Source organism: Pleuronectes platessa, chromosome 14 (genome assembly GCF_947347685.1).
Source record: "Pleuronectes platessa chromosome 14, fPlePla1.1, whole genome shotgun sequence".
NCBI lineage: Eukaryota > Metazoa > Chordata > Actinopteri > Pleuronectiformes > Pleuronectidae > Pleuronectes > Pleuronectes platessa.
In genome coordinates, this window is record NC_070639.1 from 7,651,091 (window position 1) to 7,721,252 (window position 70,162).

At 43.8% G+C, this 70,162-nt stretch overlaps 2 protein-coding genes across 7 annotated transcripts; one reads left to right on the forward strand and one right to left on the reverse strand.

Moving 5' to 3' along the window:
* Nucleotides 1-1,499: 1,499 nt before the first annotated feature.
* On the forward strand, nt 1,500-6,956 carry klf5b (Kruppel-like factor 5b). 2 transcript variants are annotated; one of them, XM_053439343.1, is made up of 4 exons: nt 1,500-1,835; nt 2,654-3,581; nt 3,672-3,731; nt 4,342-6,956. In XM_053439343.1, exons 1-4 carry the CDS (start codon nt 1,656-1,658, stop codon nt 4,518-4,520), a joined length of 1,347 nt encoding a protein of 448 aa, XP_053295318.1. In that variant the 5' UTR covers nt 1,500-1,655; the 3' UTR covers nt 4,521-6,956. The 2 variants fall into 2 exon arrangements, with proteins under 2 accessions (XP_053295318.1, XP_053295319.1); XM_053439344.1 differs by having other exon boundaries at nt 1,773-1,893.
* A 4,359-nt stretch (nt 6,957-11,315) lies between these two features.
* klf12b (Kruppel-like factor 12b) lies at nt 11,316-51,247 on the reverse strand. 5 transcript variants are annotated; one of them, XM_053439349.1, is made up of 7 exons: nt 46,880-47,689; nt 43,296-43,439; nt 35,714-35,796; nt 28,294-28,849; nt 23,110-23,245; nt 15,736-15,893; nt 11,316-13,733 (listed from the first exon to the last, which is right to left on the reverse strand). In XM_053439349.1, the coding sequence occupies exons 3-7, from the start codon at nt 35,777-35,779 to the stop codon at nt 13,552-13,554; spliced, it is 1,098 nt and encodes a 365-aa protein (XP_053295324.1). In that variant the 5' UTR covers nt 35,780-35,796; nt 43,296-43,439; nt 46,880-47,689; the 3' UTR covers nt 11,316-13,551. The 5 variants fall into 5 exon arrangements, with proteins under 5 accessions (XP_053295324.1, XP_053295320.1, XP_053295322.1 ...); XM_053439345.1 differs by lacking the exons at nt 43,296-43,439; nt 46,880-47,689 and adding an exon at nt 51,094-51,247; XM_053439347.1 differs by lacking the exons at nt 43,296-43,439; nt 46,880-47,689 and adding an exon at nt 50,815-51,083.
* Nucleotides 51,248-70,162: the final 18,915 nt, after the last annotated feature.

The following is a 70,162-nucleotide window of genomic DNA, read 5'->3' on the forward strand; positions in this document are numbered from 1 at the left end:
AAACACTTTGCATAAGATCCTCTATCGTTCCACAGCTGAGTATCAATGACTCATTGTTCCTGTACGAACCTGCAAATGAAGAGCCTGTGATGAAAAGGAATTTTAATAATGGTAAAATGTTACTTTATACATTTATCCACATGTTTTTCTGTATCTTTGGCTTTCACACCTGACCCCATCTAACCTGTGATACATTCCCATTGAAAACCTGTTCAGTCAAGCCTTCGTGTGGGTGCAGTTACAACATTAATGAGAGGACAAAAACTGCCTGAAGAAAAAACATAAGATGGGAGGGGCAGTAAATGTCACACTTAAAGAAATATCCTTACACAAACACTGATATTTTTTTTTGCTCACGGTGAAACGTTGCTAAGCGTCTACATCCGTGCCAGTGGTGTGTCATACCTGTGTTTCCAGTTCCAGCATGTTGCACTGGTATTATCACTGAGTCTTTACCCACACGAGTGTGGTGAGAAGAAATCCAAACTCCTGACAAGTGGATTCTGATTTGTTAAACTGAGGCATAAAGCGGCTGTCACAGTGATCTCAGGAGGGCTGAAGGTTGAATTACTGATTATTTTCATTGCGGCTCAAAGTACCAGGAGTATACCTGAGGATATAAAGAATAAACAAGGGCAGATGAAAACATCATGTGTCAGAGTTCCTGCAATGTCCCAGCACAAGGTGCAAAATGAACCCAGAATGAAAGCAGCCTTTGCAGTTTATTGTAAGTTAAAGATGCTGCAGGCGGGTCCAGGACAGATTATTATTACTGAATCTAAGTATCTATGATCTCCAATGCATAACAGTGAAATGCTGCAGCTATTTTGATAGGAAGCATCTACTGCCTGTCTGTGTGAGGGCTTCACTGCTGGCTCAGGAATGTTGGCATCAAGTATGCAGTCCTGACAGACAGCTGCACTGCAGTGGCGTTTTTAACATGCCACACCAGGACCACGAGTGTACCGCAGGCTCCGGGAAAACCACACACTGCATCTAAAGCATGATCGGGACAACTTGGGGCGAGGAGGGTTTCTGCCGTGGTGGCAGTTGGGACGTGGAATTCATTTAATCTCACAGGTCCGGGGATGGATCTCTGCATGTGACATTTGTAGGTGGAACAAAATGTATAAAACTGCATTAATTTAAAGTTGTATCTTTATTTATCTTTGGCCTCAAGGAAGATGAGGTCATGTGGAGATAAACGAAGTCACAGGGCCAGTTCAACATGACCCTGAGGAATACTGCACTGACTCACTTTGTTTTGACTGTGTTACTAAACCCGGCACACACAAACCGGACAGCTTCCTCATCCCCACTTTGCCTCTTCGTGCCCCACAGTGCTCAGTGTTCTTTCTGTGTTCCTCCTCAGCCCTGTCGCCCCATCAACACAGCCGCGGCATTCATTGCACTAGGTGTATCCCGATCGTCCTGTTTATTTTGTACATGTTCAGCCCCGCCCTGCAGACGCGCTGACACCACGCAGTTGCGTAATTTGACAAGCCAGCGCAAAACAGGGAGAATGAGCGCTTGACAGCCGCCGCTCTGCTGGTGCAGATTGTAAACTACAAAATAATAATAGCAACAACACATATGCGTGATTTACTCCCGGGAGATTTCGGATAGTTAGACCGGTTGCCTTTTTTTTGCTTTTAATGGCCGCTGCCGTGAGGAATAATGTTTGGGTCGCTCCGGGGCAGGACGCGCAGTTTCTCCACAGGAGCGCCACCGCCGCGCCACCGACTGACGGTGCGAGGGGTGAGGATCATGGACAAGTGCCGTGCAACACGAGGGATGCCATCCCGGGAACTTCGTGCTTCCATGATTACAACGTGGTAAGAAGCGACCGCGTTTATTTGCTCCTTCTTTCTGCATCAGCCTCGGAGCATCACGGTGCGTAAATCCCTGCTGGGTTGATTTTCTTTGGCGTATTTAAAAAAGCTGATGAAAGCAAAACAGTCTGTTCTCATTTCCAGCCCGATACTGAGGGGTAAAGGCCCGGCGTGTGTTTAGTCGTCTTGATATGTTTGCATCCCCCCTCGTGCATCTGAGGTTCAGAGGGTTTATCTGTGTGGAGCCACTGATGCTGCTGACATTCACTGACGAGGCTGGATCGACAGCGGGACACGGCTGGGATGTGAAACGCTGCACCCGCTCCACAAAACTTGTGAGGGAAAGCGATGCATGGCGCTGCGGAGCCACTGGCTCCTTCTAATTTCAGCCGTGCACGAGCAGACAGCTCGGGCTGCGTGGTGCGTTTCAGAAAGGGCGTCTGCTGCTGGTAGAGGGGGGGGGGGTTATTGGTTGGTGGCTTCTTTGATGTGGCACGTGCAGGCCCCAAAATCCATCCACCAATATAACCACGGTAGCTGGGGTTTGTGTTTTTCAAGGTCTCCTGATTCTAGGTTGCTGAAGGGATTCCACCCAAGGATAAACAACCTGGAATTATCATGATTTTTTATTTACAAGGAGAAGTCAAACGACCTGTGAGATGTTCAGTGTTCATAACAAATTTCGATGCTCACAAATCCAAGACTTCAAGCTACCTTGTATCAAGGGAAAATGTGTAGTTTAAAGAATCCATAACAGCCTGAATCAATTTGGATACTTGCACAACTAACCTGATCATTTTCCTTCTCTTTCCTTTTTTCAGGCTAAGTCAGAGATGGACAGCTACCTGTCTCCGCATCCGCACGACATAGTCACCTCCAAAATGTTGTGTAGGGACGGCTCTCTGATGCTGGAGCAGCCTTTCCCAGAGGACTTTGCGTCGCCTTACAGTGTCAACATGAGCCTGCTCCTCCCTGACGTCACGTACCTGCACCCTGGTCTCTGCAGGACCGTGAGGCAGATCAAAACAGAGCCGTCCCACTCCCTGATGCACCCCCCCTGCCAGGGCCACGGGGTGCCGCCACCGGCTCTCCCGGGTGCTCTCAGCGCAGCCGACACGGCAAGCGGTAACTTTTTCATCAAACAGGAAGTGCCCGATTTCCAGGATGTTCCCCTGTTTCAGCTCTTGAACTCTGACCTGGAACAGCTCATTCATGGGTCTCAGCTGAACTCCATCCCCATGGCACCGCTGAGTCTTCCAAATGGGAACGTTCATGTAGGCCCAGTGCCGCATTCTGCAAAGCCCACAGGGAATCCCCAGAGAGAGTGTTTCCAATTCAATCGGCATTCAGGCCATCAGCAGACACCGACCTATTTGCCCCCTTCTCCGCCAAACTCTGAGCCCCCAAGTCCGGACAGGGGGAAGGAGCTCCTCCACAATCTGTCCCCACCTCCCTCCTATGAAGCCAGCATCGCCTCTAAGTTAACATTTCAGACCCACAATCCCGTCGATCCAAGACAGACTTCCAGTGTCGCTCCAATCCAAGGTCCACACCAAAATACCAGTGTCCGATCAGTCCAAAGTCCAGGTGTTGGTCCACTCCAGCGTTCCAGCCTGACACCAGTTCACAGGGCACCAGGTCTGGGCCCTCTGTCCCCGGTGTTGGGGACAGAGTCAGCTTCACTTAGATTCAACCGAAGGAATAATCCTGATCTGGAGAGACGGCGGATTCACCACTGTGACGTCCCAGGTGAGACCTCGGTTTGCTTAGAGCATTACAACTGAAATGTTCTAAAGTAAAAAAAAACATCTCAAATTACTTTCTCTTTGTCCTTCTTAGGATGTAAGAAGGTGTACACCAAGTCCTCTCATCTAAAGGCCCATCTACGGACCCACACAGGTACGTGTTTTGTGTTGCATTCTTATTTTTAGGGTGAAAGTGTGGATGTTGCCAGGCAGAAGAGTGTACTTGGCATGTAGATGCATTCTGTCTGCTGACAGACCTGGCCCACATCTCCCTGCTGTCAAATCACATAAACCCTGCAGCTCTCGTAAAGGGGACAGGCAGACAGACAGGACACACAGTGATTTATGGCTCACGGCATCGTATTCGTTTTTTCATCCTGAAAACTCCTTCATTAGTCTTTTGGATCTGAAGGAAGCATTCCGTACTTTTAAATGATGTTTATTAGAGCCAGACCGATACATGAGCCTTTCACAGACATATTGTTATAAGTGTTTGTCTGCTGATATGAAACAACTTATGTTACAGAATAAACCCTGCAGAAAAGATATGTATTTATCTATATTTTTTATATTTGATTGCACTTGCGTTTTCTTTTATTTCTAGCGACAGAAATCCTGATTGATTCTTAGGATATACAGTATATTGGCTGATATATTCGTATCAGAAATGTTTCCTCCCTAATATTGGTATACAAAATAATGTCTCTGTATTAACGACACTTAATGTGTTGACTGTTGTTTCTTTTATTTTTTTTCCCCTGAAGGAGAGAAGCCTTACCAGTGCTCCTGGGAGGGATGTGAGTGGCGCTTCGCTCGTTCCGATGAGCTGACTCGCCATTTCAGGAAACACACCGGTGCAAAGCCTTTCCAGTGTGGAGTGTGCAACCGCTGCTTCTCCCGCTCCGACCACCTGGCACTACACATGAAAAGACACCAGCGCTAGAAACACCCTCCTGCAAATCCAGTCAATCGGGACAAACATGGACAAAGAACTGACACATTTTAAACAGTGGATTATTCCACTCACCTCCCAGTGGAGATATTCTTAGCAGTGCTGGCCCACACCTAATTGTTTCTTTTATTGTAAAGAGAATTTAATATTATCGTTGCCTTATTTTATTTCCATGTATGCATCCCAATATTGGGGGATATGTCAGTTAAAACCTTATAGCAATGAAATAGCAATTAATCTTCCTAAGCATTGATTTTCATTCGATTTTGGTTTCACTTCAATGTAACTTTACAGCCAAGGAAGTTCAATCCTTCATTTTCAGGGTTTACGGGGTCTAGATCATATCTATAATGTATTATATGGGCATTTATTTAAATAACTTAAACTAGCAAACTGCCACACTGTAAGTATTGAGGTCGATCAAGTATTGTTATGAACTGGAAGGTCAAAGACTGGGTTTGTTTAGTCCAGGAAGGTAGAAAAGTTTGTGTTTCATATAAAAAGTTGTAACAAAGCAGGTTGTAGATTTCAGAAAGGACACAGCAGGAAGTTGAGAGAGTGAATTTGGGATGAGTCGTGGTGAAGGACGTGCCGAGTGCAGTGCATGGAGCGCCATCACTGCCCGTTATTGGACACGTTGTCACAGAGAATAAATTAACTCCAAGCTAAACAGATAAAGACAAGAATGACACTCAGTAGAGCGTGCCCCCCCCCCCCCCCGCCAAGGCCCCACCGTCCTCCGTAAGTTCTGCACCAGAGCCGTCGTGTTCGTGTGGTCATAGTTGGAAAACTATTGAAGATACATATAAACTGTTAATTCCCTACTGAATCCACAGTAAGTAATCTACACATTAATGGTAGTGACCCACTCGTCACCATATTTGCACCAAATTTTCTTAGTGATCCTTGAATTGTTCACTGCAACATTGGTAAAAATGTCAAAATTCCCGGATGAGCCTCTTTGTCTAGATCCGCTCCAAATTCTACAGAGTTCTTTCTCAGGCCAAGTGGCTATTCAGTCAATTTTGTGTAATCGAACCAATAAACATATAAAGAAATGGACAGGGGTGAAAACATAACCTCCATGCTGGACGTAATGAACGGTTTATCTGAAATGAAAGAAAGATGATGGTTGTGAGATGTCACATTCTGTTGGACGGCTTTGTAAAGGTTCGATATCTACACTGAAAAAAGAAAAAGCATTAAAAAATTCACACGAATGAAATAAGTTTTTACAAATTCAAAATAGCAATTGTGTTGATATATCCTGTTGAACAAACTTAATTCATTTGTGCCTTATCAACTGAAGTAACCCTTGGAGTTGGTGCAACAATGTTTTCTTGTTTCAGTGTGTGCCCTGGTGACATAATATACACTTGGTTAAATGTTAAATTAAAAATGTCAGGACTTTAATGATCAGAGATATTATTTGATTATACTGAAAAGGTTTAATTTATTTTAAACTGCTTGTTTTCCCCCACGTTACTCAAGAGCCGCGCAGCAATATGTCCTCTTAGCGTCGGAGGAGGGCTCGGAGAACTGCTCACACATAGTTTACAAGGGTTTGGAGTACATGACATTTAAGCAGCAGGTCAGAGTTATTTTTTCTCCGCTGGAAGTCGTCGTGACAAGTGGTCGTCCGCTCATCTTCATTTTGTTGTGGTTGCAAATCGTGCGTCCCAACAAACGATATTTTGTTCTGCTTGTAACAGGATTACAACATCCTATCACTGATGATTTGTCTTCCCGAGTGGTTTCAAAGTGGTGTCTTTGAGTTGGAGCTTTCGTATTTTTTTCAGACTGAGCACCTGCCAGTCTGAACATCTGTGAAAGCTTTGGATCTCTTTGACGACTGTCCATGTTTTCAAACACCTTTTGAAAGTGCCTTTAACTGCTTCTTTCCCTTCTTCTCGTTTTTGGATGAATGATAAACAGAGCGGCCCCGTGGGGACAAGTCTATAAGTTGGCTGCCCCTCTGTATCTCCAAGAGACATCAATTCCTACTTATGACCAAATTTATTCATAATTTGAGTCGGATTGAACAAAATTTAGACGTTTCTTTAGTTTGTATATTTTGTCTGACGATCCAATGATTGTTTTATAAAGATTTGAAACTTTTTTTTTTAATTTGTTTTTTTTCATATTATTGCTTGGCAAAGTCTAAGAAGGATCCAATTACAGGATATTGTCAAAGTCTACTCTGTCATGAGTTTCTCCAGCCAAGGTAGCAGCTCAGTGGAGTATCTGCCAGTAAATTATTGCAATACTTTTAGATATATATACACACATACAAGTATTTTGACATTGTTGACACATGAAAGTTTTATGAGACTTTGTGTCATATAAAATGAAAATGGATACGAAATTGGTCAAATGTGCTTTGAAGCCACGTGACTCTCATAATGCAAATAAAAGTTTTGTGATGAATTTTCTTACTATGTTGAATATTTGTAATGTCTGACTTTTGCATTATTACTAGAGCTGTGAAAAATAACGCGTTAACGCGTTATGATTAAATTACAGGATTAATTCGTTTTTTTTTTTTAACGCATTTAACGCATGCGCAGAAGGACCTTCCAATTCCGCCGCCTCTGCACTAGTTGCCGCTCTAATGCAGTCAGACGGCAGCTGCCATTCAAACAAACAAACAACATGGATAATTCTGATGAACCTGAGGACCTTCTGGACGGGAAGATCGTGTTCCAAAAAAACAAAGATCGAACATTCAGTAAAACCAAGGTGATATGCACACTCTGCGAGAAGACGTTATCGTTTCGACGTAGCAATACCCGCCTAACCACCGCAACGCGAAGCATGTGTTGGTAGGCGAGGGGCGTTCAAGTGGAATACGCCAAACCAGACTCACTCGCAGGACACATTGTGCAAAAGAAGCGGTCAGCTTTACTGTCAGAGAATTTGAACAAGTTAGTTTGCCTCACCAACTGGCTAAAGACCGAGTAGCTAAGAGGGCCTTTAGAGGCATTAGATTGTATCATGGTGTGGTTAATGGTTGTGTGACAAAAAATATAAAAAATGTCAACCATCCTATGGCTAAGAAGCTCAAATAATTTCTGTTTGATTTTTAAAAAAAAAGTTTTATTCAACCACACAATGGCTAAGGAGCCCGAATATTGTTTAGGATGAAGATTATATTAATGTTCCATATGGAAAACCAATGATAACTGCTGAAGAACTGCTGAGTTGCAGCACAAAAGAAAAGTTAAATGTCATAAATCTTGTTTTCACAAAAATATTCCGAGAAAATCGGTAATGTGATTAATCATGATTAATCCATAGAAACCTGTGATTAATTTGATTAAAAATTGTAATCATTTCACAGCCCTAATTATTACACAAATGTTTCTTTTAAAAGTCCCTCCGTTATCCTTGTTTGTGTCCAGTTTAAAATTCCTCATATTTCCCAACACGTATTCAGTTCTTAGATTTTAGATGTCTACAGTATAGTTTTGCATTGGTTCTTTAGTTTTAAAGTGTTTCTTTAGCACAGTACAGGGATATCACACTTTCACACCTTTATATACACATACACATGAATCATTGAACCTAGTTGGTGTTGATGTAAAGTTCAGACATTATACATGGTTATGTCAGTTTGTTGCTCTATAAAAATCACATTTTGTGTAGAAAATATCATGAATATATTCATTGATTATTTGCTATTAATAGTAAAGATGTAGACAGTTTAAAATCATCTGAAATTATAGTGATTTGCGGCACAGTTAAAAAAAAGTTTTCAATTGATTAGTTATAAATGGGAGTAAAACAAGGCTCATACCCACTTGTAAAGAGGGAAGAATTGAACTGATATCAATGTGAAACATAAAAATGTGGTTTTGCATTCAAAACTCTATCAAATCTTTATTTTCCTTCACTGACAGAACAGTATTAGATCATGTTTACTTTGTTGTTCTCTGTCAAACATTGACGTGTGATTTGGCCTCAGTGTTCTTGTAATTGTTCGGCAACACACCCTCGCTGCGGTTGTACTAACAATCCTCAGTGTTCACGACCAGATTACTCCTTCATCTTTGTAATTGTTGGAAAGTGTCCTCGACATGAGTCACAGCAAAGAGAAGTCATAACCCAGCAGAGGTGCTGTCTGAGCCTGTCCTGAGTGCGGAGGGAGTTCCCTGGGCCGATTGTTTCTTTATCACTCGTATTATTTGCTCTCAGCCTCTTTTCACTGTGCTTTACACTCACACTATATGGGCTGTAGTGATAAATCACTCGAGTGATATAAGCTGCACACCAGGATGCTCAGTGCAGGGGGAATTGGAACCTTGTTATTGTAATCATTGGAATCCTTTACTGGCAGACACACACAGTCCTCCAGCTCCATTTATAATAGAGCTTTGTACAGGATGTACAGGGCGTTTGCTTTTTAAAGTGCAACCTGTTCTCAGGAAACTATTCACAACCTGCAACGTTACAACATGCATTTTACTACTGCAAGATAAAAGCTGTTGTGCATCATGCTTTTCATTGATGTTCAAACCTGTGTGAGGGAGGTGTTTCCAGGTACCATTTCTAAAGGAGCATGTACGTCTGTGGTGGCACCAAATTCTTTCCTCTTCCTGTAGGGTGGGGATCTTCGGACAAGTGTCTCTACTGTATATCAGCTATCATTTAAAATGTCTTCCCTAATACCGAGATCAGGTTTCTGAATGCCAGCGAAAGTGAGCACAGTGCTCAGATGTCTAAGTGTCCCAGAGACCACATACCGTCCACCTCAGTCACAGATAGCAACTAGCTCCATAACCAGTGTACATACAAAATGCAACTTTATTAACCTTCATGCCTCCATTCATATTAATATACATGTATATTTTTGAACTTATTTTAATTTCACAGCTCCATCCATATGAAAAATACAGAGATAAAGGCAAAAAACACTGACTGGATACTTAAACAACTCTTAGAGAAAAAGAAAAGCGTAACAGAAAGAAAAAAAAATTAAGGACACCTGTTCTTGAAGTTTTTGAAAAATATCAGGATTAAAAAAAATTCTTTTACAGATGTGGAATTCCTTGAGCAAGATCTCCCTTTTAGAAGCGATGCTGAGCAATATCACAATTAATTTTTTTTTCCTATACGCCAAGGATGAAAAGATCTGAATATATATACACTACACTCACTTTACATAAATACAGGAACAACGATTACTGTACGTAATATCAGCAAACTCGAAACATAGGCATTGGCTTCACTACTTAAATTTTTTTCAAAACCAGGAAACTCAAAAGCAGTTGTTACACAGAAAGTAAAGTAGATATTGAACTGATAGAAAGCGTAAGATCAGTATTCATAAACAAAGGCATCACTTTACAGCCAGAATCCCAGCCACAGGTTTTTTTTCTTTTCCTCCTATGAGTCAAACTCCTCATTATCTTTCAATGGAATCGCTTTGTTGAATTAATGTGCTGAAGCTGAAACACCGAGAGGCCTTTGTAACTCGGTTGTGTTCCCCGCAGAGGAAGTGACTTATTGCAAGCAGAGTGATAATGCGTGCTATAAACAGCCCGTGAAAAGCGTGTTGTGGGAGAACGCTGCATTTGACACAACGGCATAAGGCTCAGTGCGAAAAAAGGAAAAGTTCAAACGTTAGAGGTCCGACTTGCATAATGTTGTCTGTGCTTTTTTTGTTTTACTTATCCCCGAAAAAAGAAAAAAAACGATTTCTCATTTGAAATTTATTAATTTGAGCAATCGAAACCCTGCACAGAGCAGTGGGTGTTACACGTTTGTGATATGAGGCACTATTCATTATTATTGCATAACTTTGACCCTGGTTACCGTTGCAAAATTATGCTTCAAAATGAGGAAAGAGACGCTCGACGGGAAATACAATTCACCCTGTCCTGTGGAGACACCAAGTCTAATTGAATTTGTTTGAAAAACTGGTGTATTAAGGCATGCAACGTCATATACTGTGTAGGAGAGTACATGTGTTGTTGATATGTGCTTGATCAATATATCTGTTTTTTTTTGTCCGGGTGTAGCAAAATAACAACAGAGGGAATCGAGTACCTTAATACGGTCAATGTATATAAATAATTTGTTGATTATAGCAAACACTGGTTCAGCCTTGGGAATAAAAATGATTTGATCGTGAACTTGTTTAACCACAAACCCCCCCCCCCCCCCCCCACCCCCACCCCCCCAAAAAAAACAAAAAAAAGGAAAACCGTTACATAACATCACATATGATAATTTACATGATGAATACCATTAGCCCCATTTCACTGTATACCAAATTAGATAAATTACAGCCTCTGAAAAAAGACTTTACATGTATAAATGTATTTCCTGCATCTACTAATCAAAAGCCCTATGTTTCCAATGTACATACAGGATGTAGAACTTTGCAATAAGTTTTCTCTTCACTATCACATATATTACAACATTTCAAAAAGATCCTTTTTACAGAAGAAACAGAAAGTTATATGCAATGATGAAGTGCCCCATCAGTTATAAAAATGATCTTATACATTATATGGATGATATATAATAATAATAATACCATGATGATTATTTGTTTTTTAAATCAACATCTGAAATAAAATAATTTGAAAATAGTATGAAACAAACAAGGTGCTGATATGCTTTTGCCAAAATGTTAATACAACCGGGCTTCATGACGTTGTGCACAAACACTATGCATAAATAAAGATGACATACATTTCTCCATTACATCAAGGTGGGGGTGTCACATACGTTGGGTGCATGTGTGGAAATAACCTCCTGGATTTGGCTACTTTGCCTGTGTGTGTGTGTGTGTGTGTGTGTGTGTGTGTGTGTGTGTGTGTGTGTGTGTGTGTGTGTGTGTGTGTGTGTGTGTGTGTGTGTGTGTGTGTGTGTGTGTTTGTGTGTGTGTGTGTGTGTCTGTGTAGATGCACTAGAGTGTGAGTCTGTGTGTAAGGTTTTCAAGGTGCAATATCAAAAAGGTTACCATTTTCTTTGACTGGCTTCGGTCCAATAGATACATTTAGCAGCACTATCCAATAATATGAGCTGGTCTGATAGTCTGCGTTTATGTGTGCAGCTCCTCCTCAGCTTAAGAGCTTTGGAAACACCTGCAAAACTGCCGGCTATTATGAATATGAAAATATTCATTCAAATTACATTTCCTGATCGAGGTGAGGTGACGTTCTAAGAGATAAATCTGCCAGTAAACGCAGTAAAACAAAAAAAGCCTTGATGCTCATGCACAATGTTTGTATGTATGCAAATGTGTATGTATTGTTTATGTGTGTGTATGGGATTTCTTTCAGAATTGTAAATAACCAAATCTCAGGTAAATTAGACAATAATCTTGACATATATCTGGTCTGAGGTGATGACATTTCAAGTTTGTTTGAGACAAACAAAGTAAAAACAACATGATTAATAGTGACCCTCTGACTGACACACGTCGGATTCAGAGTCCTGTGCTGGAGCTACAAACCGATAACAGAGGTGGGGGGGTTGGGGGGGGGGGTGGCATGGTACGGAATGAGGAGCTGGCCCGGCGAGAGAAACTTCTCCTCAGGATATTGACATCATCAGCAAACAGAGCAAAGAGGAGGCGGCCGTCCCTTCCCGTCACTTTGTTCAGAGTGTATTGCTCTTCTGGGTTTGTACGTCAGGTACCACGCTATCCCTGTAACACTGCAGCCGGTGTCAACGTCAGCTTATGGTCAAGTGCTGCTGTGCAAACAAAAAATGGAAAAAATAAAAATAAGAAGATGAACCCCACCGCCACAGATTCCTTCCACTGTGGAACCCAGCTGAGGAGACAGAGCTGAAACAGAACAACACGATTGATGGGGACAGGATTGAACGCGTGAGTCTTGTAAGGTGCCTCTGTCATTTGTTTTTTCACATACTGAAAATCTCCTCTGATTGTTTCAAAGTTCACTGTACATGAGGGGTTGTTTTTTTCTTCTTCCGAGTCAAACACAAGCAATAAGCAGGCATTTAGGGAAAAAAAGGAAAAAAGATTCAATATAACGAAACGTTGAAAGTATATTCAACCTTTAAGATTGCACTTTACTGATTGCTAATCACAGCACAAAATCAAACCAAAGATTTCAAAGAGGCTCGATGTAAACAGGAGAGCACTGATGTCTTGGTAGGAAACGTTGTGCTTCTCTGCTGGTGCCATGGAGTGCGTGTCCATTTTTTGAATCGTTCATAATAAACGGATGACTCTCTGAAACAGTGGAGGTGTTGGTGAGGTTTGATCCGTCCAGGCTGGGATGGTGTGGACTGTTGGCTGGATGGGGGGAAGGTGAAAGTCCTGCCCTCTTTTTAGCATTTCTAGGGGAACCACACAGCAGACAATCCGTGGTTACGTGGCGCCCCCTGCTGCTCATCGGTCAGACTGCGGAGGGAAGCAATACTGCCCTTAACTCCAACAAGGTCTCTGCGATCCCGTCCAGGCCTGTGACTCTAAAAAATCCATTCCATTCAATGGGGTCTTTCACATTATGAAATGCTGGAAAAAGCAGCAACTGGAACAATATAGTGAAAAGAAAGAAAGCACAAAAAAAAAGAAAAAAAAAGACGGTTGCGATTGCATTATATATAATTTTTTTTGTCCAAATGAGGAGTTTGTTTTCAATAATCAAAGTGAAACATTTATGAACAGTGCTGTAAAAGACAGTTCCCTATTAGACTCCGATAAAAGCTCCTGCCGTCTGCTCCTTCCAACCCCAAGAGGATCCAGAAGTGACCCTGTATTGTGCTCCGCGAGCTCCGTGCACCTCGACGTCTTCTCGCCTTCTGACGGATGAGAGTGTGTGTGTGTGCGTTTGTGTATGTTTATGTATGTGTGTGTGTTTGTGTAGGTGTGTGTGTATGTGTGTGTGCATCCAGGCCAGCTGAAAAACATTCATAGGGAGATCCCGCTCCCCCGGCTGCCTGTGTGTGGTTGGGTGATTGTGTGCGCATGTTTGTGTTTGTTCAATTGATCTCTCCCTCTCTTTCTCGCTCTCTATCTCTTGATCTCTCTCCGTCTGATTCAAACCAGCATATGTCTCCGTCGGTGCAGAGCCAAGTGGTCAGATCTGGAGAAGCTGCGGTCACAGTCTCCGCACTTGAAGGGTTTGACCCCCGTGTGTTTTCTGTAATGCCTCGTCAGCTCATCGGAGCGGGCGAACTTCCACGTGCAGCCGTCCCAGGTGCATTTGTATGGCTTTTCCCCTGGAGCGGAAGAGAGAGAGACAGAGAGAGAGAGACAAACTCAGTGTATGTTGAATAGCTTGTGGGTCACATGTTGGCACTGACGCTCTGTGGAGGAGGATGCATCCCCAAAAAGTTACGTTTGCTCTATTTGGTTCAAGTCTATAGTAGCATCTGTAATTTCGGCTTACCTCGGCCAGGGAGGTTCTGTTCTCAACCCTGGCAAGGTGGTTTGAATGTTTGTTTTTAAACCAACATTAGAACAACAACAAAACTGATTGGACTCAGAATTTGCTCTCACATTCTTTGACATTGCGAGATGATGCGTTTTCTAAATTTTCCCAGTTCTCCCGGGAAATAAGTCATGTAACCTGATGAAACAAATCAGGAACTAGAACGGAAAGGATATCTATGATTGTGTGAAACATATTGCAACTTGATGGAATTTAAAGGGACTAATGGGCTGTAGTATTTCAAAAAGCCTTGATACAATATAATTAAATGTTAATAAAACAACCATAAAGCAAGTCAGTCCCTTTCTTTTCTGACCATGAAACCCCAGTCCAAATTAGTTTGATGATTCCCTGACTTTTAATAAGGAGAATGTTTCCTCTTTCATTCCCACTCCTCACCCTGAACATCTATTCTTGCTCTATGTGAGTGAGCAGGTACGATTTCCTGTGAGAAGTGTGGAACTGACTGAAGAGTTATTCTGAACTGTAGTCAGTTTAAAAGAATCAGAAGCCATTAAAACAAACAGGGTTTATCTCTGATATTCAGTGAGGAAACTTAAAACATCCAGAATTCTCATCAGTTTGTTTGCTTTTGTTGCTTTTCTGGTTTGGGAAGCAGAGGATCATGGGTAATATCCTCAATTCATTTGTCTTTCAGTTCAATGAGTAGGAGAACAAAGTCATGGCTTTTTTTCTTCACTATTTGAAAACCACTCCATTGCTCGGACTAGGAGCCCAACAACAGAATCATACTCAATCTGTGACTGCAGAGGGTGCTGTTGCTCAGTAAAAGGTACTTTAAGGTCAAACATGACTAATGCTACAAACTCTGATTCCTCTGTGCTGTTAGCTGCCACCTTAAATGTCAGCTGTGTACTGTATAGTTTCATAATGGGGTGTGGTAAACATGCACCTTTTGTTTAAAGCAGACAATGAACTACCAGGAAAACCCTTGAGGCAGCTATTAAAACACTTTCAGTCTATTATGACTGATTATACAAAACCATAAATGAAACTATTAAAGTATAATCATATGTTAAGTCTTAAGACATCAGGATTGTAGCATTCAGGAACTCTAATGAGGCATTATGTAGTTAAATTCATTAAGTTATAGACAAGAACAGAACATAATGCATCACGGATACAGACGTCAAGGACAAAAAGTCAGCCCTCCCTGTTTGAATCCCCATTAACAATCATGATTCTAGTTAGTGATGGGTGTTTCCTTTATCACTTAATACAAGTGGAATCATTTTTAGTTTAGTTAAAGATTAAAATGTTCTGCTTTGCATGTCTGACTTGGAGCAGGTGTTAAAAGTCTCGTCAGCTCTAATGATTGATTTCTAATGATCATGGTCTGAGTTTTGAGAGCTGTCTCAAGGAGAGCTTCCTCGGAACCTTTGGATCTGTTTTGGTTTAGGGCCTATGAGACTAGTGTCAGAGGACTTTGTGTCCACGTGTGAGAGTGTGTCTTCATATAACCTCATATCATATGTTACATTTACAGTAGGTTCAATCTCATGTGGAAAGAAAAGAGTGCTTGCCTTTGTCTGAGTCTCCATTTGGGATTGACCTTTAGTCCACTGTAATCCAGATTAAACTCAGTGTACAAATTCTTCAGAACAACTTTGATGTTGAAGTGGTGTTATAGGTGGCACCAGTAGACCATTACCTGGGTTATATGTGATGGCACTTGTCATTGTGGACTAAGAATGGGATTTCTAAGCATTTAGATGACTGTAAATTAATAAAATCACAGCACTTTAACTCACTCCCTCCGTCTTACTGACCTGTATGCGTCCTTCTGTGTGCTTTTAGATGGGAGCTTTTGGTGTACACCTTATTGCAGCCCTCGAAGTCACATCTGTGGATTCTCCTCTTTTTGGAATCCGGAGACTCTGACCTCCTGGGACGACGTATGCTCTCAATACTGAACGGGGAAATGGAACTGCAACAGGAAGAGGAGAAGAAGAAATCAACATTATTAAAGAGCTATTAGAAGAAGACATTGTCTTTTCCCCACAATGATGTCTTCAAGTTTCAGCAGTATGTCATTTTTTTCCACACAGGACAAGTAGCAGAATAAGCCCTACTCGATAAAACTGTGATTTTCAGTGTAGTGTTGAAGGACACACTGCAAATCACAAAGGAAATTGAAGAACCGCAAAAACATAATTTTATCATGTCGTTGTGAAGTTTGGTTTACAGTGACATTTTTTCAGAAAAAATTCAGGGCTGCACTTCCTGATTCATTTGTGAGACATATTAAAAGGGAATATGCAACAAAAAAACAAACAATGAATGCAACAAAATAAAATAAAGAGAAACCTTCAAAGACAATAATGCTACGTATTGTCATGCTATCAACTATTACAATTTTTATGTCATGTTTTCATTGTTGTTTCTTGAAAGGTGGAAACCAATTAAATATTGGTGCGGATATTTGGGACGGGTGAAGGGATTAGTTTGACCACTTTCTTTAACATTGTGAGATGGGGGGGTGTTTTTTCTGTTCATTTTCAATGATTTCTCAAAGAGTAATTCATGGATATTAATTAAAATAATCAGGCATATTTAGAGGACTGATATATGTGTGCAATTCGGTGCAGATTGATTGACTTTGAGGGGACTGTTGGAGGTATGTACTCTATTAAGGGACCATTCTAGTTTTAGGTCAGTGTGGATGTTGAAGAGTGTTCATGCACATGAGGAGTTTTGAACATTTTCAAAAATATTGTAGAATATCATCTCAAGAACTTCCTGCAAACAATATATAGATGACTTAATGTAAAAACACTGCATAGTAAACAATATAATATACTATAGCTTACAGTACTTGTACGACATTATCTTTACCAGTAGGGGGCACTGTAATACCGCTGTAGCCTGAGGGGGCTAGCGGATGAGGTAAGTCCGCTGGTATTTCATCAATCAAAAGGTGGAAACTGTTTATTTCCCAGTGTTTTAAAGTGAGGCTAATATCTCCTGAGCCTATTTCTACCATCAATACATTTTGCCATGACATTTCCTCTCCAATAGCCAAAATCAATACCTCAGCTGATTATATGATTTGTCACCGCAATCACTGAAGCCCCTGTAGCCAGGTTGTGTGTGTGTGTGTGTGTGTGTGTGTGTGTGTGTGTGTCTAGTCAGTGTACTCTATATAGATTATTTACAAAGAAGTATCATATGAAATCTTTGGTAACTCTAAATGTAAACGTATCCCTATATGAATAAGACAGTGTGTACAAACACACAATTAAATCAAGGAGGTAACAAAGAGGAGGTAGGATGGTCTCACCAGTTGAATTCGAGCCATGAAACCTTTCACACAGTAATAAACACATGACTGCTACACACACACACACACACACACACACACACACACACACACACACACACACACACACACACACACACACACACACACACACACACACACACACACACACACACACACACACACACACACACACACACAAACACACACACAAACACACACAGAAAACTGTCAAGAAAGATACAGTAGAGAAGGAAAACAAGAACATCTCTGTTTACGAGCAGGGAGGAGTAATATCTGTGGGATACGGATAACAGGGCGAACCCGGCACAAACAGTTTCCTCAGCTCAGAGTGTTCGTTGTGAATATTGTGAAAAAGGTTAGAAGGTAAACCGGCCAACGGAGAAGGAGGAAGAGAGCGAGTGAGCATCAGACAGGCCGTCAGAGTCTGTGTCTCCTCCACAGAGGCCACTTCCTGTCTCTCTGTCTGTCTGTCTGTCAAACGCAGACCCAGATATTCAACCGTGCAATCAACACACACACAAACACACATACGCAGGCTACAAAAACTCTCAGAATTAGAGGAAAACACATATACATACAGATCACCTGTTGCTCTTGGCTCACGGCCAATGTGAAGCTGTACAGGAAATGATCACACGGGTCAGACACGAACTGAACTCTAACTCCCCTCTAGCTGTCTCTGCTGCGAGTCTCCACACTCAGAAAAATATCACACTGCAATGTGATGACAAAACCGCACATTAAGACAAAGAGGCGCCTTCATAAAAGCTGATTGATTGATGGGACGACTGGGTCATCTGCTAATGCGACAGAAAAATCGCAGACAACCATCTGAGGCAGCATGGGCCTCCGTGTGTGTGTGTGTGTGTGTTTGTGTATGCGTGCGTGCATGCGTGTGTGTGTGTGTGTGTGTGTGTGCGTGTGAGGCTGCAGGATTAACAGTGGAAACACTCGGAGCTCAGCCACTGAGCAGAAGAGGCGGATGTTTACGTTCTGACTTCATCTCTGAAGTGACTCCGTGATTATGAAATAATTTAAGGAGGTCGGAGAACAATGGCTTCTAAAAGAAAGTAGAGAAAGTATAAACAACAACTCATTACGCATATAAATTATGTCATTCAGTGCCACTGCTTTTCATTCTGGTGATAGATCTGTTTAAGAGCAGCAGACAGAGTCCTGCTTTAGTCTGTTTTTTGGGGTATGGATGATTCTGTGATATTATGTAGTTCTTATTACAATGACATATGTTCACGTCTTTGTTCGCGTCATTGGCATCAGAGACCAGATATTTATAGTCTTAATTTCTGGATAGTTGGAGGAAGTGGAGATGTGTTCTCCAAGGAAGGCTGAAGAATTTTAAGTTATTCAGTGATGGAAAATCTATTCCAGATTGTTGTTAATTAATTGCTAGAGTCATTCAACAAAGAAAAAAGAAATCCAAACGTTTTCTGGTTTCAGCTTCAACAAAGTAAAAAAAACAACAGTTTTATAATTTACAGCAAACCAAAAATAAATAAATACTTTGTAAAACTGCAATGAACATTTTTCACTATTTACTGTCTTATTAAATCTGAATGATTGATCAGTTAAATGTATTACTTGTGGCTTTAAATGACAGAATAATAAACAAATGAATAAAAGGCATCTATGATGACTATCTGAAGCGGTTTCATGTGTGGAAGGATAATCATGTTTCTATGTGGTTTGAAAATATTTCACTCGTCTTGTTTTTTTGTCTAGCCCCAGTGATACTATCAGCTGTATCAGCAGGTTTACAGCATGTGAAACTAAACAGGGAAACATGACTACCCTTGTTCAACAGATGCCCTTAAACCAGCAATTTCCAACTCCAGAGTGACTGATGAGGCAAAAACTATAATTAGTTATTATATTATAAACTTAAAATTAAAAAGTTTTATTTAAAGATTGTTCTTCACTTGATCAAATAACGCAACGCAATATGTGGCAAAGTCAGCAGAATACAAAGCTGTGACTCGGGTGCATTTCTTGGCAACAACAACATCTTTAGGTCTCCCACCCCGTATGTATCGTAGCTGTTGCGTTAGAATCAATTAGTTGTAATTTCTCATGTGAGCCCAGAGGCCCATTCACACTGCCATGAACCTTGTGTCAGCGCAGCACCTTGGCTGTGGGAGTGTGTGTCTGCTTGTGTCTCCAGAAGCAGCACAGAGAGAAACAGAAAGTACAGCTGAGAACGAATTCAAACAGAGCTTTGTTGTGGTTCCTTTTCCCCTGTCCTCTTCATCTGCTGCTCTGCATATGACAGAGGGACACAGAATGTGTGTTTGTGTGTCACCTGGAACGGGGGGGGGGTTTCCCGCAACACAAACAAGCTGCATGTTATTCTTACTTCTCATAGGAAACAGGGTCATGACAACAGTTTCGACTCAGCAACAGCTCGACACGGTTCTTAAACAGACCAAATGGTGGAATTATCGAGAAAGCAGGAAGGGACGTGTGTGTGTGTGTGTGTGTGTGACTGTGTGTGTGTGACTGTGTGTGAGTGTGTGTGCCTGCGCTGGAAGACTGCCCACTGGGCATTCCTGTACCTGTCCAAGGATACGAGCCCTCACCTCACCCCGTGTCAACCCTCCCTCCACCTGCTCTGCTTCGTTGGCCACAGGTCCTTGGGGACCAGCTAGACTTGGATAGACACAACCCTTCCAACACAAGCCCCTGCCCCCAACACACACACACATATACACATATACACATATACACATACACACACACACACACCTTCTTTCCCTCTCCCATCTCTCTGTAACTGTCTCTCTTTCACTAGTGCTCTCCCACAATAGCCTATCCACTGGTCCCCAGGGAAACGCATGAATATGGAGGAGGCTGCCCAAGAAGCACATGACACACACACTCTCACTCTCTCTCATTTATTTATATATGGATACCTGGATTGGAGGCTGCAGGCACTCCTATCCTCCGCCCTTACACTTCTCCTCCCTGACGCTCTGTGGATGACTGCTCATGTAAATATGGACACTAAATTACATAAAGCGGTACACTCTCAGTGTACATGTGCAAATGAAATGGAAAAAAGAAATATATCAGCACAACGGAGCGAAATCTCTCAAAAAAAGTGCTGCTCGCTTCTGTTGCGCTGCAGATGTCCACAGAGCGCATGTGTTGTGTCAATACAGAGTGCACGTTCTCCCATCGTGTAACTCAAGGAGACTACAGACTTCTTTGTTTTTCACGGACAAACATCCAAGTCTGTGTTCCTGTTGACAATGGCTGACCTCCTTCTGGAACCAGCTGTTCTGCCCCCTGTGCAGGAACACGTGCATTGATACAGTACAAATACACACACGTCGCAGGACTTATACACTTAAAAAAGACGTGAACACAGAGTTTCTGACACGCACAGTCACAAACACAGCACGCACACAGGAGTGCACAGTTTTCCACACAGCACAGTCTGCACTTTGCACACAGAGAAGCGAGTGTGTGGGCAGGCCCTGGCAGGGCATTGCTAAGCCTGGCTGGTGATTTATCTCCATAGTGAAAGCTTGGGCAGTGAAAGGTTGGGTCCTGCCAACCTCTGTTCTCCTCTGACCACCCGGTGCCCACGTGTGGCACTCAGGGGCACGCCTGTCCCTTTCAATAACCTGCACTGAAACCCGAGTCCTGCAGTGAGTGTCTCTGAGTGTGTGTGTGTGCTTGTGCATGTGTGCATGTGTTAGTCTTCCTTGAAACATGGCAACCTGTGTGTTCCACCGGGCAGCCACAGCCACAACACAGTTTTTTAACGGGTTGCACAAAAAGTTTCATCACTGTCGATGCTCACACAGCCGGCAGTGCACGGGCAAAGAATGCAAAAAGGCCCTTCACACAATGTCAAAGCTGGAGTGTTACCACCAAAACACAGCCAGTCGGGGTTGGCCTACTATTCAGCATAGCCTCGTTAATGTTGCTGCATCATTAGCAGGATTCTCACAGAGTCCTGGAATACTTTCCCTACAGTAAGCCTGAATAAAAGTCCCTGTGGGTATTAAAGTGAGTCTGGCCAGGCTACTAGTTCTGACTGCTCCGGGTTTATGTGTGGCAGGGGAGGAGGGCAGGGCCGAGCCAAATGTCTCTCTGCATCTGATTTCCTGCTTTCGGATCAGAACCCGGTGAGCTGTCATTCATCGGAGAGGGAAGCCTTTTCATTCAACCCAGATGGACAAGCACTGCAGGAGCTGTGATAGTCTGTAGGCCGAAACACGGCAGAAAGTATGTCTGAGCCATATGCAGTGGTACAAATGCACAGCCACCCACGCACACACATTGAAAAGAGGAAGAGCAGAGAGAAAATCGCACAGAAAGTCAGAGAATTCTGTGTTAGAGAAGTTTCAGAAAATGCTCTTATCCAGGGTGTCAGGGAGAGCACGTTAAACACTGGTACTCAAAACCCTGTGCATTTTCTTTTTCTTTATAGGCAGGATTACGCAAAAACCACTAAATAAATTTTCATCAAACTTTGGAGAAGGATGGGACACAGGTCAAGAAGGCAAACATTAAAATTTGGTTTGGATTCAGATATTTTCTTATCACTTTCACCAATTCCCCAGGGAATAATGTCTGCATCTGGCATTTGGTGCAGCTCGCCTGTAGGCAATGGTCGAGGTTTACTCTCTACTCAATGCTGTTCTATTTTTTTAAGAATTAAATTAACCAGTGAGAGCAAACAGTTTACACATTCTCAAAGGGTCAAGTCCTCTTTAAATTAAATTTTGTTAAATGTGGACGTGAGCATGAATGGGTGTTTGTGTCTGTATGTCGGGCCCAGTCGCTGGTGACCTGTCCAGAGTGTAGCTTCCATTTAGTCAGTGGTGGAGGAAACACTCAAACATGTTACTGGTGTAAAAGTATAAATAAATAGACAAACATGTGCTAAAGTAAAAAGTACCAAAAGTAACTGATTACTTGCTTTCAAATACACTTAAAGTATTCAAATTTAAAGAACTTTCTCGAGTGTAGACTATTCTAGTATATCATTTTGGCGAAGTCTCGGTATCCATTTTCTTATTTTTTTAACAGAAGCAAATGTCTCTTAACCAGTGAACCTTTGTTATCGTTGAAGGAGGCGGGGTCTTATGTTACAAGTCAGCTCTGATTGGATCAGTGAACCGATTATCCTATAATTAAAACACTGATTACTTTTCAATATATAAAAAGAGTGAACATGTAGCGCAATACTTGAAAAAAAAAATAGTGGAATACAAAAGTGCAAATATTGGCTGATATACAGTATGTGGAGTTACAATGAAAATAACCTGAAAATAAATCTACTTAAGTTAAATACAGATACTTAAGGAATATATTTGAATGCAGTTAGTGTTAATGTTCTTTGTTACATCCGTTCAGGGCCTCTTGCACAATGTCAGCCAGGATCAGTTCAACTCAACCCTCCAAATGAACGGATGTATTAAACTGATTGAGCTGTTATTATGTGCAGTGACATTTTACGTTCTTTCCTGTTTATTCTGTTTGCTTGGTGAGAAACTGCACGGTGCTGTGAGGCATTTATTTGAACAGACGACTACATTGTAATGTAACAGTGTGAGATTCAGGTGAGTAATGATGTGAATGCTACGAACACTGTAACTGTGGAGCTAATTGAAAATTCCCTATCAGCAGATTCAACAGCTGCCAACAGTGGAGAGTGAAAGCATCAAAGCCTTCCTGACAACGTTGCTGTCACAAGACTGAACAGAAATAACAGCTTAAGACCAACACCTGTGTATTTGATTTCAGCTTTTAGGGTCGGTAGAGGAGGAAAAGTCTCCACCCTACACACACACAGAGACACACACACACACGTATAGATCATGATACTCACTCTTGTACAGCGCGGGCTATAGACAGCGCAGTGGAGCCGGTCTCATTAACACTGTCCAAGGTCACGTTTGGCAGGTCGTCGTCATCGCTGTCACTTTTGATCTGCCTTGGCGATAGGCCATTGGGGTCTGTGTATGCTGTGAGGACGGGACACAGACACAGGAGTCAGACACATGATACTGGAGCCGGCCCTGGAAACTTATAAGGCATATCACATTGTGGGTGCTGGAAAGTGTTTCTAATCGTTATGTGGGAATCGCCTTCATACAGTTTAATGTTGTCATTTCATAAATCCCTCTTTACAAGGAATTATCCTTCAGACTTTAGAACTGTCATTATGTCATACTGTCATCTATATCTATATATAGATATAGATGTGTGTGTGTGTGTGTGTGTGTGTGTGTGTGTGTGTGTGTGTGTGTGTGTGTGTGTGTGTGTGTGTGTGTGTGTGTGTGTGTGTTTGTGTGTGTGTGCATTAGTGCTGGTATTTCCAGTCGGTAGCTAAGGAAAGAACAACCACTCATGAAACTGTAGCCAGTAGTTACACATAGACAGAAGAGTGTGTATACATGCGTACACACACACACATACACACACAGCCTTCAACTTTAGAGATTAGGAGCTGGGTGGAGAAGCATTTGGGCGTCTTTGTTGTGTGTGGGAACATTTGTGCATTTTGTTATTTTGTGTGTATGTGTGTGTGTGTGTGTGTGTGTGCTTGTGCGTGCTTGCGTGCGTGCGTGTATCATGCCCAGCGAGACTACAGAATATGTCCAAGTTAAAAGAACATGTGCATGAGAGCGAGTCTTTTCTCTCTGCTCTCTGTTCTCCGACATGAGAAACTGTTTGCCATTATCATATTCATGATAATGGCAAACCTTTACATAAAAGGCCCGGAGAGAAGACAAGAGTCTAATTTCATCCATTCACTGCTGTGGTCCTTTTTCTTAGCGGACAGCGATAATTAGCGAGCAAACTCTGCTGAACATTTGACTGTCCATCTGCATGCTATTCAAACCATGACCCCCCCTCAGCCCATGAGCACAGGAGTATCTGTCTCTCAGGGCAACATGACAAAGTTACATCCATTCCGAAAGTTGTGACAGCTCGTGGGTTATATTGCCGGAGCCTGCAGCCGTTCTGTCCGCCCTGTCTCCATGGACACAGGCTGAGTACATCCTCAAAACCTCAAGAGATCACTGTCCAAAAAAGTAAAGACCTGCCGCTGACTGCCTGCCAGGGATATGTTCCTGGAAATCTGCAGTACAGGATTAATTCACTAACTGATGTAATAAGAATTCCTCTGAAACAACATTATGATTAATCTGCCAAACAGTAACAATATGATGAAGATTTTCTAGTATCTTTGTGAAGATGAAAGCATTGCGAACACTGAATATATTAAGGTATAGAGTATTTTCCACTGAGACCCCATTCTCCTGTAATCCTGGTGCATTTAGAAGCTATCAGGACCTCACCTCCTTTGCCCTCTCAGCCGAGTGAGTGTGACCATAATGGCACATAATAAAGGTCTCGAGTTAGCAGCAGACATGGTGTTATTACTCGGGGGGGGGGGGGGGGGGGGGGGTGGGCGCACATAGGAAGTGCTGCGACGCCGTTGGAGCTTTTGCCTTTAAAGATTTCTAACTGTTGATGCAGAGTGCGTTATGCAGAGTGGTCACCAGCTCGCCTACCCCACGGAAAACCTGCAATTAGTTAGAAATGCATTGTGTGTTGCAAAAGGGGTATTTTGAGCGAGGGACACAATGGAGGAGTGGTGGAGAGGTGGGCAGAGCACCGGATTTCTTTCTTTCTCTCCTGTTGTTTCCAGTCAAGCCCTGTTTCCATGGCAACCTCCTGCCGGAGACAGGGAGACAGCAGTGAAAGGAAGCGTACCCGCCCTCTTTTAAAAGAGGATGGCCAACCTGTGTGTGTGTGTGTGCGCGCGTATGTATGTGTGTGCACGTGGGAGAGTGGATGAGTGTATGTGTGTAAGTGTTGTACATAGTGTATCTATGTTGAGAGCTTCAATAATCACATTAAACTTGACATGAGCAGAGCAGGCTTCAACTTATTTGTCCAGCTATCAACCAACAGTGACATCTGACGGCACCAGATAAATAAGGACCACAGCTGCGCAGTACAATTTGATATACTGTATAATGACATCAAATGCCAGTTACCAGTATTAAGCAGAAACTACTGACTGGGTTACCCTGAAACTTGGTTTAAGGATGCAGTATGGGCCAGGAAAGAATTCATAACATTTTGACTCATCAGGGAGCAGAGATACTATTTTTTGTAAACTTTCTTTTTCATTGCAAGAAAGGGCGGTTTTTGACATTTTCATTTATGAGTGTGTGCAAATTGTCAAAATCCAAATAAAAATCGGGATCTATTGAAATTAAATGTGGTTTCATAAGGGGAATTCTGGGCCCTGGCCTAAGTATGCGCCCTCTGGGTGCCATTGGAGTTCGTAATGTTGTGTTTTCGAATATCTCTGACACGAACAAAAGAAAACGAGTTGTACTTGAGAGTCGTTCATTTAATGTTGTGCCTAAATTGCACTGCCTACTATATGATGCCATTTTTACTGAAAAGACCTCTTACTTATCTGCTGGGCCTGGACATCCAAGGGGGAGACTAGATTGTGATTGGCCATTGAGCCAATCAATCAGGCAATCCACCTCCTTCAAAGAACCATTATTCCCCATCACAATTCCTTGTTATTTTTGTGCCACAAATCATGAGTGCAATACTTTCAATTGTTTGGATGATGTTTGTTCACATGATGCTGGCAGGATATGTCCATTAAGGGCACGGAAGCAAACATGAAGGAGAATGAATAAAACAAAACAGGATAATCCAGTAGAAGGCTCCCCTATAAGTCTGACATAGACCAGAAAACTGTGCATATTTAGCAGACTGGTCCCCACAACAGACTTAAGCTCCTCAGGATGAGAGCCAAAACAAAACAAAACCCAAACTCAAACTTTAAAAGAAGCTTTTGCCTGCAGCACACCACATGGCAAAAAAATCAACAAGGTGGAAGGAGGTAACAGCTGGCATTGGAACTTACGTCTACAAAGAAGTGTCTGCAATTTACAGGTACGAGTCGTTTTTTGTCGTTATCTTGATTTGACGTTTGGGTCATATCCCAACAGAAGTGTAATATGAGGTCTTGTGACCATACATCACTTTAAATTAGATTTTGACTGTTTAAGGTTTTATGTAAACATTCTCATCCAGTCATATTGAGTTCACGTGGCTAAAAGTTCCCTTTGTTTACCGGTTGCTGTCTCATTAAACCACTGTATCCACCACACCCAATGCTCTACTGTTCATTCACCCAATTTCCTTTCAGCTTGGTAACTTCAGAGCTGAGCAGAGCTAAAGCTGGACCATGGACGTGTGTGCATGTGTTTGCGTAAGTGCCACCCATCTTCAATATCCATCCACACCCTCTTATGCAACTCTTCTTTTTCCTGTTCTTACTTCTTTCCTCCGCTCTCCTTGGGAGCAGACATCTAACATTTAAAACGCCCCATCTCCGAGGACCACCCCACCCTGCCAGCCGAGTGTCTGTCCGAGCACACGCTCTAATTACACATCTCTGTTTGTTTGCTTGTATGTACAGTCGACACATGGGTGTGACTTATAGTCTGAGTGTGTCTGCGAAGGGAGTGACAAAAAAGCAAACTCTTTTATAACCAACAGTCGCTCTGTGTACTGCTCAGAGAAACACCTACCGTCAGAATACTCGTCGTGGTTGGCAGTGAAACCACACCCAGAGAGGAAAACCAATAACACTGTCTAGGTTGGGCCAGAGAGGACTAATACTCAAACTGCCCCATATGTTTGCGTCTCTTTAAAGGGAAAGGCAACAACTGGTGCGGCCCTGCCTACCTGCACCAGAGGCTATTTATGACAGCCAAGCGAAATCTCTCTCGGTAAAAGATATAAGAACCTTTCAAGCTGCAAACCTCGTCTTCTCTCTGAAGGGGGAACATAACCACCTGACGGGCTGTCTCTAAAAGCATATAAACACACACAGTGAGCCTTCACAGCACTGTGTCTGCAAGTGCTTTGACTAAAGACAGCTCAGGACATCTGCCAGACAAAATACACAACTAAACACAGCTTGTCACGGGCATAACTCCTGCTGCATCCGACCGGTATTTCATCTCTCCGACCCAATGTTAGCCAGGATCTGTCTCCAAAATTGCCAAACACAGATATGGACTCAACTTATTCCATTTCTACGATAGGACAGGTTCTCAGTTAAACGTGCAAAATGTAACTTCAGCCACTAGGGTTCTCTCGATCGAAACAATTGCTGAACACCTTGTTTGATGACATCATGAAGCAGAGTGGGATCATGGGAGTTGCTGTAAAGCTGACATGACTCAGCCGCAAATCAATCTTCACAGAAGAGGTCATTATTTTAGTTTTATTCGTGCGATAAAAACAGCTAACTGGTGAACTGGCTAGAAGTGTGTTGTCCTTTTTATCATACAATGTTTAGCTAACTAGCTAGCAGTATGTTTTTCCTTCATCATATGTTATTTAGCTGGCTAACAGGCTAGAAGTGCATTAATTGGTCACACATAATTTTCCCAGGCCGCCATAGCAAAGCTTTGGAAAGTAGATTTGATGTGATCAAAATATAGTCTTATATTATATTTAATAAAATGTTGAATTTTTCTGGGTTTGAACATTGGATATCCTGAGTACACAAATTATCAACAAAATATATGACATAGGTCTAGTATGTCTTTAAAGATCCATTATTTCTGGAGACATCCGAGGACTCCTTAAATTATAAATATTACTAGTGCATTGTCATGTTTGACAACTGATTATTACAAATATTTGACTATTTAAGTTTAGGCGAATAATTCATGCGATTAAATTGATTTCAATTTTAATTTCTCAGTAAAGCTGGAGGCTAGAGCTTCATGGCAGACACATCAGACAGCTTATGTAAAACTAATACATTAATGAGGCAGTAGGACAAAGTCTGAATCAGCTTCATCATTTCCTTTAAAGATCCAACTGTCTTTGAATGATTCCTGGAGAAATGTCAGTGATTTTAACTGAAAATTATGAAAAAAGGTTTAATATAAATCTTAAAACTTAACTCAACCATATGAATATGATGTAAATTTGGAGATGACGGCCTCACCTTTTCTCTGGCTTTTGACCTCATTCAGCAGAGGTAGCACGATGGTGTTGTTGAGGCTGGAGGGCGATCGAACGGCAGTGGTGTACATGAGGGGCAGTGACTGTACCACAACCGGGATGCGGTGAACATGGCTGCCCAGCTTCCCCGCTCCCTGCAGGCTCAGAGGGCTGGATGGAGGAGGCAGCCCAGAGTGCAGGATGTGCAAATACGGCTGACCTCTCAGCCCGGCGCCAGGGGCGACCAGGGGGCCTGGCGTGAACACCGATGAGGCTGAGGTGATAACTGATGGAGAGGAGGAAGATGAGGAGGAGGAGGAGGAGGATGACGACGATAACGAGGACGGGGAGAAGGCGGATCTAAGCGGGGAGGATGATAAGTTTGTGGTGGTGGGGAGGAAGGATGAGGGGCGGGACTTGTTGATCGACAGGTCGACGGGCTCCGTCTGCGTGTGGAAGTGCAGGTCGTGGGCGAGCAGGTCCTCCGGAGGTTCAGGTTTAACTCTGCTGAGGAAAAAAGGGACGCCGTCCATCGCAGAGTAAGGGCGCACTTTAGGTGACTGTGGGAGGAAAAGAAACAACGATGTAAGATCAGTTTCAATGTCTCTCACAAGGACAGATATATGTGAAACAATTTGCCTTCAATTCATGTATTTCTGACATTAATTTCAACGTTTCCACTAATGTCCCGCAGTAATTTGAGCTGTCATATTACCTAAAGAGGTGATGTGTTGATAAACTAAGGTCAAGAACATTTGTCATCATGTATCATAGATGAATGTGTCAGCTTCAGAAACAACAGCAGTGCATGACAGAGATATGTCAGAAAGGTAAACACAGTATGCGGTGACATTTTTAGAGAAAGTTCATTTCCACATGTTCATTCAAGCTTTCAGTTCCCCTCGGTTAGCATGATGTCATTCACAGATGAAATACAGGAGTAAAGATAGTGTCTCTCACATTCACCTCCTTTCACTCTCTTTTTCTTGGCGTGGGCCTCTCTCTCTCTCTCTCTCTCTCTCTCTCTCTCTCTCTTCCTCCTGTTTTCCATCACTCCCACAGAAACGCAGCTCTCTCTTGGCTCCCCCTTGTATCTCTCCTAAATCTCCTTTGTGACGGTGGAAAAACATCATATGGGCTCAATTTCCTGACCGTCTCTCTGTCTCTGTCTCTCAGCGATGGGCCTCCTAAGGCCAACGCTGGTGGCTCGGCGTATCCCTCAACATATCTTTCACTTAACACCAAGCAGACTGTAACACAACCGCTCCATCTGTCTGCGCAAGTTTCGGAAACCTGTTTACTTCGAGTAGATAATGGAGAACACGCAAAGTCGGGAAAACAACACGCACCCAGCCTGCATTTGTTTCTCGTGACTACTTTGACATCTTTCGTCTTTGTTTTAATGTCAAATTAACCACGTTAACGCGAGACGTAGCCGCTCTAGGACCACTGAGTTCAATGTGGGAGGGGTGTGAGAGCGAGTGCAAGCGGTGTCGATCCTCCCAGTGGAAGCCTCACACTTAAGGCCACCAGGGAGTGAGCACATCCATGATTTTTTTTACCAATCATAAAGGAAAAGCTCATTAAAGTTAAAGGAAAAAAAAAACTCAGATTGAAGCTGCAGCAGAAAATGTAAAAATGTACTGTGGATTTCCTAGCTCACTTTTGTTTTTTCAGACTCACATTTCTTTCCCCTTATGTAATGCTGGCTAAGAGAGGATCTGCGGTGTATTACGAATTTTTCTGAGTGTGCGAGTGTGTGTGTAGCTCTTTTATGTGTACTATTTTTACTCCAGACTTGTATACTCGTTTTCAGCCTACAGGAAATGTTACGACCCCATGAATCAAAAAGAGCCTCTCACTGTGCAACTCCTCCCCAGTTGGAAAACAAACCCTACCCCATGAAATATTCCCCCCGATGACCCCTGGTCTTCAGCGGGGTTCAGCTCAGGTTCAGTGGTGTCAGGTCAAGGTTCACAGCTCATTATGCTCTCCTTCATAATACCACCCACCAAGCACTTACAGCAGGGTTTCTACTGGACTCAAAGCTTCAAGATTTTTCCCTTTATCACGAGAGAGCACAATCAGGGTTAGGCGTCATTCACAGTCTTTGTGAAAACGTGATAAGATGATTTATGTCGTCCTGTGATAAAGAAGTCGTCGCTCCTCCCTCATGGAAACTCATAGTTGATTTTTTTTCTTTCTACTAGAACAGTTCAGCCAGAGACCTTTCCCACAAGAAATTGACCATTTATAGCAAATTGTTATACAGTTAAACTTGGAGAAAAGACACTGCCTTTCGAGGGAGCTCCTCACAGAATCCGGGCAGCAATAAGTGTTCTGCTGGGTGAACTAATCCGCCTTAATAAACTCATATGTACACAGCTTTTAGATAGCTTTGAGAAAACTCCAATAGGATTAAAGATGCAATATATCTTTGTTCTTTTAGTAAAAGAGTAAAAGAGTTAAATAGAAGCTATACAATATATATATGTACAATATGTGTACAAGGAATAGAAATAGAGACAGTACAGACAGTGCTAGAATACAGCGACTAAATCCATTTTGCTGCCATACGTACAACTGGCTGGAACCTGATCTCCATTGTCTTTCTCACTCTACTAGAAATATTGCAACGTTTAGAATCATAAGGGAGGATAAACATTATGATTAACTGTGGAAGAATTTACTTAATTTAAATGTATAAAAACACAGCCTGTATATACTGTCAGGATTTTGCATTTTACTACAAATCCTTGATATATATGAAGAAGAAAACAGCCAAAAAAATGACATGCTCAAATCTGATGCCTTAGAAGTCCCTTAACATATACAATTTTACTATTTAAAGTTATAAAGTTATCTGCATTGTGTGCGTCGTTTTACGGAGAGCCTATATATAAAATGATTGAACTGCTATGTAAAAGGTAGAACTTGTGAGGGGAAAATGCAACAAATCAAAATAAAGTGATAACTCTGAATAAAGGGGACATTGCACAGAACATTGGTGGTTGATGATCACCAGCATAATAGTTCAGTTGTCAGGTTACAAACTTCTCCACCTGTATGAATATGATTGGATTTTACTCATCACTTGGCAGGGGAGCAGCTAATGAATGACCCACTGTCGGGCGAATCGCGAAAGAAGCAGCTGACACCAATCACCTGATGCGAGTTCGACTTAATTGCTCCGCAGGCGCTACCGCAGTGCGCCGTAACGTTTTCTGAGTTTGTCTACTCATAAAGCCAACACCATGTCTACACAGGAGGCGTAGTGTGAACAGCGTGTCAGTGGAGCAAGCTTCAGCGCTCCATCTGTACTGTGCACAGGATGTGTTCGGGCGCAGTAGTGAGAGTAGGTCACAGAATCAAACACACAGTCACTAGGCCTCAATATGCTGCGGGTGGTTTTTCAGTGCATGGAGCACAAGTGAAATGTGCAGCTTTTTACGCAAACTCTCTGGACAGCTGGATCGATTTGAACAGAAGCCTATCTGTTCCGTCGGACGCGTGATACTTACAAACGGAAAAATGTGGTTAAAAGTGCCATCTGTGCAGACACGCTGTGATATAGCCTTGGGGTGTTAAAGTGTAAGGTAAATCAAAGTCATTGTTGATTTCCTTCTCGGCAAAGTTTAGGTTTAACCAAAAGATTCTTTCCTTGGAAGATCAAGGTTCCAGATGTCCCTCCGTTACTGGCTGTACTGTTTCATAGCTTTAAAGGAGACATATTATGCTCATATTCAGGTTAATTATTTTTAGTTATTACTTAGAAAAGTTGCCATACTCCAATGTTGAGAAAATAAATCAGTTTCTCTGTGGCACCTATTTTCAGCCTCTGTGGGAAATGTCTGGTTTTTAGCTCCTGTCTCTTTAAGAAGCCCCTCCCGACAGAGCCCAGTCTGCTTCGATTGGCCAGCTTGCCCACTGTGCTGTGATTGGTTAAGCGCTTCAAACATGTGACGGGCATATTGGCCTACGCTCTTGCTTTACCTGGCTTTGATTGGGGCTTTGCTAGAGTAGCCACAAGGTGGGAATAATCGTAATTATCCATGGTACTTCCGGGTCATCTGGATGTAACGTGACATCACAATGACCTGGGAGTATCTCGGTCTACTGTCGAGGAGCTTCAGGAGATTTAGTGTTTTCCTCTCCCTTTACTTCGGATTTTTTATTTTTATTTCATCTGCAGCTGCTGTATATACAGCAAAAACCTACATAACACACTCGAGGAAAGAAAAAGTGAAAAATCCTGATATGTTTCCTTTAAAAGCACTTCAAAACAAATATCAGCTCAGTTTCAACGTGTATGTTTCTGATGTCAAACGTCCTCTGAGCTTCTCTCGCAGCAGCTCCTCGTGTAGGCTTTCTTGACAGAGCCTCAAGCTATCCTCCAGCTGCTTTTGCATGTGATCTCTGTGTTTGCATGCCGCATATAGGATGTGAGTGTCACAGACCGCCTGCAGCAACACCGCCTGAAGGCTTTGAAGCCATTGGTTCCATTGAGGCTGATACTGTATCAGTGTTTCGGAAATCTTGTCTTTGTCAGTACGTGCTCTCACAGCGTGCACAGCTAAGTTCTGCTTCTTCTTTTTTTTGCCAGTTCTGCTAGTGAAAGAAGACAGCAGAAGAGAAAAAAAGATGACTGTGAAGAAAGTGTATGACTTGTGAGTGCTAACCACAAGTGTAGCCTGAACGCTGTAAATATATAAAATATACAGTTTCAGCCTTGAACTCTGATGCTAACGCAACATCAGCTAATATATCCAACGATTAGTGTTAGGTAAGGTAGTAAATATATCTTTTTTTCATTTGTGCTCAAAATCCTCAAAAAACAGGAAGGAAATAAAATCATGTTAAATTCTTTTCAAACTAAAAATAACATCAACATTTATCAGCATTTTGTGCAGTTGGTTGGAAGTTGAGTAAAAAGAGGTTAAATCATTACTGTAAATGCTGATCTATTCAATATATGCTGTTTGTCTGTCTGTTAGATTACGAAAAAAAAGTTAGTTGAAATGAAATTTCCGGGAGGGATGGGGAATGACCCAAGGGAAATATTGGGAGTGGATCTGGACAAACGGGCAGATTCAGTAAAATTATTTTCAATTTGAATTTATTAAAAAGGGGAAGATGGGGCATTCGTTTTGGCAGAGGTATTTACAATCTGAGTGCCCCCCCCCGCCGCCGCCAAGTGTTTTTATTTGCTATTTGTTTGTCTAGCTGCGTGTCAGGATGATTACTACAAATCTACTGAACCAGTTTCCATGAATGAAAGTTTGTGGGGGGATGGGGCTTGACCCATGGAAGAACTCGTAAAAAATTTTAGCGGATTGGAAGAAACGTTTGGAGCCAGGATGTATTTTTCACTTTCTTTATCATGGCAAGATGGCCTTAACCTTGGTGGAGACATGTGCCCCCTCCCTCTAGTTGCTAGTAGCTACTCTCATTAAAGCAAAAAGCCACTTGAGGAAATGTTACATGTGATTATCCTGAGGCAAATGGCTACAAAGAAGAGACATTGTTAACTTCATACTTTTATACAATACCAGCACTCGACCTCTTCGGCTACAGTTTAACAACATATGTTCAAGCTGTGTTCTCCAGTTCTCAGTAATCAGAAAGAAGTCACTTCACACTCCCAGCATTTACAAAGTCTTGCACCTTGTTGCAAGAGTAATTCAAATGAACGGTTTTCTCTTTATTCCAAAGTGTTAAAGAGTTAAAGTGCTCACTTTCGTGGTAACACTATGATGAAGGCAGTTAAGAATATAGTCAGTTACTATAGGAACCTGTTAAATTAGCCAATCATCTGTGTAAAAAGAGGTAGACTTGTATGGAAATAAAAGTAAAAAACAGAAACTTATTTGCATTTTTGGGGTTAAGTTATCCAACAGATCTCAGGCAGCACCAATGGAAAACTGAAGCCACCCCCCCACTTTCATTTTGACAGACATAAACACACTTACGCGCTCAAACCTACACATACGCACACACCCTGACACACATATAAAGATATGCTCGACCCGCCTGCCTGCCTCTGTCCTCATGCCATTGTCTTTATTAGGGGATACTGGTAAGCGGGACAGATTTTCCAGGCCCTTGCAGGCGGTCTAACGAGGCAGACCATTTCCAGCAAGCCCTTGGCCCCCCGCCACCCAAATGAAGACCACATTTCTGCAGCGGCAGCCTGAACTGTCTGTCTGCCTCTGCCATCTAAAGGGAAGCTCAGCCTGTTGGGGCAAGATTGGATCGGTGCACTTCAAAGCCGTGTGGGCTGCATGGCTCACATCCTGCCTGTGACTGACATCACTTCGCGTACCGAGGAGGACTTCAAACCCCCGGTCGTCGGTGGCGGTGCGAGAGTCTGGCTCGCGAATCCTTGAGCCAGAACGAGGCCACCTGCTCCCTCTCTGTCAAGTCCTTCGATACGGAGGGACAGGGTGACTCCTTATTGAGACATCGCGCCTCCCCGGCCAAACAATTGTCCAGACGACTTGTGATAACCTGATGGGTTATCTGCAGCTGGTAATTTTCTCATCCATCACAAGCTGACACTCTCAGATTCGCCTCAACAGATACCGACTGCTCTCCTACCTGCTCTATATATTGGGGGCCAGGACATTATTGATCTGTTGTGAATGGAAATCAGCAATAACTGAACACTAACTCCTCATGATTGCAAATATGAAGTGGCCTGCGCCCACTGCACACACAGCTGTGGCAGCAACACAAAGCCCTGGTAACCTAGCAACAGCTTCCCCATAACAAGACCACTTTATTTCTAGGTATGTCGAACCAGAGAGCACTGATACTGTATGTGGGCCGTGAAAAAAACCAGCATGAGGTAGCTCCATTATACCCAACATGGTCAGTGCACACTGCTTAATTGAACATCAAGTCCAAAAATGATGATGGTGATGGTGTTTGTAGAGGGACCACAGGGCCTTGTGTGTACTTCTATATTTGCACGAGAGGGATATTAATTCATGTGTCTTCGTGAGAGAAAAAAAAAGGGCTAGAGAGGATGGAGGGGAATTGAGAGACATAAAGGAGCAGGAACAGACAGAGATAGATAAGATTTAGAGTTTCTCATGTGACCCTCCTCCCCGGAGCAGTGACTACATCTGCGCAATCACCCCCAGCCAGCACAGACTCCACGCTGGCCCCGGTCGCCTCCCCGAAACGCTCCCAATGCATTCCTGCTCCAGCTGTAGCTTCCCCTCCTCTTCACGGTTCCTCTCCTCTTCCTACTCACTACCATGCTCTCCCACCATTCCTCTTAGCCCCCACACTCACTCCGCTCTCTCGCTCACTTGCCGGGGCCTGGGAGTGATTATCGGCCCATTGCCGGGAGGAGGGTAGAAGGAAAGGAAAGCAGGAGGAAAAAAGGGAATTGTCTGGAAAACAACATGCTCTCTTACCCCTTGTTCCGATTCCAGGGGCTCAGCTTTGACTCGGACTGCAGGCATTCCGTCAAGCATTAACATCCTGTTTCTGGGGCTGCCTGCAAAAGGGGACACAAGAGGAGGTGTAAGACGGGTGTGTTTTAGCATGACTAAGCAGGTCCCACACTCGAGTCATTCACAACATGGACACGGAAAATGTTGAGGGTGCACCCGCCGAGGAATAAACACATTTTAAATAGGCACAAATTAATGTTTCAAAAACCATTCAAAGCTAGAAAGAAAAAAAAGATGCGTGGAAACTGTGTAAACTGAGTCGGAGCACAGCGTGTGTCCCTCTCCTCCATAATAACGATTTTCAATTGCCTGGTAGGCTGCTGTGGGGCTAATAACACTTCATAGCACTGACAAAAAAATCCTCTTACCGCTTCAGTGGAATACAAATACTTGCTTTGAAATGTAGTTACTCAACGTGAATAAAATAATGACGTAAATAATATACACAAATACTCCTATTATTAATACTATTACTATTCCCTATGTACACAGTATCACACCACATCATGACAATGTTATATTCACACACACACACACACACACACACCCTCCGCTCTGTACAGTGGGCTTCAGCGTCCGGCTCCTCAGTCCGTGCTGTGGCTTTAAGAGGGCTCCGCAGATGGAGCCAGTGACAACAATGCATGTTCCGTATTCCTCAGCTGGGGCCGACCTGAGGTAACCCTCCCTCTCATTATTTTAGCAGCAGTGCATGGAGGAATGCGAGCGAGACCAACCGACCCCAAACATCTCTCTTACTCCCCAACTGTTGGCACCGGCAGCGGGATGTGTGCATGGCCCAATCCGCGCAGTCAGGAGTGACGCCGCATCATGACTTTTGTTGTGCGGAGAGAGAAAAAAAGCTCCGGGAATCATAAATGAGACGTATGCAGCTGGTTTCCTGACCCTCCACCCGGACCATGAGATCTCACACACCACCACATCCACGTGGACATGTCCAATAGTCAAGTTTTTGTACTCACCAGAAAATCCACTAATGCCATTTCTCTTTCTACGGAAATTCTTTCACAATTGCCACAGCTGATTCATTTAATGCCAAGTATTGTTCCGCCACCTCTTAGATTCTCAAGCAACCGCTTAATCCTGACTGTGTTTGTGTGTATGTGTGTATGTGTGTGTTTGTGTGTGAGAGGGAGGTAGAGAAAGAGGGAGGATTTACTCGGCCTGCAACCCCCCCAGATCTCGCCTCTCAGGTCTTAGTCCCTCAGGTACCCTGGCTGTGCTGCTATTGTATTGTTGTCCAGGATGTCCTTCGGCTTCAGGTCTTGGTAGGCCCAGATAGCGTTGCCATAGTAACGGCTGGGCAGGTGGAGCTGCAGCCTCAGTCCAGCCTCAAGCCATGAGTCGAGGAGAGGAAGGGAGGCGAGCGAGCGGAGAGAGAGGCTGAAAAGTGAGGCTTGTTTTTACTCCAGAAGACCATCACTCCAGCAAAGAGACATTTTCCCCTCTTTTTTTTCCGGGTGCACTCAGGATTCACATGAGGTCATTCTTACTTTTCTTTTTAGCCTAAACATTGTTTAACACATTTGTTTCCTTTCATAAATATCCCGCTCCTCTTACTGAAAAATAAAACAGCTTTCACTTTTAAGCAGCAGAATTGCGCAAGCAGCAGCTTCGACCCATGCGCCTATAGTCCAGTTAATCCAGTGGTGTGTGAGCACCTTCCTAACGAACTGGCCTGCAGCAAGCTATTCATAGGAAATCAATGGCAAGTGCATACCCCTACTTGTGACTGTAACGACCAGAGAGCTAACAGCAGCGAGAGACCTAACACTGAGTAATGAGCTAACACAGGGGAACTGTGTATTGAGGAATTCATGTCGACATACTTTGACTGAAGTCGACTGCCAATAGCTCCCAGGAAAAGATCACGCTGGCCAGTTCAAGCTCGGTGATCACAAGTGTAAAAGTTTAAAAATGAGAACAAAGATTGCGTTTGAAATGAGGAGAATTCGTTGAAGTTAATAAACCGATGTGTTTCCAGTCCTCTCCAGCTCTACATTTGGTGCGCTGGCTGCGAGCTCCGGCAACCAGCAGTGTGCTGTCCATCAGTGGTATGAGGCTCTGTGTGTGGGAGATGGAGAGCGGGAGGGGGTTAGAGGGAAACAGGGTAGATTAAGATCACCTTTCCATTTGCTGCACTCCGAAATGAAATGGCCATCCCAGGTGTGTGGGGGAGTTGGATGGAGAGGAGGGCAGTGGAGTGTTGAAGCTTCTCATTTTTTATCCCTCCCTCCCTCCCACCCACCCGTCCATCTACCCATTCACCCTCCTGTCCCCACCAAAATCCAGAGGAAGAAAAAATACTAAAAGGTAAAGGGAGCAGGTGAAGATTGAAGCCAGTTCAGGCAGCGAAATACAAATATTTCAGTGTCTGCTGCTCTCTTCGCTTTTCTGTTTATGCTTATTTGTGTGGCGGTTAATGCATTTCGAAGGACAAGCTCAAACTCCCACCTCATATCCGCATCTTTGACCCACAGGTCTGCTATCTCCCATCTCGCTGATGGGCTATCAGCTCCGTGTGCTGACTGAGGCGATAGCACCTTACTGGAGTGTGAGGATAAAGCTCAGCCGAATCAACCCTGAACAGACTATCTGGATCGATTAGAGGCGGGGGGGGAATCACCAAGAAAACTCTGACCGATGGTTAGCACTGTTACAGCAAGAGGCGGTTCAGCTTTCTGTGAGGAGTCTGCATGTCCGCAACTTGTTTGCGTGGGTTTTCTCCGTCAGTCAAAAGACATGCAGATTCGGATTGACTGGAGAATATAAATTGACCATAGGTTTGAATGTGAGAGTTGGTTGTTTGATTGTCTCTATATGTTGCAATAGACTGGCGACCTGTCCTGGATGTACCGCTGAGCTACACACTACAGCTCCCCCTGCAACCCTCAAAGGATAAGCGGTACAGATTTTAGATGGAAGCTCTGACCTTCTGAGACCTCAATGACACCATCCCCTCCTATAAACCCATGTGCAGATGTTTGCACGCTCGCCGCATAAACCCCATTACATACAAAAGGAAAGCATGTAAAGATTCGACAAGGCTTCAGCCCACAGTCTACAAATCCCCAGGAATGGCTCAATTAATTTGCTGTCAGTTTGCTGATATTTCAATGAAGATGGACGTTCTTGAGGTAATTGTTTATTGTTGATTGCTAAACAGGAAGTAGTTGTCTCGGACAAAAGCTCAAAGGTGTGTGTTGGTTGAGTGGGAGGTGTAAATCACCGTGAGTTCTCTCGGCACATGAGAATGTGAAGACGGATCCTGCTCGACACCATCTCTGGGTGTTCGCTCACACAGCAGTGAAACTCATTTCAAACAAACTCACAAGAGCAGTTTTAGTATCTGGCAGTGTGTACTCTTTTCTGTGCACATACTTGCACATGTACACACCCAGAGACCCACTCCAACAGAAGGGCCCCGCCAATGCTTTGTTCCCATGTTGAGCGCCCAGAGCAACTGGGTGCATCTGTGTCACAGAGGCTGGACCTGCTGCCACGGTCTGCAATGGAGGAGATGGGGCTGGAAGGGGGGGGCAATGAATTACGGGAGACACATGAAGACGGATTAGGGAAGGTGATAGTAAAAGAAGTGAGGGAGAGAGTGTGGTTGGGTGGGTGGGGGCTTGTGGTTGGAGCGGCATTTGGGGAAGCGGCTGAGGGGAGTTGAAGAGGCTGGGGGGAGGCTGCGAAGGTGGGTTGAGCGGGGCGGGGGGAGGGGGGTGTTTAGTGGGGCAGAGGAGGAGGGGCTCTAGTCGGACAAGCGAGAGAGGGTAGAGAGGGGATATGGACCCGAGCCAAGGCCCGGTCGAGCGCAAAGCACACGGTGCAAGAATGCCAACAGACCCCCCCTCCTCCTCCCACCCCGTCCTCCGCCAGAGAGAAGAGAGAGAGAGGGAAAAGGGGAAAGCAGGAGAGGGAAGGAAAAACATCGAAATGTTGCAAATCTGAAGCCAATGATTAACTGGTAAACCAGAGCAAAATGCATGAGAAAGTACGGCGCTGTGGGGCAACATGAGAGGAGCATTTCCTGTGTCGTACGCCATTGGCCTTTTTGCCACAGCTCATTTCCCCCTTGTGTGCCACTGGACACCCCTAGGTGACACATTGGCCTGATAACAAGTCGACATCTACGAGCTCCCCAGCACACTCCTCTGCTTCCTCTCCTTTGACTCGCCCGGTGCAGAAACTTTTAGAAAGGCAGTGCAAGCGGAGGAACGTTGAGAACTCACTCACCAGACAGGTAACGCAGACACCTCTGTGGACCCGGGGGGAAATAAACGCCTGATAAATGTTTGTTAGAACATACAGATTTTGCTGTGCTGATTCAAAAGAGCAACAATTGAATCACACCTGATTTTGATCTCGGGCCTTAGTCTGCTTTGCATTAGGCTGTCTCTGTTCATGACCTCATCTTGCTGGCCTCATTCTGGTCTTGAGAGTCATTCAAAAAGTTCCCCGCAGAGTTACTGCTCTAAAGAGTAACTGCGCCCTGCCAAATAACAGCCCTCTATGTGGTCAAAGGTTCAACAGACTTGAACCTTCAACCGCAGAGCCCAGTGATGCCCTGGAAAGCAAAAACATAGACAGCAGGGATGCAACGATCCGATTCGACTATCAGATATCGGCCCATTATTGAGTTGTATAGGCGCAGATATAGCAAATAACAATTTAGTAAATGTATACAAGTTTTGAAAGCGATGTTTAAGTCAAGCCTGATGTTGATATCTACACAAATAAAGAATGACCCCATGTTCCTTCTACACAGGGAAGCATAAAGCTTATTAATTAAACACTGGTTTCAGAGAAGCATAGTCCCATACTCAAAGCATACTCAAGTGTGATGGAAGGGAAAAAGTAATACCATATAAGTTTTCTAGACGCTTTATATAGAAGCCATTTCAGCACATGTAGTGTAAGTCTTACATTTTCAGCCAGAGCTCAATGTGAAGTTACTCTTTAAGAAGAGCATGTGGCAACCATGGCTGACTAAATCCCTCACAATGTGTTTTCATCCTGAGTTAAGATTAAAAAATGAAGGTGAAGTAACATTCCATGCAAAGCTGTAATGGCATCTTCGACTTGACAGTGTCAGACCTGACTCACACTTCCCATCATAACTGAACTTTGTTTATAAAATAGACGGGGTTCCCCTTTAACCACTCTCCCACCGCATACAGCACACACCAGGTAAACAGAGTTGATGTTACGTGTCGATGTAAGAACGGTGGAGATGTGAGTTCTCCCTGAGACCTCACTCCTGGATGTACTGAGATGGACATAGTCTTTTTTTTCCTAGTCATTCCTGGCACTCTGTGAATGGTCTCAGAATTTCCATTTCATAAGATGTATTTTCCTTGGCAGCAGCAGCCAGCAAAGTCTTTTGGATGCTTATGGGACATTTTTGAACGGGACTCAAGAGAGCAGAGTGCTGCTACTACCTCTCCAGCCACAGAAGCACAGACTTCTCTAACCCGGTGGCATCAACCCAGTCCTATGTGCACTACCCTTTGAAAAGGGGAGAGAATAAAGTTCCCTCTAGGGTTAAAACCCCCTTAGAGACGCACTCAACTGATGCACTTTACCTTAAAACTCCCCGTGTTTCCCTCAGGGAATAAATCAGCTCCACAGAGGGACAACACAGCTCTCTTCATGAACACAGTTATTATTAGACCGAATACAATCCTCATGTGTTGGATTTTTTTCCTCTTTGGGACATACAGCCAAATTTGGGAAGCTTATCAAGCCCCATCAATTTAAAATGGTGGTCAACTCCTAAAAAGTGACTGGAAAATTGGGTCTGAAGTTCACATATGAAGAGTAATTATCTGGGTCAGACGTGGTCACAAAAATAAAATGTGCGGTGGTGAAGGATGGCACTTGGGTAGAGCATTTAGAGGGCAGTCACATGACGTAGAACTTCTGCTGAGGAAAGCAATCTCGAATCTCAGTCTTTCAAATACACCACAAAAGACTTGGTATGCTCAGGTTTTTAAACGCAGGTAAACCTGCTCAAAAAGACAGATTTCCCATTGTCAGTAGAGGAGTTTGTTTTTCAGTTTTTTCCCCCTGGTGAGTCATGTTCGACGGAACAAACGCAACAGAAACTGAAAAGCTCTCTCACCTCGGTGTCTTGCCAGAGTGATATCTTGCACGATATGAAGAAGAAAAAAATTACCCTTGCACAATGTTACCACGATTTAAAAAACACAAATATGGCAATTTACAAGCCACCGCCTGAAGGTTCAATTTGGGCCATAGCCTCGCACTGCTGGACTGTTGAAAAAAGGAAAAAATAGGAAATTAGCGCTTTCGTAGGGACGTCACGTTTTCCTAACTGATGATCGGAGGCCGATGCATCAGAGTAATTTGACCCTAGAATGAATGCCGATTGTATCCATTCCCATTGCATAAGAAAACCAGATGTTATTGGATGTTAGTGGATTATTAAATCACTGGAAAACAGTTTCAAGTTGACATCGTCTTTGTTCATCCTGAGATATTTGTATTCCTCCAGTTTCACATCCATCATGCGTTAGAAACATCCTCAGCGTGATCACTGGCTTTGTCTGATTCTGTTCGGGCTTCACCTGTTGTTTTATCCGATGCGTTACACAAGGGACTGGGCTCCCTGCTGCCCTGAGTCATGCAGCCAGCAAATCAAAACCAACAGCGGCTCCTTGACGTCATGAAACTCGGAAGCAATAAATACATTATCAAGGATCATTTGATTTAAAGAACCTGTCGGCAGCAGCTGAAATATGGCCATTATGCTCCCATACCGACTTGTGACTTAATGAATAAGCCTTGCATGACCAACCTTTAAGCTGCGGGTGAGGAAGGATGTTATCGACAAAATGGTTGTCGGAAAACGCCAAGCAAAGGGAAAGCTGAGCATTTGTAAAAACCAAAGACGCGGAGGAGAATAGGCCGAGACAGCCGCGAAGATGGACACCAAAAACCATTTGCACGGGTTGAATGGAGACTGCAAAGGGTTTATTGATCTGATCGATCTGTGCTTCAGAATGAAAATCAGGCTCCAATGTGGTGAAGCCCACCATTGTTCGTGACCCACTGCGGAAAAACAGATCCATAGTCTGACTCTTTCCATAAAGTTTGAATTGCACACTTTTATATATGGTATTTTAAATACAATTATTTTTATAAACTAGTGGAGGATACATGTGTGATGCAGAGTGTAAGCTTAAAAAAGGCGAGAAGATTACCTGAGCCTGGGTTCCTGGGGTTTGGTGGAGAATGTGTGAATAGGCTCAGCAGCAATGTGTTGTGCCATGTTCATATACAGTCTTTATGGCAGGAGCAACAAAGGAGGATTAAGATATGTAGAGGAGGAATACTTTCTCATGTGTGAATCTATGTGAAAGTGAGTTAGCAGTATGTGTTCTTGAGCCAGTGAACTCAGCACCTGGGAGGAAACCAGCTCCATTTGAAGAGTTTACCCATGTAAATACACAGAGAACACACACTTACAAACACATACAAACAACACACGCTCACGCACAAGCGAGGGCCCACGGAAGTTCCCATATTCTGATGGATTGCCCTTGGGTCTTTGCTATTTCTGCCAGGGGCAGGGGGATCCTGTGTCAGTAATCTTGTCGGGATGAGGGGGATGAGGTCGCCGGATGCAGCTCAAGTCCACAGCCTTCACCACACACAGATACACAAACACACACAATCGTAGGTACAGTTTACTGAGTGGTTAAAGCTGTACTACTCACACAAGAAAACAAATGTAGCTTCTAACAGAAGTTGATCCGACTAAATTAATAAAACTCTTTCAAACTCCAACACATGGTTTTATCTAATGCATATCAAACCAGTGACAATACTTTGATCAGATACTGGTTGTCTGTAGTGTCTCCTTGTAGTCTTAGTAACACCTATAAACAATTCTAAAAATAAAATAAAGTTGTCAATAGGTCAAAGAGAAAATCCTGTGAATATTTTTGTTCTATGAGACTTTTTGTCTTTGTGTAAGATCTGCGTCTCAGCTAATACCGCCTCCGTCCCTTTTAAGGTCTTGTGAAACTGTGGGAAATGAAGAAGCTATTTATTCTGAGAGGAAACACTCAAAGCGAAAAAAGGAGTCAGTCGCTGTCTGGTTTGTCTGCGTCTGGGTGTCAAACGCACTTCTCTTGAAGACGACTTCCTGAGCCACAGCCCCGTTCCGACAATCTGACTACCATACTTACGCACAAATCTTGTGACCTTTACCTGCACCTATGATGAATCAAGTTTATCCTACATTCAGACCCGCAGACACACAAAAAACTCTCTCGATTTCACAGCATGTGCCCATGAAAGAAGAATAAAGACGCCCATTCAACACAAACAGCCGCCCACACACACCTACTCGCACACACAAACACGCATGCACGTCAAACACGCACAATGACACACATGCCCTCCTCCACAGTGCTCCACCGAGAGGTGCACCGAGAGTCTGACATCCTCTTGCATCATGTGCCTCACATGCAGCAGAGAAACAGCAAAACAAGCTGTGACCGTGACGGCTCTAAAGTGAGGTGGCATTACTCAAGTGAGCTGCGACTCACAAGTCTCAGCGCTTTGTGACATCATTCTGGGCAGTTTATATCCATTTGAAGATCATTTCATGTAATCATGAGAAGGACTGAGTTAGATATACCAGTGTGAGCGCTGGACTGAGTTAAGAAACCACAAATAGATTCCTCAAAAAACAGCTCCCAAAACAGCCAATGCACTGCGAGGTCTTCTTGTTTCAACATAATCGGGTGACCTCTCTGGAACACCCTTCACGCACACACATGCACTCACCCTCGGTAAATGCAGCAGGGTCAGCGGCTGTGCATCTAAAATAGCCTCTGACACAAAACTCACTTGTACCAAAGGAGGAGGTGGGGGGGGGGGGTGAGGCAGAGCGAAATAACACGCAGTAATTGGCATGGCGTTTCGGGAGGACGCTGCAATATTCTTTTCATGTCTATGGCGAAGGTTTTCACGCGGCGGGTCTATACTGTCTGTGTGCACAAGAGAGAGAGAGAGGGGGAGACGGAGAGAAAGGGTTAGCTCCGGTGGATCAATAAAAGATGCACTAAGTGACTCTGTTCTCGTCTCTTATTTACTCTCGGTGCAGAGGTCCCACGCTGAGGTGACCACACTGCAGTACTTGATAATTATCTCAAACTGTCCGAGGTGCATCGCGGGCTCCGGAGTTCGCAGTAGATAAACTGCTGGAAAAACCGCAGACCATATTTTACTCCACTGAATGCTTGTACGCAATCCACTATACAACAGAGAGGTATAGAATATTTCAGAAAGCGTGTTTAGGATAAAAAACAACAACATGAGAGTGCACGTGAAGGTGTGAATCACAGCACTCAGTCATGTAAAGGTTACGGCTGCTCTCTGCTTAGAGATACTGAAGGTTGCTCTCATCCGCTGCCCTAACATTGAGGTGGGATGCATTAGATTAGCATCCTCACAATAACCTGCATCCTTCCCACCACCACCACTATCTCCGCCAACCACCCACATACTCTATCTCTCTCTCCCTCTCTTCCTCCCCTCCCCAAGGGATGACAGTCCACTGCTGCTGCCCTAATGGGGGATTCTTTGAGTGGGCTACTGTCTTTTATCCCCCCAGGCTCTGATATGTGTATATATGTGTGTGTGTGTGCATTTGTTCTAACATGTATGTCTGAATGTGTCGTGCATGTGTGCGTGAGTGCATGTGCGATCTCTCCCTCCCCCAACATATGCACCGTGTACATGCACGCTACTCACAATGGCTCGTCTACTGAATTGTATGGGCACATGCGTGCACTCACTTGCACTCTCAAAGAACGACCTACATGTTTCACAATAATCGTACAATGCAGGCATGCGGAGACACCAATACACTGACTCATCTACTACATATCGTCTCAAACACTTAAACACACTCAAATTCTCTACTGCTGCCCTTTTCCTCACCCGCTGTCTCTGGTCATACAAACGGACGCATGCATACGGGCATGTACACAAACACTCAAGGTTAAATGAATTGGCCTTATTGTTAAATAGTCTTGATGCAGCATCACTAAGAGCCTACCCTATCTAACCTCACTTTGTGGTGACACAACCAAATCCCCCCCCAACACTCGGCATAAGGAAACAGACAATATCGACCAACCGAAACATTCCTACACTTATGACATCAAATGAGCGGGCAGTTATTCTCGCTCACCGAGTTTTTCCGCCTTGGTTTGACCCATTCCAGCTCTCCAACACCACTCAGTAAAAGCCAGCAGCTGTGTTTACCTCCATTACTCATCTACTCGTGCCTTCACCTCGGTTATTTCTCCTCTACTTTCCAACTGATGCGATGCCATGTTGATACCTGGTCGAAGCAGCTAATCGAGCGGAGTCACGGCGCATAGCATGAGCTAACATTTCGGTCATCGCTGGAGCCAAAGAGCCCATGGAATGCCACAGGCACCCCCCAAATGGGTTCCACATGTTGTTTGCATAGTTTCCCCTCCTAACAGTTGACCTACAGTACAACTGGAAACAAAGTTCACAGTAGTCCGTGTAGCATCCGTGTGCAGGTCTGCTGAAGTCATCTGCACTGAGGCAAGAGAGCCATAGCCGCCCAAAGTTACTGTAAAGGGAAACTCTTGCTCTAAATCACCTCAAAATGCTCCAAAACAATCTGAAAATGATGACTACGAACAACTCTCCCATCCTCTTATCTTGGCTTCCTTCCTTCTCTCCCGCCTTCTTTTGACCAACCATAGTTGGCTAAAGCAAAGCAGACGGAGGAAACATCACCAGAGATTGACATACATTTCCATCTGAGCCATGGAAACACCAAGCCATCTTAAATCAGAGTCTGGGGTCAAGCGCTGCTATATGAGTCATTTCCAGTAAGCGCTGAGTGTTCGGCTCTAGAGATGGTGTCATTGCGAGAACAAAACTTGGATCTGTGCACTGGTCAGAAAACGTTGCCTTGAATACACCTACGCTTACATCTGCTTGTTGTTTGATGACACATTTTTATGAAAAGATAAGACTTTTTAGTAGTATTCAACCAAGAAATGCAACTAAAATCAAAATACTTACGGTGATGTTTGACAAGCTGTAATAGCCAAAATTAGATTGTAGTTCTTTCTGTTTGCTTTCACTGTTGAGACCACGTTTGCACAATACTTTCCGTTCTCTCTCCCTCTCCCTCTCCATCTCTCTCTCCCTCTCTCTCTCTCTCTCTCTCTCTCTAGTACTTAGTCACAAAACCCACATGCTCCGGCACTCGGTGTACACCCTTAACTCGATTTTGGTAAACAAACGTGGACTGGACACCAGGGGGTCAAAGGTTGGCCCCACAGGATAAAAACGCACAAAGGGGAGGGAGCACATTTTGTCATCTCCTGACATGATGAAACAACAGCACACAGAGTTAGACCCAGAGCTATCACCTACAAATATTGGTCCTATTTTCAGGCCCAAGTAGCTCAACATGACAACCAGCCGCATGTCTTCTGGTGCAGCGTGAAACAGCAGCAGAGTAGCTCCAGATGTTTTGGATGCTTAACCCTCTCGAGCCTTGACCTTTGTGTCACATTGCTTTCATTAGCTTTGTATCCAGGTACATCCATTAACCTGCAAAGCCGTCGGTCTGCCGGCTGTCTGTTGCACAAATTGTGTACGTAGGATCTTGACACACAGGAACCTGGGGGTAGGTAACTCTCGCTCTATGGCTGAACGTCCAGGTTGGACAGCTCTCTGGAAATGTGATGAAACCTTAATAACCAGGGGCCACAGAATATCCCGCGGTGCACCTTAAGCATTCCCTGCCTCTTTAATTTTCCTCAGCTCACATTCAGGGACCCCCAGTGAATCCAGCCACTCCGTGGACTGCAGTCTATTTGCAATCAATGACGATACACTCCACAACACCCACATGGATCAATGATACAGCAGTATGTCAATATGCCAGCAGTTAACCCAGCTGATTAGGGGGTAATACTGGGAATTTCCCATCTCCCTGAATAAGACAGTGGGCCTACATGTAGTTGGAGTGCACATAGAAGACGCACAGCACTTCTTCCTGAAAGATGCAATCTGTCAGCACACACCCAAATTGTGAGTTGTGATCTGTGGCAGACAGATGATGATTTAAGTGAGGGAGGGGGGGGGGCGATCCTTCCGAGCAATTAAATGTGCCGGGCCGAGCTGCGTTGATGGACAGTTAGAGTCTATCCGTTGGTGACTGGCTTTTTAATTGAGTCCCCCCCCACCTGAATCGATCTCTATCATAAGCCGTTGGACCTTGTATTGAGGTGGGGGTTGAGTCGCGGCAGCAGCAGTGTGATGCAGTTGTGTGGTGAGAAACAACTCGGGCAAGCTGCATCATATTGTTCACGATCAAACCAGTATGGTTTTAATTGTGATAAATCTTAACATATGTGACTCATCGTGACGTACAGTGGATGACAGTGAAAATAAATTACCAATGTAAGTGTTTATTTAGCTAAAGATTCCAAACCAAACAACTGAAAACACTTAAAAAACCTGCCTGGAAAAACAGCAACAAATCACTTTGCTGACTGAAATCATTTCATTGAGTCCCGCTCAACAATTCATAGCATCTAACAGAGTAATTTCACTTTTTGACCTCAGCCAAGGATGGTATGTTTACACCACAGTCTGCTTGCTTGCTTTGTTGGTTGGTTTGTTGGTCGGTTGGTTGGTTGGTTAGCAAGATTATGGAAAAACTACTACAGATTTCCACTAAACACACACGGGCCAAGAAAGAACCCATTAAGTTTCTGCCTAGATCAAAGAAACATTCTTTCACTTAATTTATAACATTGTGAGATCGGACAGTTTTTAACCAATTTCCCAGCGAACGATGCAAGGATGCTGATAAAAACTAAATCCAAGCATATATGGGGGACGGATATCTATGAGTGTGTAGTTTCTAAATGACCCTAACCTCAAATGCACTTCCTTTTATACATCACATATCAGCATGCATACTATTGTGATAGTCAGTGCTACATCTGACTGTTTGCACGCTCCGTCTGTTGCCGCTTCAAGCTGTTTCGTTCCCTGTCATGTTACACATGTTTTTACAGTTAATAGCACAGCAGCCACTTTCTTTTGCACGAGTTTTCACACCACAATTGTTTCTGCGAGTTTCGCTGTCTGTATCACGGCTCAGCTGTCAATGGTGTCATCAGTCACTTTGATGATTCATTATAGTCGGTTTGGTTTAGAGATTCAACATTGGAGATTTGATCTGATTTTCTACAGCGTTTTATCATTTTGTTATGTCATCGCAAAAATACCCTTCAGGATTCTGATATTATCTTCAAGCGTTATCACCCTCTCCTCATAGCAGCCTTCAGCCATTTGTTCACCAGCGCCAGGAGATATTTATATTTCCTGTTTCAGAGCTTGGATATGATTCTTCTCCACTGTAGAGTCTCCACTACATGTGTGGTAATATCAGCCTGCTTATTCATGCACAGTGAGAAGGCCCTTTTGTAAATGGATTTAAGTGAGAGTTTAAATGGGCACTAATCTCACTCGCTGAACATCCCTGAGCTGCAGGGGGTCTCATCCACGGCACACACACACACGCACACACGCACACACACACAAGCCCACCCGCTTCTCTTTCTTCCTATTTATTAATTTTTGTGTTGTTTTGTGCACGGCACCCCCACACACACAAACACACACCCTGTGGCTGTTAGACAGTTAAAGCCGAACCAGGGCCTCTCCATAGCACGGGGGTAAAGTCACAGAGGTCAGTGCTCAGTTTCCACATCAAACCCAGGAGCAGGGGCCAGAGTCTCATCGCCCCCCTCCCACCTTCCTCGCTCCCTCGCTCCCTCCCTCCTGCCCTCTTGCTCCCTCCCCTCCTCTTGCCACCACCCACCCTCCTCCCCCTCCTGCTGGATGTACAAATGCCTTTGCTGTCAGCTCTGCCCTGGTCCCCTGTAATTGAAAATAACAGCCAAGGGCCAGCCCCCGGCCACTCTCCCCAGCCTGGTGGCTCCCTGCCTCTCTGACAGCCACCCATCAATACCAATGACTATTACGCTGGAAGTGAGAGAGCGCTGCCGATGACATCCAAGACACCACCCCTGCAACACTTCCCCCCCCCCCCCCCCCACACACACACACACACATACACAAACACACACACACACACACACACATATACACACACACACACACACACACACCCCCAGTGTCCTTCCTCCGCTACCCGAGCCTCCTAATGTTTAACCCGTTGCTAACAGCCTCCTCTCTCTATCTCTAAGTTGCTACAGTAGGCTATCATGGGCAAACAAGACTGTCTCTCTCTCTCTCTCTATCTCTCTCTATCTCTCTCTCTCACACACACACATTCATACATACATACACCCCCCCCCCCCCCCCCCCCCCCCGCCCACACACACACACACACACCAATGCTTTGCACAAACACACACAGGCACAAAAACAAAACTCTCCTGTGACAAGTCACAAAAGTCTGACAGGCAGCAAACTTTTCCTCTCGCAGTGAGCGTGCTCGCAGGGGGAGTTCGGTGTGTGCTGCTGCTGCTGCCGTCACACTTCGAACTCTCACATTCAACACACTCAGTCAATAATCTCCCCACACAACTCGGCGGAGCTCTGAAGTTGCTCTGGAGGTGAAGGATTTCACAACCGGCGCCGGCCACTGCAGAGTCAGGATGCTGGCTGCCCGTATATGCCCACAGCCACCGATCACTTCTCTTTCTTCATCTCTCGTAATGACAGCTTCTGATTCTTCTTTCTCATGGTGGGGGGGTTGAAGTGTCACATGCCCAGTGCCGAACCATGCAGCGCTCTCCGGTTTGACAGACATCAGACACAATGCCATAGGTGATCCGAGTTGTCATCTGCCCTGACAGAGCCATGACAGCTGAACAGGACGCACGGAACACAAGCACAAAGCCGAGCAACGTGACAGATGAAGCACACAGCGGCGGAGGAACGGGACGAGAGAAATGCACACAGACCTTGTCAGGAGCTGCAGAGCCGTGGAGACCAGGACACTGTTTCCCTCTCCTCTCCTCTTCGCTCCTCTCACTCTGCGCGTATGTCCGTGTGTACTGTACGCGCGTGTGTGTGTGCGCATGTGTGTGTGTGTTTGCGTGTGTGTGTGTGTGCATGTGTGTGTGTGTGTGTGTGTGTGTGATCAGCTCCCTCCCCTTCTGCCTCTCAGCTGCTCAGCTTAGGCAGTTCTCAGGAAATGAATGGGAGCGCACAGAGAACTGTTGTACTTGCAAATGACTTACCCCGAGTCACATGATCCGCTAAATGTAGGGTGGGCCGGTGGGTGGAGGCTTCATAAGCAAAAAGGGGAAGACAATATACTCTAAGCTTTAACAGCATGCATCGAATTACACGTAGCCCCTCCAGGGAGGTTTCCGACGCGTCCGCGCTCCAGACCCGGGCACACCGGACTCCGTGGCTCGGCCCCTCCCGGAGCGCAGCGCCGAGCACCGGGGCGCCTCCCCGTTTAAAGGGGCCGGCGGAGGAATCATTCTGTTCATTTAGACCCCTGGTGCGTTTCTTTAGTCCTGTCACATTTACAGAGGATTCATAATCTGATACGTCTTCATTCTTTCTTGACTCATTTTGACCTTTTGTTATTCATATTCTGGTGAACTGTTTTATGTGCTAATCTATCTATCTATCTGTCTATCTATCTATCTATCTATCTATCTATCTATCTATCTATCTATCTATCTATCTATCTATCTATCTATCTATCCATCTATCTATCTATCTATCAAATTATTCAGTGTTTTTAATGGACCTGCACAATTAAAGAGAATAAAGTTATAAAGAGAGAGTGGATGGTTACTTTAAATATGGTTGATTAGTTTCTATAATATTTTAATTAACTTTATATAAGCTTGGATAAGAAAAGTAAATGTCCAGTGTGTAAGATTTAGGTGAAAGGGATATATTTGCAGAAAATGAATATAATATAATCCTAGTGATGTTTACTCTGAATTACATGTATACGAATTGTTGTTTTCTTTACCCTACAATGAGCCCTTTATATTTAAATACTTTATATTTACATCAGGAGCGGGTCCTCTCTACGTAGGCCGCCATGTTTTTTACAGTAGCCCACACAGGACAAACTAAACACTTTTTGAGGTCTTCTGACAACTGAAGGCTACCACAGGTTCTCTCTCATGTTCGAAAGGGGAGGACGAGGTGAGGGGTGTTCAGCTTCAAAATGTCACTTAAAATGTCATACTGTTTGACTTGAGAAAATGAATGAATCTTATTAACATTATATTGTCTGAGGTTAAAAGTACAAGCAATACTGCTTTTTCTTCTTCTCTTGTTTAAAGCTCTCTTGACTTCCTGTAATTTGGCCAAGAGTCTGAACTATCATCGTCTATATCGTCTGGCCGGACCAAAACCACCCATTTATGTCCAAATTCATTTTGGTTATAATTCTGTTATTTTAGTTTGGACGAAACTAGAAAGTCCAAAGGTTCGGACCAAACAAGGAAGGCGTCTTTTTTTTCTTTTCTCTCTGCAACTTTTCAATTGTTAGCCTTATCCATGTCATTGGGGAGTTAGCTTAGCATTAGTTTTTATGTTACATTGGGCTTTAGAAAACCATGATGGATGGATGGATATTTTTTTGTTAAACCAAAAGATTTATAACTTAAGCAAGAAAGTAGTACTCCCAATAACAGACGTGTTTTTTGTGTTTTAAAAAAATTGCATTTTATTACATTGAAATAATTTTTTTATATATATTCTTTTCTCATATATAAGCGAGAAAACTAAACTTGTATTGCTTTTATTATCCATTGATTGTTGATTTTCTTTAATTATTTTGTTTTTAAGGTGATGTATAACATGTCTGACAATAGTGTAATTCTAACTTTTTTATTGGCTTGTTATGTCTGACCATCATTCCAAGACATGACCTCATTCCGGTTACCGTCATGCAAGTCTGAGAAAAACAGCAAATATTGGATTTTAGTTTCAGCTCCAAAGTAAAACGCCACATTTCTGCCTGCTGTTTTAGTGATTAGCCTTGAATAACATGCTGGAACATTTCCACATAATGACTGCCTTCAAATTCTCCTCTGCACAGTGCCCGAGCCACTGTACCCATGTCAGCTTTCCTCCAGGTGTTCTCCGTCTTGATGAAAGGTATTTCTGTGGTATAGGGGGGGGGGGGGGGGGGGGGGGGGGGTGCTGATGCTGCTGAGCGCCCACGGTCCATCCCCTGGGAGCTCTAATTAAGGTAAAGGAAGCAGCGCTCATCTGCATGGCTGATGGAGCTCGTACAATTTAACTTGGTGCCGGCTTTATCGCGGCGCTGGAGGAGCACGGCTGAGAGAGATGATAGAGACAGAGGGGAAAGGACCGTTTACAGTAGCAGCACTGTGAATCCTGATCCAACCGCTGCCCACTTAATATTCACTCTGTTTCACACAAGATACTGTATGTCTTGTGTTTGCAATGAATGGATGTTAAAATGGTCGGGTGGAGACAGAGGGATGGAACAAAAGGGATGGAGGGAAAGAGTGACGAGATTAATAAGGTTGTCTGAGCTGGATGGAGAGGTGGCTGGGTGATTGTACATGGGTGAATTAAGAAGTATTTTCTGCCTGCCTTGATAGGAGGGGCTCCAAGTGTCCAATGGGAAGAGGGGTTGTTTGGATGAATAGATGGATGGATGGATGAAGGAGGACTGTAATGAAAATTGTCATGGTTACAAAGTGCATATCCACTCAGATGGTTAGATGCGAAATGGTTCATAATATTAGATATTCCTTTCTAAAGCTTATATGTTTGAATACATTTTAAAGAGCTGCAGTATATTAAAACCAGTATAATTGGGTTTTTCACACCAGTTCTGTCCCTGATTTTTTGAACTGGGATGAAATAATTATTTGTTTCTCACTTTCTAACATCACAAAATTTCTGGAGATAGTTATTTTGGATCTGGTCTCTGTGACCAAATAATCACATGCTAATAATTTGTATTGTGGAAATACAAACAAAAACAGAAGGGAAGTGAACTTCTGCTTAATATTCAGTAACGATCAATGGTCTCTGCCCTTATTTGTCAGAGTTGGAGCAAAGGCTGTAGTCATGAAGTGACTTTTAGAAGTACAATTACATAAGTATGTCAAATTATTTAAAATAAACATAAATATCCAAATTAACATCTAAACATTAGTCTAAAGACATAAGAAATCAAACACATCCACAATGTTAATATTATATTGGATTATTTTTTAACAGAAATACATGCATTGCTATAGATCTATGAAGACGAGTACAGTTACTTCAGCAAAAGATTTAGCAAATTGGTTTCGATTGATCCTACACTAACCTCCTTTCAGTCATCTTTTCTCCTACTCCCCCCCTCTCCATACTATTTACAAATCAGTTTATACTTGGGGGGTGAAATTTGACCATATATACACACTGGGGGGGACTATTATGACTATTCCCGTGGTTGGAGCACTGCAATGGTCAGGTCACCAATACTTCAGAGCGGATGATAGACATGAAGTAAGAAGACATGATGCAAACAAATAAAAATAAAAAAAGTATTTGATGAAAAAAAATGGTCATGTATAAATTGTTTGAATAATGTGACATACTGCTGACATAAAGAGGGGGATAACACAATCTGAACTAAAAAAACTATAGAAAACTACAAGCTTTGTTATGGCTACGGCCGAACATAAAAAAAACTCACTGGAAATATACACCTTACAAAAAAGAAAGACACACAGAATCAAAGGTTTAAATTATTGGCCTTATATTGAAGCATAATGTATATCAGTATTATTGTAACACACATACTCACTGAAATTCAACATAAGCTTGAACCATGTAAGTTTAACTGAGGTTTTTAAAGGACAAGCCTTTTCGCTCATTGTGCACCGTTGACCTGCACGTGTTCAGTGGTTCTCTTTTTTTTTTTCTCTCCACTCTGCTCCAACTTTCCCTTTTGTTTGACCGCTTGTCAAAAAGGTAATTGGTGGAGAGGCAGGTAATGAAATGAGTGACCCTAAGGCTGCAGGGAAATGTTCCTGACAAGCTCTCCACCGCTAAGTCGGTGCACATTGTGGCATTCAAAAGCCTTGAATAATGATTAGGTTGCACAACGCTGAGCATTATTTGACACATCTGCTACCTGTTGTTTGAAAATCTCGGTGAATCCGAAACAGTGCTGTACAATTGCATTAAAAAAAAATCAGACACCCTTGACATTACAAACATGTTTATTCTTCATCTCATGGTCTCCAGTGTATATAGACAAGAGACTCGTCGCTTACAGATTCATGTGATATTACCAATCTCGGAGAAGGATCGTGATTTGCGTGATGAGAAAGCCGACGCTTTGAAGGCTCCGCGTGTGTGATGGAACACTAATGTAACATCAGCCATAAGGCCCGGTGATGATCCTGATAATGACATCCTGAGGAGCCCTTTCAAATGAGATCCTCGCTGTGGAACCGGGGCCCGAGGAGTCCTGGCATGTGTTGAAGGAAGACAGGCAAGAGCTGAGCGCGAAAAGAGGGCTGTGAGGGAGGTGGATGGCAAGAAGGGGAGGGAGGGGGGGGGAGCCGCAGAAATCTGCTAAGGAGAGTTTGGAGAGTATGAGGAAATGGTCTGAGGGACACCGGGGAATGGTCACCGTAGGGATGGATCATGCATGCCCCCCCCTCCCGTTGGTAGGGCTTATTAAACACTTGAGACACAGATCCCCCCTCCCAAGGCTACGCCAACTCCAGACAGGTTGCTAACTGTATCACCCTGGAACGGCAGCAGTTCAAAGACAGCGCAGGCGTCTGGGGGGATCATTTGTGGTGCAGCATAATAAGCTGTAAGACATCAAGAGGAGCATTACCATTACACACTCGTTCTCGCTTGCATCATCTGACCCAATCTCATCAAATTATTGTAACAACATTCATCATTTAGTCACACGCTACAAAATGTTCACACTGAGGGGGCAGGCATTCTTACTGTGCAGAGGAAGCCTGGATTTGACTGAGCGAGACAAAAAAAACTTGTGTGTGTTTGTGTGCGTGTGCGTGTGTGTGTGTGTGCGTGTGAGTTTGTGTACGTGTGCGTGTGTGTGTGTGTGTGTGTTTGTGTGTGTGTGTGTTGTGAAATGCTACAGCCGGCCGATGTGATGCTCCCCTCATGTTGTCTCTACCTGAACTTTAGACTCTGGACTGAAAGAACAGCGGTGCCAGACGAGGAAGTACGAGGGCGAAGAGAAGCTAAACACAACCTGTTACAGCACAGTCAGGAGGGAGAGAGGGAGGGAGGGGGGAGGGAGGGAGGGAGGGAGAGAAAACAGGGGGAGAAGAAAACATTGAAGAAACAGAGGATGTTCTGTTATTGTTGGTCAAGTTAGAGCAACTGTAATCCAAGATAATACGAATGATAAACACACGTGTATTCATTTTCTTTCCGTTTTTAGGGAGCGGACATACATTGGTAGATCATTTATGGCTCTTTATCATGCATTTCATAGGCTTTGAACTCAATAATAAAAGAGGGATAATACTGACAGGATTTGAAGGAAAATAATAGAATATAAGTGAAGTGGCTGTGAGAAACTCGAGAGTGAAGAATCAACTGGAATCCTTGAAAATTAGGCTGGACTAGAATGTATACATATTAGAACTATTCACACAGGCAAACAGCCCTGGTTTGCAGGCGATGAAGTGCTCACCCCTCCTCCTCCTCTTTATTCCCCTGCAGTCGCACTCTGCTCTCACTCTGAATACCCAACATCATGGGGCGACATACACAAAATGAGAAGTGTTCGCTTTCAGCATCCCAAGTCAAGGTTCTCTGTCCTCCCAAATGAAATCTGAGAAGCACAAAGGATCGGCCCCGGCCTGTTCATCTCTCCGTCTGACTGCCGAAGCACAAGACTCTGCTGAAAGGGAAAGTTCTCCTGCTGTAGATTGTACAACAATTTTCAGACGAGGCTCCGAGCTGGCATTTTTTCTAAACTGAGTACATGCTTGATGTTGTTGGAATCTGTATCACATCATATACTAAATTTGACTTGAGCCGAAGCAGCATCTTACAACTGCACACGATCCTATCAGCAATTAATCTCTATTCACAGCAAGGTTTCATGTTTATTGGTCCCTTGCTTTGACAGGAAACAACATTTTAAATATCACATTTCTCCCTTGCAAGCACATCGCTGTATTTATATAAAGATTGCATTGTTAACTTAAAAACATTGAAAAAACTGTCAGTAGGAAATGACACAGATCACCTAAAAACCTTAATCTGTGAATATGGAAGTATTTGTCATATTAAAAGTTGAACAGAAGGTTTTGAATTTTCCCCATCTCCATCCATGCACACTGGACAAAGATCAGCAGGTTTAATGTCACAAAATCATTGTTGTATGTCCAGGAAACCATGAATGTAATGAATGGTCAAACATCCAAATTGCAGCACGCAGTAGTGTGCACCTCTCCCAATGTTACGGAAAGTAAAAATTCCTTAGTCTGGATTTTGCTCCAAAATGTATTAACATACACTGGCTGAAACAGATTACCCAGCTCAATCAATCAATCAATCAATCAAATTTAATTTCTGTAGCTCATATTCACTGATCACAATTTGCCTCACAGAGCACGACAAGGTAAGATTTTATCTGCCCTTAACAATCGACAAGAGTGAGGAAAAAACACATAGATGTTGTGTGTAGGAGAGCACATCAACGAAACGACAATATGTATGACACTCGTGACAAAAGACTGTGTCTGACATAAACTGAGAGGTTTATCAATGTTTAGAATATTAGTACAAAAGAAAATGTCAGACAGAGATGAAGGGCACAGCCGTTACAATTGTAGTGACAGTAGTAATAGTGTGCGAGTAGGCAGGTATTGTGTATATGCAATCTAATCATAATCACAATCCATGAGCGGCTGCCACCACGATTTATGATCCATGTGCATGTGGTCTGCAGAATCCTGCTGACAAACAAACTAACACATAAACAGGCAGGGGGGGAAACATGACCCCCCCTCGGCCGAGATAAGAGGCACAACATATTTTTAGGGTTACACTTTGGCACATGTCTAACACTTCATCAGCTCTGTCAGGTAGTAAACATGACTGGCGAGTCTGTTTCTGCTGTAAATTACTTCTTATTAGTCCTGCATTTTCCTCATTGTTATACTTCTTTCGTTGCCTATTATTATTTATGTGTCTGTGCAGTCCAGATTAGTATCTTGAATTTCTTCTTGTGCACAGTCAGAAGCTAATTCGATACAGATTTTCTTTGCTTCCTTATTGATTCATAACTCAGTGTTTTCATTGCATACTTAACCGCTAACACATTATATTCTGCTCATGCTATTTATGAAAGTGAACCTGTCCTTTTCCTCCATGAAAAAGTCATTCAAGCTAAATATTTTTTCAGTTATTTGATTAAATATACAAGACAGCCTTGCCTTGGTCCTATTATTTGTCATGTTGTGTTTACTTGAGTTCTGCAGCCTCTTCTCATATGATGCAACCTCCCGGTGACTTTGAAGTAATTCAGTGTAATTTCGAACCCTCGTTTCAACAGATTCCTGTAGTTCCACTGTAAATGAAGGCAGCTGAGGGTGGAGGTGGCTGCGGTGTGTATATAATGTATATCTACTCCACCATATCATCAGTATGCAGCTGATAGGTTTGTCTTAGGTTCACACCTCCACTGGGACGTCCGCGTCAGAAGCTCCCAGATGTACGGGGCCTCTCTTAACTCCTACAATATTCCGCTACATGATATTATAATAATGAACACTGGTGAGGGGAGCTATGAGGAATAAATTATTGATTCACACATACATTTATACATCTATTTATTGATGTGCATTTGTCATTAAGCAATGACAGATGTATCTTGCGAGCGTGCAGCACAGTGCGGTCGGAAACACTGACTCCTTCATTAAACTCATTAAACTCTTCATTGAAATGATGCTGTGCTTAAAAATATAACATTCCTGGAATGAAGTGGGATTTAGTCACGTTTCTATGGCCATTGGTTTCAGACTTGAAAATTCACTGTCTGTTTTTAAATCATCTGTAATAAGTACTTGTTCAAATAGCTTTAACTTTATTGTTGTTTTGCGAATTATTCTTTTATCCTTTTATTATTTAATTTATGTTGTTTTATTTTATCTGTTGTCTTGATTTTATATTTCATATTATATTATTTACTGTTTTTTGTATTCTTGAATTTATTTGTCCTATTTGTGAAACACTTTGAAACAGCTGTTCTGAAAGTGTTCTACAAATATAGTTGTTTTTATAAAAACATTTTCACAATGCACAAAGTGAAGAAGGGTCTACAACTACAGTGGACAACAATAATGCAATAAGGTCAAATCAAATAATTAGAGTTATTATAAAGAGATAGAAGAGATATCAAAGAAAAACACACACAACAAAATGGAGAAAAGAAAATCTGAATGACCATGAGAAATCCAGAAGAAAGGTAACACAGAGAAATGGACGGATTGGACATCTGCTCGCTCAGGGGGCCTCCCCCTGGGCCAGTGGCTGTCCATGCAAGTGTGTGTGCAAGTGTGTGTGCATGTGTGTGTGTGTGTGAACGTGTTTGTCCAGGCGTCAGTACACCTGCACAGACTGAGTGGGTTGGCTCAGTGGGCTGGCGTGGAGCTCCGTGGATCTCCCTCCAGGCCAGCTCTCTGTCAGGCCCTGCCAAGGTCAGCCTCCTGCCAGGGAGGGGTGGGGTTGAGGGGGCGGGAGGGGCAGGGGGGGACGGTTCAGCATGACCACCGGGGCCTCAGCATGCTGTGTCTAATAGCAACCGCAAAAAGCTCTTGCACACACACACACACACACACACACACACACACACACAAACACACACACTCCTAGAATGAACTTTAACACCAATACAGAGACACACACAGTCTCAAACAAGCAATCGTTGATAGAGCTAGGGAGACGTTTAAGGAAGACTGTAGCGAGCCACTCAAATTTTCTACTGTGCAAATATAAGATAAGATAAGATCAAATTAAAGAAGGAAATACTTTGGACTAGTTGACAAAGTAACTATAAACGCGGCTCCAGAGCTTAAGAGGATGAAAGAGGAGCTTTAGGAAAGTAACAAGGAGACTTGTGTGTTTTAAAACTGCCAGCTCTCGTATTGTGTCCATTCCGCAGCTATCCATTACCCTGATCATCTTACTGGGTGGCGAGCCCCAGGGTGGAGCCTGGAGTGCTACAGTCCTCCTGAAATACCTCACCCAGTGTAGAACCATCAACGGGTTCCGCCAAGTGAAAATGCGACACCTTGACACACGTGCCTGGGGAAGTGTTCGCCGCGGTGGCGTTGGCGGCAGCAACTTGAATCGAGGCCGTCGAGGTGCGATGATGAGATTATCAATCGTGTGGTCTGCTCTGTGTTGGGCTTTAACCAAAGGATGCAATGAGGAGTGGCTGGGAGATTAGCCTCCTCATATGCAGGCAATGGAGACACCTGAATGGTGTGGCAGCACTGGAGCAATTACACACTGCCACTCCTCTGCATCCCCCCACCGCTGTCAAGCCTGTCATCAGCCCCAGCGTGTGTGTGTGTGTGTGTGTGTGTGTGTGTGTGTGTGCAGGGGCCGATCAGCCACCAGAGTCCCCAGCGTTGCTCTTTTGTTGCTCTTTTCCCAGCCAGCAGCCCCTTTTGGTTTTGTGACGGAGAGACCTCGCGTTGTTCTCCTCTGACAGCTCGACCCCCCTCGGACCCCTCCTCCCCCTCACCTCCTTCCTCCGAGCTCACCTCCTTCCTCCACTCTCCTCCCTCCCAGGCGTTGATGGTGGAGAGGGAACAGCCAGTGCTCTCCAAACACAAGGACAGAAGCTGCCAGCGCGTAGCCATGGCAACAGCTTCTCTCTCACCCGCCACTTCCCGCTCGGTAGAAAAAGGGAGTGTGGAGAATTGCAGGGCCCCTCTCTCCTCTCCGCGCTCTCACACAGCCCAAATTAGACGGGTCACAGTGTTTTTCTGGCACCCGTTTAAATAATCATAGAGAGGGATGTGTGCAGAGAGAGAGGGAGGAAGAAAGAGAGGTGAGGCGGGGGCACGCCAAGGAAGTAGAATGGGGGTGTTAATCAAAAAGACGCAGATTGCTGCACAACAGATGATTTTTTTTTTTTTTTTCAGACATGAGAACGTGGTGGGTAGAGACAAGGACACTTGAGATATATGTGAGCCACGGTGCAGAACTTGTCACGGTAATGCTAAAGAGCAGGAGGGAGGACTCAAGTCGTAATAATTGCAATCGCAGTGAGAGGATGTGAACGTCTGGGAGACAAATCAATTCCTTGTTCCAAAACTGTTAATGTGGTTTTTGAAGGTTCAGTTCCAGGTCCATCGCTGTGACTTGTAGTTTAGGGCCTGAAACATCGGCACCAAGTGCACAAACAAGTGCTTATCCAGACCTCTTCCACTCTCACTCGCCCATACATCGCCACTGGCAGATATACTGTACAGCAGGGGTCTTGCACACTTTATGCGTTGCACATGTTTCCCTGCAGTGCTGCATGAGGCTCATGTAAAGTGCTCGGTGTCCTTCTCAAAGTTTATGTGTCTGCCAAGAGGTGCTGATATTAAGAACAAGAAATTGTATGATGGAAAACCCTGAAATGTTTTCTTTTCATGAGCTGCTGCCACGGGCCTGCTCCGGCTTAATAGCATGCTGGCTTTTGAAAATAATTCAGCCAGGCTTATTTTCTACTTGATTTACTCTGTGCAAGCCTTCCCTCATCAGGCTGGGGTTTTGTTATTAAGCCAAAATAAATCAGTTTCCCTTTTCAGCGATACGTTGAGCCTGCACCAACAGCGAAAAGACAACTTCAGGATACAGCCGCGGGATTACATCACAGCCAAACAATGTCTATTTATATCCCGGCCAAAGTTTTTCTTACTTTCAGGAATTTCCAAAACAGGAGAAATGTGGAAGATTGTGCACAGTGCTGCAAAAAGTTGAATCAAACTGCCGTCATAAAAGCAGGATCAGAATAGGGATTAAACCTTGTCCAGGGTGCTTGGAATTTAGATCTCTGGGGGTTAGAGGTCCTTGTAAAGGTAACTAGCTCCAGGCTTTCCTTTGACATACACACTAACAAGACAACAACACAAAATAGAATTGCTCTTACACCAAGTTGGCTTAAGTTCCAGTTCGCTTTGGTCTCTATAAAATGTAAAGCTCCATTAATCTTTTCAAAAAATGCTTTCTCTAGGTTGGTTTTAAAAACGAAAGATTTTGCACAAAGACAGGTAAAAAAAAGCAGTAAAAACATTACAGGGGATTTTTTTTGTTCAATGGACAGTGACGTTTGCATAAATCGAGAAACAGACATCTGCCTGTTAAACGCACACAGTATCTGTCCAGGCTGAGTGGTGTTAAAGATGAAAGCCTGTCGCACCCTGGGGAGACAAGTGATGCACATAGTATGAAAGGTCAGTGAAATAGTGTTCAGGTGCTGCCCTGAATCACTTGTCGTTAAAACAAAAAAGTCATGTCTGATTTGTATGTGTGTGTGGGTGGGTGGCTTGGTGGGTGGGTGTGAGTGTGTGCACAAGCTTGCTTGACTTCCCCACATTGATACCAGATGGCCCTTCCCATCATGGCCAATGGAGGAATTCAGCTGGCAGGACCCCTTCTTGTTCATGGTCAGTGTGTGTGTGTGTGTGTGTGTGTGTGTGTGTGTCAGTGTGTGTGTCCCTCTCCGTGCCCCTCCTCTCCCACCACACATTGACCTATTTGTATTCTGGGCAGAGCAGATGAGGCTCCAGGCCCACTGCCCTGCTCCCCTCCAGGCCGTCCCCCCGGGAGGGCATCTGTGGGTCTGCACTGGGCAGATAGGGTAGACCCATCATGGCAGCACTTTAAAGACCACCTCACTGGTCCGCAGAGAGGGGCTGTGTTTGGATTTTTGGGTGTGTAGCCCTCTGCGTTGGCCTGCTGAGATGTCTCCCCTTCCATATCTTTGTCTCAGGCCGTGTTGCTTCTTGTCCTGGCAATAATTCCGTTGACAAAAGAAATCACTCGACACCAGGATGAATCTGAGAGAGTCCCCGACAAATGTTCAGAGCTCTGCTGCATTAATCTGACAAAACGCTGCAAGTGATTTGGCATCTGTTGCGGATAAAGACTACAAGTTTGAAAATGAAACAATTCTGGGGTTGAGGAGTCGGAGAGATGCGGCCCAGAGTGCAACACTGCGACAGCGGAGAGCAGAGCATCTGTGGTTCGGCTTGAGCAACAAAAGCACACTGTTAAATGTTAGCGAGAGATCATGGTTTTTATTAAATGTAATTGAAAACATTGTGTGGACTCACAGATTTGTGTCTGTTTCAAACCAGACCAGGATCTCTCCCCAACCAAAAGCTGCGAGGGCCTGAACATAACCATAACCACAAAAGAAAATCTGTACTCACTACAAACTGACATTGTACTGCAAGATCGGGTGTTTTGGCAGAAAACAAATGTGTTTGTCTGTTAAAATGTTACTAACATCTTCAATGTCAATTTGCTGCTTAGCCAATATGTAAATCATAATTATATTAGGTAAATTAAAAACTTAGACTCTAAATAATTGTTTTCATCATCATCCATACCAGTTATCCTTTGGGGTTCGCAGCGGAGAGGTGGAGCCAATCCCACATGAGATCGGGCAAGAGGTGGAGTCCACCCTGAGCTGATCATCAGCCGGTCACAGGACCAACATACAGACACAAACAAGGATTCAGGTTCACATTTACACCTACAGTCAATTCAGGGTCCCAATGTCTTTACTGTGTGAGGGGGACCTGGAGGAAGACCCATGCAAATCAAATACTAAAAGACAACGGCCAAACTGGGATTCAAACTAAGAACCTTCTCCACCATGCGGTCCCCCACATCATCCCACCTTCCAGACATGAAGCCAAAAATCCAGGATATAGCCAAACATTTCCTTCTTGTGTCGATGCCGTCATTTGGATGGAGCAGCGGTATCAAGGTCCTGTCGATACCAGCACTAAACCAAATCCTTTGCTCTAACCAGAAGGTTGGCGGTTCAATCCCAGTCTTCCCTAGTCAGTATGCCTTGGGCAAAGTACTGAACCCTAAATTGCTGCACATAGATTACAATGTATTTTTTTATTTTTATTTTATTTGCCTTTATTTAACCAGGTTGGTCCCGTTGAGATACAATGACCTCTTTTCCAAGGGAAGCCTGGCCAAGACAGCAGCATACAAAAAATATCAACAGTCACAAGACACACAAAAATCACATAACACAGATTAAATAAGATAAGTTCCCTGTTCCCTTAAGATAAGGCAACAGGACTAATGAATGTGTGTTTGAATAAATTAATGTAAAACTGTACTGTAAAGCGCTTTGATTGGTCATCAGGACTAAAAAAGCGCGATATGAATACAAACCATTTACCATTTACTCTCGAGCTTAGTCCATGTCCCATCCACCAACAAGGAGGAGGGTCTTACTGCAGTCAGCCATGATCGAGTGGCTTCAGTTTTTGGGAGCCGTCATTTAACTGGTCAATCTGGCGTTACCTAAAAAAAAACGAATATCTGTTGCAGTTTAATTGAGGATAAATGTTGTTTCTAGAAGACTTGCTAGATATGATAGAAGCCTGATGCTGAATCACAGCACATGATGATAATTGACTGAATGGTAACACATCTCCTGGTGAGATCGTTTCTGCGAATGATGGGAAATTGAAAAGCCAGTGGAAGTTTCTGAGGCTCTCCATCTCGCACTGATTAGTCACTCAGAGGGGGCACGTCCCCGTCTCCTCGGAGACCACGTGCGGTCAAGCCCATGTGTGTTGATGTGAGTGTGTATTTCAGCGCAAACTTAAATGGGCTCATTTAGAATCTCCCGAGCATCTCTGATAGACCCCTCTCGGTTTTACCCCACATCCCTTCGCCCTACACACATTAGTTTTTTGATTTGCAGTTGCCCACATGTACTCAGGAACCCACTATGCGCACACACATGCACACACACACAGAGGGTGCCGAGCCATAAAGGAATGTGGAGCGGTATAATCACAGCATCATCAGCTCTGTCCTCTGAGAGAGCGGGCCAATAATGCCCCTCTAATTGAATAACTTATCCACAGCTATTTCCCAGGGGGCCGAGCTGCAAGGCACAGTCGCTAAGCGAGGGGGGCAGATGGCGCTGAACAGAGCAGATCAGCATCCTCCAAGTACCACAATGAAAGGTGGAGTTAAACAAACACAAATAATAATCACTCTGTATCGCACAGCCACAAAGGAAGCAACTTTTTTTTTGCTCTTTACATTTCTTTTCTTTTCTCAACAAATAATGCGCTTATAATCTGAATTGTTGTTTCGGATGAATAACGAACCCTGGCACGTCTTGTTCCATTAAAGGACATGGACAAGTCTTTGTCTCCTTTTTTCCTCCCAGCGTTGCTGAATCTTCCGTCGGTGAGAGCAGAGCTCCTCTCTTCTGAAAGGCCCGCTGTATCCCTGAGCCCGAGGGTGAGGATAATTCCCCCTAAGACCCAAATTCTGGCTCCTTGTTCTGTCCCCCTTGGGTTCACTGCAGGGGGTAACTATACATTCTGTTTCCCTTTTCTCCCATCAGACAACATACCACCCTGGGAGCGGACACACACGCTGCACAGAACCGTCTCGTGGTGAGCAATGCTGTGTGTCGATCGCCATGATGCCCGGCTGCGCTGTGGGAAGAAAACGCATCTATCAGACTGACGGGAAGTCCAGCAGGATGATCATGCACCACTGTAAACTAAACGGCGTGTTCAGTGGAGCAGGAGGAACAACTCCTCATGGGCGACCAGTTTGACTGAACCACCTAGGCCACATGGACGCTGCTGTGTTTATCAAAGTTTTCAATCTCAAACAGGGCGAGCAGTTTTTAATCTTCTCCGTTTTAGCCGCTCTGAAACTCCGGAGTAGCGTTGACGCCGGAGTTTCTGTAGCAGAGCTGATGGATTTTCAATTTAAAATAGCAATTGGCTTTAGCCTATAACAGGGCGAGTAGCGTTTTCTACCAATGTAGCTAACTTGCTGAACTCCTCTCAGGTGAGCAGCGCCTCATCAGCACACATGACATCTACCCTGGCCAATACCTTTATGCCCACAAGCACCGTGGAATTCAATTGAATTTTTATTAGGAAACAATAATGGGAGGGGGAGTGCTAGGTGTAGAAAGAGAGAGAGAGTGAGGTGTAGGCAGAGGTACTACATTGATTTACCCTTCATAGTTCGTTGCACTACATTTACCCAGCAGAGTGCTCAAATTAGTGCCCTCCAGCTCTCTCCCAATTAGTTTCCACAGAGACGAGGTGTAAAGCCAGTCACTGGCCTCATTACCTCTCCTCTCGCTCTCTCTCTCCCCAAGTCAACCAGCCTCCAACTCTCTTGCCCCTTCTCTTTTTTAGTTTTCCCCTCTCTCTCCACTTCAGCCTCTCTCATCTCCTCTACTTTTTTTTTTTTCCATTTCCAGTCCTCCTCAGCCGCTGTTTGTGCTCTCTGCGTCTGTCTCTCCATTTCAACATTGGTGTATTTCCCCTCCACTGTTGAAAGTGCAGAGAGTGCATTAATCTCAAGAACATGAAGGGGGGGGGGGTGGCTGCCAGCGACTGGGCCGCCTGATGAAGAAATTATCTTTGTGTTGCTGCGACTCTGTGGAGCTCTGTAGTTCAGCACAGTCAAGGACAGTGTGCGAGCCTTCCTGCAAATACAATGCAGAATTTTTCTTTTGAAATGACATTCACAGACTTTATTGTTATTATCGAAACATGAACTTCAACTTTGTGTTCAGCGTTTAGCAACTAAATGTGATTTTTGTGTTATTCACGGCCTCTTTCACCCTTTGGCTTTTACTGAAATTTTGCCTATTTTCTCAGCAACCAAAAAGTTTTTATTCCTGCTTTACTGATTAGTTTTAATATCAGTTGGGGTATTTTGAACTGTTACAAAGATGGATTATAAGACAGGTAAAGTCTGCATTTTCCCTGGGGACACAGACCCTAAGAGCCCCCAAATCGCTCATGTTCCTATACTCTGATTATTATGTTGTAATCTGAGCAAATACAAATGAGAGCTTAAAACGGCAATAACTGAAAGTATGGACGGCTCCTTTCTTTAATCTGATCCTGAGCTCTATGTGTCTTGTAGAGGGGGCTCCGTGTCAAAATTTAGTCTTTCTAAATGTTTCTTCAGTGTAATATTGTGCTCATATGCAGCGTATTCTGAAATAAAAATGTGTCTAATCAACTTATCATGAAGTAACTGACAGTGCTGTGACTCTTGGTCCCTCATTCAAAACTCAGCATTACATATAAACTCAGTATTTTACAGTCAGTCAGTAAAGTAAGACCTTGGACATTCATAGATTATCATACTTTTTTCGCATTCACACAGGATCATTGCTCACTGCCTCAGAACTTTACATTATATATTGAAATGGGACTTTGTGATATTTCTTGGTATATTGCTGTGGATTTTCTTTTTATGATGGATCGCCATGACATTCATGGTCGTCTTCTATTTCTCCACTGAATTGTGTTGAAGTGGCTTTTTTTTTAAACTGTTGGATAATTTGCCACCCAACATTTTTTCACACATTCATATTCCTCTCAGGATGAATCGTGAAGACATGGTGATCCTCTGACTTTCCATCTCGTGCCATGTTCGGTTCAACATTTCAATTTCTTCAATACGTCAGTTTGTAACTACTCTCTGCATAATGACCTTCCCATCAGCCACATTCTGTTGGCCCTATCACCAAAGCCAAATTCTCACGACTATTAAGAAGTTGAATCATCATTTCACACGTGTTTTTTGGCAATACAGAGTAAAGCAGAACCTTTATACGAAAATGAAGCTTTGTAATTACTTTTTAAGTCTAAAAATATAGTAGATTTTTTCACAGATACAATGAGTACTCTTGGTGATAAATCCTTTGCCTTGGAACCGACAGATTTTCGTGCAGAAAACCGAACACCTTTCCCTCCCCAGTCGCACCCCCAGCAATTTCTCCTCCGTATCTCCCTCCCTCGCTCCTTTCCTCCATCGCTCCCTCCCTCCTCCTGTGTAGAAAGCCACAGAGAATCTGGGTGAGGTGTCAGGCCAATGTACTGCCTGCAAACAAAAGCCGCCCTGTCCACCCCAGACCCAGATGTTCCTTATTGATCCCCCTGTGGATTTGGCTGAATGTAACCGCTTCAAAAATCCTCCTCTCGCACTCTTACAAGCACATACTTTGTGCATGTGTGTTACTCTGTGCACGTGTCCAAGTCCAAACTGGAAGTGCTGTTTCCTCTCTGGAGCTTTTTATTGCGACGCCAGCCATTTAGACCACTATCTACTGCTCTCATTCTCCCCCTGTCACCCTCTCCTTCCTGTCCATGATCTGGTCCTCGAACAGCCCCTCTTAGCTTTTTTTTCTCTGGTTAATAATGTAGCGTGCCTCGCTGTCTGATGTTGCATTGGGTTGCTGTGGCACCACGGAGAGGCCTGTCTACCTTTCTGGGAGACGCTGCAACTGGTTGCCAAGGAGTTGGTTTCAGGGAGGAGGCGCGGGGAGGAGGGGCAGCGTAAAGTAGAGGTCTGGCAGAGACGGAGCGAGAGAAAACAGTAACCACGAAGAGAGTGAGAGGAGACAGACTGGAAGGAAGGAAAAGAGTCAAAGGGAAAACGCATGAGAGCTGGGGACAAAAGCAAGACAAGCCACCCTGCCCTATCTCGAAATGCTGCTCATCACACGGCACAAATATTTTTCGTAACGATATAAAATAAAATAAATCAACCAGGTGGAATACTTCCGGGAGCAGATTTGACATACGAGATACAGCACAGGACTGTTGGTTTGTCGAATGTCTTTCCATGTAATGTGGGTGTGAAGTTGTAGGTGTGCAGTATCAATTATATATTAAAAAAAAATAATGAAAACAGGTGACTGCAGCTAAGCAGGTATGGGGCTGATTTCCCAAAAGAGACGTTTGATTTCCATTTGAACTTTCTTTGTAAACGCTTATGTTTTCACATGTGAAAAAGAAACACCATAAAGCATTAGGATTGTTGTCTCTAGACAGCGTTGTGGGTGGAACATGCCATTCACGGGCTCCACAGTGCATATTTATGTCATTACAAGCATAGACGTGGTTCCTGCAGGAATTGATGGATCGAGCCGCTTGTCAGTGTTTCGGTTTAAGGTTTGTGGCAACCAACCAGGTTTAAGGCCATGTGCACGCACGCATATATATTCATACACGCAGACACACCATAGCTGCCTGAAATGTATGTAAAAGCTGACTCTACGCCTTCGAGCCTTAGCACAATATTTTTGCAGTGGTTAATCTGATTCTGTAGCAAGGGTAATGCAAGCAGGGTTGTGTCAGAGATGTCTCTTTTTACCAGCGAGCTGCTCCTACATCAATGAGATTGTCTTTATCTGCCTGCTTGCAGCTTGGGCTCCGATTCTGCCCTCTATATACGGGCGCTGGGTCGTGGGAGGCATGTGGGCGAAGGTGCGTGGCATCCGGCCTAATGCACAGCCTGGAGAGAAATACTAACACTTCATATTCACTGTGACTTCAACGCCGCCACAGTTGAGGCTCTCACATTTGGATGGAGATTTTCAGTGAATGAGTCACAGGTTTGAGAGATATTCCATGGGACATGGTCTTCTAATTTGGTTGTGGTGTGAAAATGAAAACAGTGAAATGAAAGCCGATTGCAGGCGTTCTCGTTTCGTTGTCAGCCGCACAAACAGAGTGAGCGGTCTAGCTGGGTGTCGTCCATCTTAATATAAAAAAATACAGTTTTTGCAAAAAAATGACTTTCTACCAAGTGCTCCTTCTCAGACCCCATGGCTGCCTCATGTTTGACTCAGGATATTCCCCGCTGTACCACATTCCAGTGTTGTTCCGTTATTCTGGACTGGTTCCCTACTTCTTCCTGCCAAAACACTCCCATAAACACACATCCAACCCCGAAGTCCTCGCTCTGCGGGGGGCATTCCAGAAGTGTTCGTTTTCTGAGCCTTCCTCCACATTCAAAGACAAACACGCACACATTGGGTACCATACAGACACGCTGTGCATTTCCCCTTTTCCTAAAAACACAATAAGGCAGAACAGTTGTGCTTTTCAAGACTGGATCATACATACAATGGAAATTATACACAGTTTTTGTCATTTTAAACACTTTTCTGCAGCTAATCAGAGTCTACGTTTTTGTCATTTTCTGCCATATGTACAGGAAATAGACAGGGCCAAAATGCCGTGTACACAACGGATA

Coding starts and splice junctions, on each gene's coding strand:
- klf5b (XM_053439343.1), top strand. CDS start 1,656: ATGGCCGCTGCCGTGAGGAATAATGTTTGGGTCGCTCCGGGGCAGGAC. Junction 1,836..2,653: donor GCTTCCATGATTACAACGTG/GTAAGAAGCGAC, acceptor TCCTTTTTTCAG/GCTAAGTCAGAGATGGACAG. Junction 3,582..3,671: donor TCACCACTGTGACGTCCCAG/GTGAGACCTCGG, acceptor TGTCCTTCTTAG/GATGTAAGAAGGTGTACACC.
- klf12b (XM_053439345.1), bottom strand. CDS start 51,190: ATGCTGTTAAAGCTTAGAGTATATTGTCTTCCCCTTTTTGCTTATGAA. Junction 35,797..51,093: donor AGCGGATCATGTGACTCGGG/GTAAGTCATTTG, acceptor CCCCTTTTGCAG/GCAGCCCCAGAAACAGGATG. Junction 15,894..23,109: donor ATAGCCCGCGCTGTACAAGA/GTGAGTATCATG, acceptor TTCCTGTTGCAG/TTCCATTTCCCCGTTCAGTA.